The 72,089-nt window shown below is 32.9% G+C and overlaps 4 protein-coding genes and 1 long non-coding RNA gene across 6 annotated transcripts; all 5 read right to left on the reverse strand.

Annotated features, from left to right (window-relative positions):
• Positions 1-16,424: 16,424 nt before the first annotated feature.
• Positions 16,425-17,762, reverse strand: LOC139495764 (uncharacterized). Its single transcript, XR_011657456.1, has 3 exons — positions 17,644-17,762; positions 17,261-17,442; positions 16,425-16,571 (listed from the first exon to the last, which is right to left on the reverse strand). It is a non-coding gene; the product is annotated as an uncharacterized lncRNA (long non-coding RNA).
• Positions 17,763-19,997: 2,235 nt separating this feature from the next.
• LOC139495763 (uncharacterized) lies at positions 19,998-22,566 on the reverse strand. 2 transcript variants are annotated; one of them, XM_071284143.1, is made up of 4 exons: positions 22,243-22,566; positions 21,971-22,060; positions 21,703-21,775; positions 19,998-21,183 (listed from the first exon to the last, which is right to left on the reverse strand). In XM_071284143.1, exons 1-4 carry the CDS (start codon positions 22,564-22,566, stop codon positions 21,017-21,019), a joined length of 654 nt encoding a protein of 217 aa, XP_071140244.1. In that variant the 3' UTR covers positions 19,998-21,016. The 2 variants fall into 2 exon arrangements, with proteins under 2 accessions (XP_071140244.1, XP_071140243.1); XM_071284142.1 differs by having other exon boundaries at positions 19,998-21,397.
• Positions 22,567-22,645: 79 nt separating this feature from the next.
• On the reverse strand, positions 22,646-26,128 carry LOC139494351 (uncharacterized). The gene has a single exon (XM_071282518.1). The coding sequence runs from the start codon at positions 26,126-26,128 to the stop codon at positions 22,646-22,648; it is 3,483 nt and encodes a 1,160-aa protein (XP_071138619.1).
• A 2,101-nt stretch (positions 26,129-28,229) lies between these two features.
• LOC139494352 (uncharacterized protein F54H12.2-like) lies at positions 28,230-29,552 on the reverse strand. The gene has a single exon (XM_071282519.1). It carries the CDS (start codon positions 29,550-29,552, stop codon positions 28,230-28,232), a length of 1,323 nt encoding a protein of 440 aa, XP_071138620.1.
• An 884-nt stretch (positions 29,553-30,436) lies between these two features.
• LOC139494353 (uncharacterized) lies at positions 30,437-31,591 on the reverse strand. The gene has a single exon (XM_071282520.1). It carries the CDS (start codon positions 31,589-31,591, stop codon positions 30,437-30,439), a length of 1,155 nt encoding a protein of 384 aa, XP_071138621.1.
• Between the last annotated feature and the right edge of the window lie 40,498 nt (positions 31,592-72,089).

Raw genomic sequence — 72,089 nt, forward strand, 5'->3', positions numbered from 1 at the left:
ACTACAAAGATTCAACGGAAAAAGTGTTTTTCTTGTACAAAACTCGGACATAATGCACAGCTATATTAAGCGTAAAAATATCATCCGAGCCTTACCGTTCTCTGGTATGAGCAATTCAGCGTTCGTTCAAAATTTGGATATTGCAAATTTGCTTAAAACAGAACTGATAAGTGTAAAGCAGAAAATATCACAGAAAATGAATACAAGTCTAGAACAACAGAAGTGCATCGAGGTACTGAAAATCCAATTAAAGAATCAACAGAGTATCGAGTCCGAGACAGACTAGTTAAAACAGAAACTTGAAAACATTCGGCAACAAAAAGAACAAAATTCCTCGCCTAGAGACGTTCAGGAATATGTACATCAAATTCAGGAATTGCAAGACCAAGTAAATGAAAAAGACAAGACTGAAATTTGTGCATTATCTTTTCCATTTACGTTCCTGCGAATTTACGCATGAAATACAAAAATTGAAAAATAAAAATAAACCCTTCATTCAAAACTGCAATTTCATAAAAATTCCATCAACCAACTGATGGAAGAACTCCATAACTTCCGTGATGTAAACTACATGTTGTCTTTCAGCCAAAACCAACAGCGAACCAATTATCACAACATACACTTTAACAACATATGAGGCGGCTGGTTATGCTATAATATAATACACATAAGGACATTGACCAAATGTTTAGCAGACAAGACATCCTTATCATTGGACATACACCTGAGGATATTTGCCAAATGTTTAGCAGACATCCTTGTGGTTGTACATACACATGAGGACATTGACCAAATGTTTAGCATACATCCTGGTGGTTGGACATACACATGAGGACATTGACCAAATGTTTAGCAGACATCCTTGTGATTAGACATACACACGAGGACATTGACCAAATATCTTTGTGACCAAATGTTTAGCTGACATCCTTGTGGTTGGACATACACATGATGACATTGACCAAATGTTAGGCAGACATTCTTGTGGTTAGACATACACATGTGAACATTGACCAAATGTTAGGCAGTTATCCTTGTGGTTGGACATACACATGTGGACATTGACCAAATGTTTAGCAGACATCCTTGTGATTGGACATACACATGAGGACGTTGACCAAATGTTTAGAAGACATCCTTGTGGTTGGACATACACATGAGTACATTGACCAGATTTTTAGCAGACATTCTTGTGGTTGGACATACACATGAGGACATTGACCAAATATCTTTGTGGTTGAACATACACATGAGGACATTGACCAAATGTTTAGCTGACATCCTTGTGGTTGGACATACACATGACATTGACCAAATGTTTAGCTGACATCCTGCAGACATCCTTGTGGTTGGACATACACATGAGGACATTGACCAAATGTTTAGCCGACATCCTTGTGATTGGACATACACACGAGGACATTGACCAAATATCTTTGTGGTTGAACATACACATGAGTACATTGACCAAATGTTTAGCTGACATCCTTGTGGTTGGACATACACTTGATGACATCCGGCAGACATCCTTGTGGTTGGACATACACATGAGGACATTGACCAAATGTTTAGCAGACATCCTTGTGATTGGACATACACACGAGGACATTGACCAAATATCTTTGTTGTTGAACATACACATGAGGACATTGACCAAATGTTTAGCTGACATCCTTGTGGTTGGACATACACATGATGACATTGACCAAATGTTAGGCAGACATTCTTGTGGTTAGACATACACATGAGGACATTGACCAAATGTTTAGCAGACATTCTTATGGTTAGACATACACATGAGGACATTGACCAAATGTTTAGCTGACATCCTGCAGACATCCTTGTGGTTGGACATACACATGAGGACATTGACCAAATGTTTAGCAGACATCCTTGTGATTGGACATACACACGAGGACATTGACCAAATATCTTTGTGGTTAAACATACACATGAGGACATTGACCAAATGTTAGGCAGACATTCTTGTAGTTAGACATACACATGTGAACATTGACCAAATGTTAGGCAGACATCCTTGTGGTTGGACATACATATGTGGACATTGACCAAATGTTTAGCAGACATCCTTTTGATTGGACATACAGATGAGGACGTTGATCAAATGTTTAGCAGACATCCTTGTGGTTGGACATACACATGAGTACATTGACCAGATTTTTAGCAGACATTCTTTTGGTTGGACATACACATGAGGACATTGACCAAATGTTTAGCAGACATTCTTATGGTTAGACATACACATGAGGACATTGAACAAATGTTTAGCAGACATTCCTATGGTTTGACATACACATGAGAACATTGACCAAATGTTTAGCACACATCCTGGTGGTGGGACTGTCTTGGCTGTTAAAAATAGAAACGGAGTTTTTAATATGATTTTAAAATTGCCTCAAAATCGAAGTGCTTGGCATTTTGTACGTTTATATAGTACTTTCGTTCGCAATTAATTGAGGCTCATTTATTTGGCACAACTTTTTGGAATTTTGAATCCTCAATGCTCTTCAACTTTGTACTTGCTTGGCTTTATAAATATTTTGATATGAGCGTCACTGATGGGTCTTATGTAGACGAAACGCGCGTCTGGCGTACTAAATTATAATCTTGGTACCTTTGTTAACTATTAAGTTAATCGTTTAAGATGTCACCAAGGGTTTTACTATATATACTCGTATAGCATTGTATATTCTGAATTATTGCATGCTCATATTAATATTGTATTGTAATGTATTGTTATTCGGAGCTGTCTTCATCGGTTTGGTTATTTGAGTCCAATGAATTTTACCTTGAGTAAATAAAATATGTTTAAACTAAAAGGGTTTGACTGGTGGTCAGTACTAACGACTATTGATAGATTTATGGCTATTTGTATAAAGAAAATAAAAAGAAAAAATGAACTTAAATCATGTTTTAAGTTTAATTCGTCGTTTGATCATAATATCAATAAATATAACAATATTTGATATGATCTTAATTATGAAACATGTATGGAGAATACGTGTATGAATGTGTGATTTGAAATCGATGACACAGGGGTTTGACGCTGTATGAATTTATCAATTGGTAAACTGTTTGCTTTAGTGTGATATTTATACACACTGTCAAAATTGCTATTAAGAACAAAGTCATATAATATGACGATTGTTAAAGGTTGTAAACTGAAGTGAAATTTATATTAACCAGAAGAATATGAAAGTGAATATGTTTCGTTCAGTTAATATTTCAAATCTATTATGAAGTCATAGTGCAGTGAAATAGTAACTTTTGAAATCAATGGACATGTATACCGACTCGACTGTGTAAATTGTGTCAACTGAAACTTTACGGAAATTTAGTTTAGAAAATGTGTGGTTGCCATCCGATGATATAACATTCAATTATTAACAAATAGATGTCATAGTTTATATGTAGGGGGATTAATTACATAGGTTACAACACAGGTAAATTCTCACCTTTGGATCAAAGCTGAAATCTTGAATATCATATTTTTCAGGAAATTTCAAATCAACAATAAGATAGACACAGTCGCAAAATAAAAAAATATATCACTATTTACTAGGTCTATGAAATATATATGTTTTTAATAAAACATTGTTATTTTCCACGAATTATTTCTTCAGACCAAGGATGGCTGGAGAATAGAAATACGTTCAACATATCAATTCTCGACAAAGTGGGCGTCAGTTTTACTTTGCGGGATGGATAAGTACACAGACACGTCGGGTATGAATGAAAAACAATAAATCTGAGGTATAGTAATGACATGAATATCACACTCCCTGTACGTTAAGACGATTGAAACAATTATTTGAGGGTTTCATCGATGGTCAGTTGAAAGGCTTCCCTTTGTCCCTATCAAATATACCCTAATTTTTCCGTGGCCGTCAGTGATCATCCAAAAATATATCTTGAGGTTAAACATTATTTTATGAAAATGGCTGATGAGAAAGAAAAAATATTTACAGAAGAATTGTTAAAATTATACCATGAAAAATGTGATAGAATTTTTTTGCCAAAGGAGAAACTGAATATTATAATCAGCAGATTGGACATCTTGTGTGCAATTGAAACTACAAAATAGATAATTACAATCTGCTCTCAAAGTAAGTATTTTTTGCATGCTATTTCCGTTGTATTTCAAATTAGTAAACTTATACAATCTATTTAACAGTTATTTTTAAAGTCTACAGAAAAGGAGGGAGGGTGTGGTGGTCGTCGTTTAACAGTTCTTTTTATTGAGGAAACGATGATAGTCCGTCGGAAGGGGACGATAAATGGCTGACCCGTGTTAAGATAGAGATATATCTCTTGCACGTACAAGACACCCTTGTAGATTTCGAAAAGAGCAGGCTAATGCCGCTACAAGGCAGCACTCGCACCGCAAAGTGGAAAGGGATTAATATAAGTTGCAAAACTTGTTTCCCAATCCACTATAAATAAATATGTTTAAACTAACAGTTCTTTTAGAGTCTAGAGAAAAGGGGGCATGGGTGTAAACCCTAAGTTAATTCTCCTGCCACTTAACACTAAATAAACATATACACGTGTTTAATCATTATGCGAACGACCATTTAATTTAAAAAGGAGAGTGTATATTTTTTTCCTTGAAAAATAGTCTTGCCAGATTTACTTTTAACTTGTATCATATGTTTATATCGGCATTGACTCGGTTAACTTTAAAAATAAACTTCATACAAAATTGCTTTGTTAGTGCTTCCGCGACTTAAATTTTTCAATATTTCTAATCAAATTTATAAACAAGTATAAATAAGCAATATCTTGGGACAAATTTTATATTCAAATAATTTTCTAAAAGTTTCGCACCTAGGAAAAGTTAATCATATCTGAACGCGTGAGACATTGGAACTCTGTTCTTCTATTCTCATTGTGGAAGGCAATAACGGTTGCCTATAATTATGTCGTACTGACTTTCTGTGCTGCGTCTGATGACTTTTAGCACCTCCATCTCCTCTTCGTTCTCCAGAAAAGAAGGATGTCCAAAAGAAGCCAGTAAATACATCCTCTCAGAGGTCTTCTGATTCGAGGTCGCGGGGTAGGGGTTGAGGCGGAGTAAAACCAGCTGCGTGTGGTTCTGGAGATTGACGACTCTCCTCACACAACAGATTTTCAACACTTATCGACGAAACTGAAATGGAAATCGAGAGTTTTCCGCCACCCGAAAGATCACAATCTCAGGGTGAGCGAAATAAGAATGCTGGCAAACTCGACAGCATTCGCCCTTCTATTATCAAATGATGACTAATATCATCCAATGGAATTGCCAAGGTCTTAAAATAAATCTTCACGAGTTAACACACTAATCAAGTACACATACGCTGATTATGAAATTTCTCCTGAACGTAGAGGAATTTTAAAGTCTCAAGCTTGGGATGTTTTTACTAACATAAAGCAGGAATGTTGCTTATCTGAAAAAGATGCTTTTGTGATACCTAAGACAGAATCACAATCAGAATGACAATCAGAATCAATCGAGTGGAAAGCATCCCGTTGGTTCAGAATAACTGCATCCACAGCTAAAAATGCAAATACATAAGAAACTTGCTAAAATCACCTCCAACAGATGCAAGTCTGAGAAAATTTCAGGCATACATCAGCAGTACCGTTTGGAATCTTTCATCATTTATGTATACATCACCAGACATGTAATATGGTATTGAAAATAAAGATAAAGCCAGAGATGACTATTATCAACTAATGGCAACAAAGGGTCCAGACTTTAAGGTTGAAAAGACTGGATTCTGGGTATGTAAAATGTGGCCTGAATTAGGATGCAGCCCAGATGGTCTCGTAACAGATCCCTCAGAAACCCTAAAGCATGGATTGCTGGAGATTAAATGTTTGAAAATCTTCCGCAAAATAGCTCCATCTGACATTTTTAAGAGTCTTGAGAAGAATCAAACTTCCAAAAAGGACCTTTACAGTGCATGTTTTGGAATACCCACAGCTGACAATACTTCTCTCGAGCTTAAGACAACAAACATGTACTATATCAAATCCAATTTCAGTTAGCGATAATGGGTCTAAATTGGTGTGATTTTGTCATGTGGTCGCCAATAGGAAACATTTAATGCATTTACATCCTTTTACCGCATGTCATGCCATCATCATCCTGCCAACTTTACAATAAAAAATTAACGTAAATCTGAATTATATCAATCTGGGGAAGTGTTTACCGTCGTTATGGGAGGAGAGCAAGAACATCGGGGTAGCTATGATTCGGGAAGAGGAGGAAGTATATGAGGATGCACAAGAATACGTACAACATGGTGAGGGTGTTCCTAGAGATATGGAGTACGAGTTGGTGGAGGAAAATGGAGATGAAACTTGTAGCAAAGAAAGACTTTTTATTTAAAATAATTTATATTGTAAAATCTATATTCATATGTTGTGTATTTCATCTTTTAATTAATACTGGCTTTTATAGACCATTTATTGGTATTTTAAATGGTCTAGATGGGAGAGTGTGGCAGTGGAGTCTTGTTTTGAAACGTAAATTTTGCAATGTCATGGGACTTTCAACCTGGTTAATTAAAAATATAGTATTAACACTTGGGAAACGATCTTTGAACTCAAAACATTGATTTTACCTTATAAAGGAGTAGGTCCGGTAAGGGCCGATTTTGGCCCCAAATTTCAGTTTCATCTAACGAGATATTTAGGACACTTTTTAAACACTTAAGAGTCTATTCGAATTGATTCGATTAGTTTATGTAAAAGATTTTAATTGATTCAGTCATTAAAAACGCTCCAATAAGCTTAAATATGAAAAATCTATCAAATATGCCAACAAACGTCCCTTTTCAGATGGTTTTCGTCAAAAATGAAAGTGGCCGCATCCGTGTTCATCCTCAACCTTTATATATGTTATGTATTATCATCAAATACAACTTACATTTCAATATTATGAATGAACACGAATGCGGCCACTTTCATTTAAGACGGAAACCGTCTAAAATTTAACTAAAATGTTATAATTGTTAAGATTTCAGTAATTAAGCACGACTTTATGATGCTAGTACACGATATATGTACATTGTATTGTCAAAAACAGCACATATTTATGTAGCAGAAGCATTCTACTTTCCAAAAAATAGCTAAAAGATTACATTTTCACAATTTTGCAAAACTGCTTAATTTTGGGGCCAAAAAGGGGTCTTACTGAACCTACTCCTTTGTCATTTAGCAACTTTTAAATTCCAAACTGTTATATTTTTCTTGAACTTAGCCATGCTTTTTATTTAGAGGAGTTCCGAAATTATTTCTCTAGAGTTTTCAATTGGGTGCGTTCGGAGATCTTTCTTTGCGTTTTTCTTCATCGAGGCATAACAAGTTTTTAATAGTAATTTTTATTGGTTTAACTTATGTGTTGATATTTCTTATTTGGTTTATAGATATAGTTTCTATAATTAGAATTTAATAAGTATACAAGGCCCACTTATTCTTAATATCATTGCTTTTTAAGCAAGAGCCACTTGTCTGTAACCAGACACGCAAGGTAAGTTCCTATAAATTAGGACTGTATTTCTCCTAGCCAGCTTTAGTCTTTGATTATTTGCAATTTGGCAGATGCTTTAGTTACGGCTTACAATTTTGGCTTGTTGTAATACAAAACTTTGGCAAAACATTTCAAAATGTTAAGCTTCCACGTCTACTTTTCCCTCCCTAAATTAAATTTAGTAGCCCTTTTATTTTATACAAAACAACTTTAGTTCACTAATGTTAAGTACGTAGGAAATTAATGTTTTTCAATATCAGTTTAGAAAAGGGGAGATAATTTTGCCAAATTTTCATTATATTGTGTTTAATAAGGTGAAGTGTTGATTTGATGTGTATTTATATTAAATTCTGACATGTAGATTTGTCTTTAAAACATCATTAAAGTATGTGAACTCGATTGTCTGTATTTAAATAAGCTACCAAGAGGAGTTAGACTCAGGATCGTACTACAAAAGAAACTAGAGTTTAAATATACCCTGTTTTAAAGGTTTAGTCATTATCAATAATTATGGTTGTTCCTCTTTGGTTTGTGGTGGTTTGAATCGTTAAAATATCATTTAGGTTGATTTTCTAGAACATACCGTTCAAAAACAAGACATCAACATTTACAAATAAACAATTCAGCTGAAAATGATGTACTAAAAATTTCAGATTTGGTTTGACCACAGAAATTACACGAAACACAAGACTGGATAATTAGCCTCGGGTTACACTAGCAATTACAGAAGCTTAATAATCCCGATCTGTTACAGTTAATTACATAGGTAAAAACATAGGTAAATTATTATTATTTGATTCAAAGCTGAAGTCCTGCATATCATATTTTTACAGGAAATTCCAAAACGATAATTACTAGCTTTTTTTACAACACAAACATAAGCTCTGAAGAGGTTTTTTTAACCGAAAATGAAATTACATTACACAATATTAATATGATATTCATGAATAATCTACTGGCAAAATGATATGCAGAAAAAGTACAGGAATCAGAGTTAAAGCAAAATGATGAACAAGTGTGGTACATTCCAAACCATGGAGTGTACTATCCTATGAAACGCATCAAAGTTATGGTTGTATTCGCTTATTGGTCTAGCTGGACGCGGATTTTTAAATAGAACACTACTACAGGGACCCAATCTTTCGAAAAACTGGTTCATTTCTTTAGTGCTACTAGTTTACTGAGTGTCTGCAATTTCGCACTGAGACGTACATCAGATGAACATGGAGATCAATATGACAAACACATATCAGAACCAACACAAAGAAACATGTATGTAAATGATTGCCTGGTGGCAGCAGAATCTAATGATAAAGCAGTAGCATTAGTCAGAAATTTACATCTATCTGTAAGGTGAAGTGTTTCATTGCTGAAGATGTACTAAAAATTGCAGTTTTTGGTTTGACCACAGAAATTACACGAAAAACAAGACTGGATAATTAGCCTCGGGTTACACTACAAGGTAATTTCAATATAACAAAATGGGTAGGCTCAACTCCCAAAGTTGTTAATTCAATCCCAATAAAGGACCGTGCTAAGAAACTTAAACAGTGGGATTTGCATACTGATAGTTCTGTTGAACGAGCAATAGGAATATTCTGGTATGTTGATAGTGACGCGTAAGCATTTAAAATTATTCTAGAGTCATCAGATAATAAAACGAGGAATATTGTCCACGGTCAGTTCGGTGTACGACCCGATATGTATTGTGTCTCCATTCATACTTTTAGATGAACCATTTTGCAAACATTTGCAAACATGGAATTTGATTGGATGGTGAGATCAATGAAACTGATCCAAAGAAATGGAATACTAGTATCTGGTTATCTCAGTTCAGTGACTTGCCAAGCGTTAAAATCAATGGGAATTTAATGTATTAAATTAGAGTTTATACATTTTTTCATGTCCTTATCATCATTTGCCCTATCCCATCATGTGTTAATTTCAGCGGGACCCTTGATGAGTTATTTTTTTTTACAGAGATAAGATATGGATTTGACCAATCACACTAAAGATATTGAAGGGATAGGTGGATATTTTATAAAGCTTGTTGCAGTTTCAACAGCCATATTTTGTTTCTCTTATATTTAATTTGAATTTGATTCTATTTGCTATTTGGAGTTAAATATATATTTGTATCCAGGATTCGTATGTTTATTTTAAACTGACATTCGTCCACAAGTGTATTCGCTTCCAATAATTCGGTTTACGTTTTTAAACAATTCAGAATCCGTCACAAATGTACTTTTAAAGTTTTTCAGTCATGATAATGCACCTATTTCTACAGAGTTTGTAGCTTTTTAATTTATCAAGACAATTCTTAATAGGAATATAGACCCCAAGGGTGACTGGGGTATAGAAATATGCATTCTCTTTACACGAGGCATCGGATTTAACGTCCCCATTCTGACCGGATGTGACTGCGAACTTCGAACTTGATACATCCCGCACTGCCAAATGGAATCCACAATCGTTCTACTGCCGGTCGGGAGAAGACCCAAGTGACCATATGTTTCCCCAGTCATCTACCTATGACAAATCATTGGTTACCGTAATAAATTAGATTTGAATTCTGATATATGATCCCTACAATTAAAATATGGAGATAAAAAGGTGTCAAGTTTGCTATATTTTGCGAAAATCACCAGGAAAATAAGAGAAGTGACAGCAGCAATTACAGTGCATCCCTCAACACCAGCAAGAGCGATGTTTTGCAGTGTCCAGTAGTTGAATGATGATGTTTCTATTGTAAAGCCTGCATAAACTTAACATGAATATGATAGTTTTTTACGAGCGGAAAGGAACTAGCCATAAATTGACACCCAGAATGTGAATATCAGCACTAAATGTCTTCGTATGGTTAGGTTGATATGGGGTGTTTTGTGAAATCAGAAGGCGTCGATATTGAACAGGCCATGAATTAATTTTACTCTTGTAATAAATGGCGCAACATAAATATACCTCTTATTTTGACAAATTAAATTACTAGAATCCCACGAGGTTATGGTGGATAAAAATGAACTCCGAAAGGCCATATCCGCAGTCAAAACATCTCAAAAGGGTTGGATACACATTGTGTTACAAGGTGTTATTCAGCGTGTTTTCTGACTTTGATTATATATAATCACTAAACTTTCAGTGTGTATAATCACTAGAAAACCCGTCAGGGATTATACATAATAACTGAAATGAAGAATTAGTTTCATTTATAAAGAATGCATAAAATTAAATAATTTAGAATTTTATTAAAACATCATTATACAGCATAATATATTAAAATGATAATTTCAAAATGTTAAAATTTTAGGCATAATATATAAAAATGTCAAGCACAATGTATAAAAATAATAAGCACAATATATTATTATATTGAATTAGTAGGCACTATAAACAATATTTTAAAATGTCAAGCACAATATTTAAAATGACATCATTTATTTTTACAAACTAAATTTGGATGGCATTAACCAATACACGTTTGCCCTGCTTTTCTACATGCAAATCTATTGGATTCACATCTGTTTTTACCACATTTACATTTTTAAAAAAACCACCTTGTCCTTCAAATGTTGAATTCGTTTTTACGGCACGTCTAAGAGAACAATTTTGTTTCAGTACACTCATCTGAAGGTAAAAAAATAACGAGAATCGGCAACCTCGAACTGGTTTCTTGTATATGATCCGAGCAGGATACCATCTGTTGTGACCAAGCGATATCATTTTCCCGTCTTTTGGTGAACAATTGCCATTTAGTGTTTTGGGTCTCCCCTTTCCTATGTCAACATGTGGAATTGGTATCAGAACATAACAACCAATGTCGGCCTCCTCTAAAACTCTGTTTGAACTGTCAATCAATCTTTTTGTCCGTTTTTCTTTACACTTTGTTCTCTGAGTTTGAATTTCTTGATCATTTGAACACAAAAAGCACAAATCAGATGTTCCCTAACCTTCTTCTCTATTTGTTTTACCACAAATAACATGCACTGTTGATTTACAATTTGAACATAATTGTGAATTTGACGCTGGTTTATGACAAACAATACATGTACAGTTGTCGCCATCAATTGGAATGTGTATATTATTTATTTCGATGTCTTCTATGTTATCTCGAAACCCTGTGTTGTTTATATCTTTTTAGATCATTCTCTGTATTCAAGAGCGAAAATCAATAAAAGTAACCTTGATTCTGTGAAACGCGTTGTTTCATCAAAGAGTTAGTCTCACAAGTCATATTATGCTTAATTAAGTAAAACTTGAAAAAATCATTTCGCTTCGTCAACTTTTTAAACTATTCACATTGACAATTATTTAAACATTTGTATTTCAATAGTTTACGTCAAACAATTTTCATTTCGTTAGTACATTTTAAAGGAGTAGGTCCGGTAAGGACCGATTTTGGCCTCAAATTTCAGGTTCATCTTACGAAAGATTTTGACCACTTTTTAAACACTCAAGTGTCTATTTCATTTGCATCAATTAGTTAAAGTGAAAGATTTTCACTGATTTAGTCATTAAAAACTACCCAATTCAAGCTGAAATATGAAAAATCTACCAAATATGTCAAAATATGTCACTTTTCAGATGGCTTTTGTCAAAAATGAAAGTTGCCGCATCCGTGTTCATCCTCAACCTTTGTATATGTTATGTATTATCATAAAATACAACTTGCATTTCAATATTAAGGATGAACACTAATGCGGCCACTTTCGTTTCACACTAAAACCGTCTAAAATTTAACTAAAGTGCTGGAATTGTGAAGATTTCAGTAATTTAGCATGACTTAATGGTGCTAGTACCCGATATATGTGCATTGTATTGTCAAAAACAGCCCATATTTATGTAGCAGAAGCATTCTACTGTCCAATAAATAACTAAAAGTTTACATTTTAACAATTTTGTAAAACTGCTATATTTTGGGGCCAAAAAGGGGTTTTACTGGACCTACTCCTTTGCTGATTAATGCATACTTTCTTGAAAAAATATGATCTTCAAGATTTTAGCTTAAAAAACAGGTGTGAACATTCCTGTGGTTTTACAGGTAAACGGACAAAAAGTCGAACATTGTTTGAATATATGAGAGAAAGATTGGAAATATTTTCTTTATGTAACATATATTGATCTTCAAGTTTAGGCAATTGTTCATAAGCCTTGAAAATTTATTAAAATTTAATCATGATAAGGAAATATGTCTTAGCAGAATGAAGCCATTATAATACCAAGTCACTTTAACGTTTTGTTTTCATAACAATTATTTGATCAGTATTAATATTTATTGATTACATTTTAGTTTCTAAGTTGCTTCATATATAATAGGTCAAGAAAAACAGACAAAAACCTTTTTAAAATCAGTGTTTTCTTGTTATAAGAAAAATAATCTCAAATCTGAATTGTGACTTTTTGGCTGAATTTTTGTCCTGTGACTTTTTGTCCCCCAACGGTACGACAATGCATGTTTGTTTTGCTGATTATGTCATGCTAAACAACGTTGGTACCCATAATTTTCACTTCCAGACTATCGTGTATTTTATATTTGTAAAGTTGATGTCATCATTCAATAATTGTTGATTTCTATCCTACAAAAATATGATATTCAAGATTTCAGCTTAACAAAACAGGTGTGAACATACCTGTGAATTAACCTAATCCTCACATTTGAATTGCGTTCTCTAAACATAGAACATGCTCAAACTATGTAGACTAACATAGAACAAACTATATAACAACACCTGGTTTCATCAAAAATCACGTTTTCTCTCGTGACATGGAATAGTTATTATACAAAATAAAGTAAATCATTAATCAGCAACGTTGAAAAGTCTTTACAATTCATCGGGATCCGTCATAATACTGTAATTAGCATGCAGAAAAATATTTTTGACGTTCTAGGTGCCTCAAAGAGTTAATATCTTTCATGTCTTCGAATATTTTTTGAAGTAATTGAGAATACAATAATTCAATAAAAATATGCCCTTCTTTCAGACTTTATAATTAAATTGCAAGCATTTATCACTTTGCTTGGACTTGTTATAATATGTGAGAGATCAATTAAACGGCATGACATTGCATGTTTGTTTTGATGATTATTTCATGCTAACCAGTGTAGTACCCATAGTCTTTACTTCAAGATCATCGTGTATGTTAAAAATGTAAAGTTATCACTCAATTATTGAATTCTATCCCTCAAAAATATGATATTAAAGATTTCAGCTTAACATACCTGTGGATTTACCTAATCATCAGATTTGAGTTGCGTTCTCTAAACAATGAACAAGCTCAAACTATGTAATAACACCTGATCATATCTCAAATCACGTCATGAAATGGTTCATATTAGAATTGCAATAAGTAAACGCATAAGCCATTGAAGTCTTAATTTATCGGGATGCGTCATACTTCTATAATTTCAAAATATTTTTGATGTTCTAGTTACTTGATATAGGTACTATATTGAAATATTCGAATATTTGTATTGATATAATTGAAATTTAAACAATATAATAAAAAGACACCACTTTAAAATTAAATCGCAAGTGATTATGAATTGATATCATCATTTATTTGTTGAGTTAGGTAATATTTGTGTATGTTTCATTTACAGTTTGATCAAGAATGATATTGCTTGCTAGATCCTTTTGAGGCGGTTATAAATTTGCAATCATAATCCGGAAAATGGCAGGTCCTTAACCAAATTGAAAGATGAATATTATTAATATGACCTATTTAACGATCAATATTTTTTTAGACCTAGGCTAGACCTTCCTTAGATATATGGCCACATTTAAATCGCCAGTGTATTTCAATATCAATGATGACTGATTGGGATGAAATATTTAGCTTTACTGTCTGTTTAGCAAACTGATGGTCGAGGGTAAAACGAATAGAAAGTCAAAGGATAAAACGACACAGGACATAAAGTCGCAAATTTAATGGGACAAAAAGTCACAAAATTGTGTTTTTACCATTGTTGAAATATTTTGAAATAATTTTTCTTTATAACATACATACATTTTTCGTTAAGGTAATTGCTCTTTAACCTTGATAAATATAATTGAAATCATTGCACAGGATATATGTATTGGCAAAATGAAACCATTTTAGTACCACGCCACTTTACATTTGGTTTTCCTAAAAATTATCATTAATAATATTTATTGAATAAATTTTAATTACAAAGTTGCTTCACATATTAAACTTCTAGATTAACACAGTCTTTTATTTTGAAATAAGTTTTTTTAAAATCTAAAATAATCGAAAAAATGGAATTCTGACTTTTTGTCCTACATTCTGTTCGAGTCATTATGCCTACGACAAGGACACAATTTTGCGTTAATATTTTTTGAGCTTTTCTTAGTCATAGATGTTGATCGAATGATGATAAATGAATAAATTTAAAATTACATTTGAAGCTCATAGTAATGTAGTATATATACAAACTAGTGGAGACAGGATAGCTATAAGAAATATTCATTTAATGGCAGCCGCCGCCATTTTGTCAATACTTCAAGGAAAAGCTAGTTTGTTTTGAAACGGGGTGAATAATAATTCAAATCCATCATTGTCTCTAATATAGTTATGGTTTTTGAAAATATTACTTTTCAACCAGATCAATTATATCAGTAATACAATTTTGAATAGAAAAATAACTTCGGATTCATTCAGTTGTTCAAAATCATCCTTCAGAAAAAAATGTGTTTATTGATCTCTGTTCGATTAAATATTGAGTCATAAACGGTTTTCTAAATAACAAAGCACCAGACATCTCAATTTATAAATCAAACACTAAAACTGTTAAACAAACAAGTTAATAGTATATAATATTGTGTGACACCAGCAAATATTTTTGCCACGGCTCTTGCAGTTTTCTTCTGTTTGTCTAACCCTTTAAAAGGCCCAGATTCAGACGTTAGGGTAACTTTTCTCACATCTGGGGTTATCGTTACTGTTCAGGCTTCTAAATAGGTATCTCTTATAGCTAACACTTTTCTCTGAAACAAGATTTTCATGTTTTTCACAGCAATATAGATATATCCTAAACATTTCAAGATATTTCAATGTTTTGATGGAACATTTAATTTGTTAATACTTTAAATTCTTTAAACTTTCACTAGATTTTTTAATGGATAATTCCAAACACGAATTCCTACATTAACTATAAATTAGTTATCGTCTTTGAAAATAATATATTATAACCAGTTCACTGCTATCATAATAATACAATTTTGAAGAGAGAAAAATTTCTTTTATTCAACACTTTTCAAAACATTATGTCAATGGGGAATAACACCTTCAAATGGGGAATAACACCTTCAAACACACCAGTGAAATACATTGGACAATGGGGAATAACACCTTCAAACACGATGAAAATATTACAAATAAATTTTAGATTAAAATATAAGAGACATATTCTTTGGTAAATTAAACACAATTATGAAAATGGGGAATTACACCTTCAAACGCACCAGTGAAATACATTGTGCAATGGGGAAAAAGACCTTCAAACACGATGAAAATATTACAAATAAATTTCTTAAATTTTAGATTAAAATATATGAGACATATTCTTTGGTAAATTAAACACGTGAAAATCGCATGTTTAATATTTTCCTTAAAATATCGGAAAAGTTCTCCCTATTGAACGAAAGTCCGAGTGAATTTAAAACAGACCCTGGGACGTTCTTTAAATGAATGAATATCTCTTCAGATGTGAAATGGCTGCATTCCCTTATCATTTTATTTAATTGATATCTTTGATCAAAAATTTCCTCGGCAGCATTAAACACATCTAATTCGGCAAATCCAGGATTTAAAACAAATTGAAAGTCTGCATAATCCATAAAAATAATTAAAATTGGTGAGGGAATTTTACAAAAAAAATCTCTCATTTGAATATCACATTTTGTTGTTAATTTATTATAAATACATGCAACAGATAAAGTTCTTAATGAAGGTGGAGCTGACCGCTTTCGTTTTTCACTCAGTGTCTTTTTTTCTACTTCTTCTCCCATTGTCCTTTTTCTGTTCTGATTGGCTAAAAGAAATAAATAAGATACATAAACTCTAGTAAAATAGTTTTCACATCATAAATCTACAGATACATGCATGAAAACAAATGAACAAAGTGCGACACCTGTATTAAGAAATTGGATTTCATAATGGAGATTTCTAAAATAAATGAAAAGGATGAATTGAGTAGTGCAAATGTGGAAGAATATTCACTTAAAATGACAGATGAGCATGATTACAATTTTATCAATATGGATACAGCTGAAATCAGTGACCAGTTTCCACAACTGCACTGGCTTGGTGCAAAGATGAAAATTGTCGGATTGTTATTCTGTTCGATAACTCTAGCAGTTATATTAATAAATGGGCCATTAAACAGTGAAAATGATCCTCCATTCATATCTGATGATGTTAAACGAAACAGTAGCGGAAACGATTTATTTTGTAATAAAATGGACACTTTTGCTTTATCTGAAGATATTTTTGTAAATACATGTATATTGAATAGTGAACTGTTTGTATTATTGAGAAATGATCCTCTTAGAAATGAAATCGCTTTAAATCAAAGGCAATGGTTTTATCTTAAAGCGAGTATTTCACATATTGATAAATCAATCTTTGATTGGAAAAATGTTGCTAAGTTATAAATGATTTCTATCCTAACTATTGTATATAAGAACATATTAGAAACAGAATAAAAATTTGATCACTTACTGGTGTTATCTTCACTCGCCATCTTCAACTGCTTCAGAAAGTATGAATCCAGCTCCAGCTGTTTTCTTTTTCTTCTTTAGCCCCTTGAACGGGCCAGATTCTGCTGCAACAATCACCTTTCTGACGTCCGACTCTGACACTCCCGCCTCCTCATCGCTATCGCTGATAGCAATCACCTTTCTCTAAAATAAGAATATCATAATATAGAAAATCATCTTAAAATTTTAAAGTTATTTCAATGTTTTCAATTTTTTTTTTTTTTTTTTTTTTTTTTTTCTTTTTATGGTACATTTAATTGGATAATTACTTTAAATTCATAAACTTGAAAATTATAACTACTTATTTTGATTTACATAGAAAAAAAAAAACAAAAGTTGTTTTACCTTTCTTTTCAAAGTAACTTTTTTTACTTCTTCTTCTTCTACTTCTTCTTCTTCTTCTTCTTCTTCTTCTTCTTCTTCTTCTTCTTCTTCTTCTTCTTCTTCTTCTTCTCTTCAACAACTATAACCTTCTTTTTCCTGCTAGGTTTTTGCAGCTAAAAAAATTAATATATAATAAAAACAATTGAACGTGTAAGAAATCATATAAATCAACGTTTGCTGTGGGAAAGAAATTCGTATTTATTAGCGGTTGAGAAATTTACCTAGAAACAAAAATGTTGAAATATCTGCAACTGAACGTTTATCAAAACATTTTTTACTTGCTATCAATAACTTTGAAAATTAATACTAACAGTGGTGAAATCAACCCAGAAACAAGTGAAATATCTGCAGCTGAACGCAAGCCGCTTGTAAATACTCTCTATCAATAACTTACTTTTAACTAAAACGTTTGTTGTATATTAAACCTATAAAGTATATATTTATGTTCAATTATTTGCTGTTGAAGGATAATTAGAACGTTTATCATATAGTTTTTACTCGCTTTCAATAACTTTGAAAATTATGTGTACTTACTAGCAGTAGTGAAATTTACGAAAAAACATATAAGGTGAAACATCTGCAGCTGGTGCTTTTATTAAACACTCGCAATATCTTACTTTAAAATAATTTTGTAGATCGCTCCTATTTCTTAGAGAATAAAATATATATCACGCTCAACTATTTGCTGCTGAACGATAATAATTTAGCTATATGTTCATGTAAATATTTACTGCTAAATATTAGAAATCACTAACCTGTTTTTTTATTTCTGCCTCAGCTTTTAAAAGAACTGGCTTCAGATTGCATAGCTCTTTAAACTCATCAGTCCCAAGAGTTATGCTTCTGCTACTTGTTAAACTGCCTATGTGGATATAAACATATCCCTTGTACGGTGTAACCGCAATGTTCTTCTTTCTTCCAAAATTCAACTCAGCCCGCTCTACTTCTCCACCAAATCCCCTCATGTACTCAACCTGGTTCATCATTTTTATCGCTTTATGATAGAATTGAGTGTACCGCGTTAATAAAGGAATAAAGCTTCCGTTTCATTAAATTATGAATAATAGTTTCCAACACTTATTTACTCCTAAAGGCTCGCCAACCTTCCATTATCCATGTTACACCATTTTATTAATTCATATGTAATTTCAGTGTAGATCTGTCCCGATCGCGATTTTTCATGTCAGATTGATCTCCAATATTGCGGCAGTATTTGGATAATACACCTTCTGTTTACATTAAATCTTAGTTCATCAGTTTAAATATAAAGTGTTTATCACCTTTCAAATTTGAAAAGTGATCATTACTCAATAAATTTTGATTGTTTTTATTTAAGATCAATTATATATTATAGATTTGTTCGAACCGGATTTTGATGGTTATTTTTTACATCTCATTACTATTTTTTCTCTCTATATATAATTTTTCCTTCATTAAAACAAAACCTATTTTCTTTTCTTTTCTTTGGATCATATTTTCAATGGTAAATCGAGTTGGATTTTGACGATTATTTTTACATCTCATTACTATCTCCTTTTTTTTTCTCTCTCTCTCTCGCTCTAATTTTTTTCATCGTTAAAACACCTTTTTTCTTTTCTTTGGATCATAGTTTCAATGGTGAATCCTATCTCCTTTTTCTCTCTCTCTATTTTTTCCTTCGTTAGAACATAAGCGACTTTTTTCTTTTCTTTGGATCATCTTTTCTTTGGATCATATTTTCAATGGTGGATCATATCTCCTTTTTCTCTCTCTCTCTATTTTTCCCCCTACATGCTACTTTTTTCTTTTCTTTTCTTTGGATCGTAGTTAATTGTTTTGCTCATGACTTTTTTGCAGCTAGCTAATTTTTCCCATGTGTAAATATTTCATTTGATAAGATTTGAGATTGAAGCTTGTGGATTACCATCTTTTATAATTAATAGTTGATAAAAATGTTTTAAGCAAAGTTTTTGTTTTGCAAATTTCTAGATATGCTCTTTTCTTTTCTTTGGATCATTGTAAATGGTGAATCTTGTTTTGTTCATGACTTTTTTTTCAGCTAGCTTCTTTTTTCCTGTGTAAATATTTCATTTTCTTGACAAGATTTGAGATTGAAGCTTGTGGTTTGACCTCTTTGAAGAGTTGTCTCATCAGCAATTAAACCATATTTCTTTTATAATTAATAAATTTAAAGTAGATAAAAATTAATTAAGCAAAGTTTTTGTTTGCAAATTTCTAGATGATATACAAATGGTGTCAACTGGTAATCATCCACATTGATTGGGGTAGCAATGCAGTGGGAAAAGTTTAAGAAAAGTCTAATTTATTAACACATATCAAATACAAATACTTTATTCCATGAAACAACATAGTAAGTTTCAAAACAAATCAAGTTTTCTGCACTATTTATATAACAATTGTAAATAATATAAACAAGAGAACTATCAAATGAAATTTGGTTATAAAAAACTTACATCATTTGTAATGCACCATTTTTTTCACATAAAACATGTTATAGAAAGCACCATGACAGCGGTTACAAATCAAGAATTTTTATATATTTATCTCTAGGTTTAACTTAATCATATAGCACTATAAAAAGTAATAAAAACAAAAGAAAAAAAGTTTAAGCAAACACAATATGATAAAATATGCGATAATATGTTGTAATTAAATTTGGATGCTGTAAATTCTCATATGAAAAAATTCCAAAGATGAAAATGATGATAAAGTAAACATAAAAACAAAAAGTTCTCCAAACATTATATACATATATATATTATTTACATATATACAATAATACCAATCATATTTGTTTTTTAATTTAATTTATTTCTATTACAAAACTAAACATATGTAAATGGAAAACTAAAAAGAATAATTTAATGAAAGGAATAGATTAATAATGAACTTTAATACCAGAGAAAGTAGATTATTTAATGAAAAGAATAGATTTATAATGAAATTTATGGTTTGAATGAGCATGAAACATATAAACTAAGGTGAATTTATAAAAACAAACTACATGTATACTACTATTTACAATATAATAAAATGAGAGTAGAGAAATGCGAGTATAATCAAAATCTTTTCTTTAATTAAAATAAAGTGTAACTAATCCAAATAAATCAAATGAAAGAAAATTGAAAAGTTTTGGTGATATAATTTTTCATAATATAAGTAGATTTGTAGAATACATCCTCATCAGTGATTATTAAAATTTAGATAACAGTGTATAAATAAGTTTATAAAATTTAGAAAAAAGATTATAAAATTTAGAAAAAAAAAAATAAAAAAAATATAAAATTTAGAAAAAAAATTTAAAAAATTTCATAAAATTTAAAAGTTTAGAAAATTAATCATAGGTTAGTCTCTGTGGCCGAATAGATATCCTGTTTGATCTTCTCAATATTCTTGGTGGTTGTTGTTGTGCTGGGGCTACTCGTCTGTTATTTTCACGTGGTGGAAAAAAATAATTTATAATTTCTTGAAGCCTTTCATAAATTGCGATGAGGATATATTCTACAAATTAAAAAGTAGTAAATACAGAGATAGATATTAACTTAAACAGTTTTTTTTGGTGTATTAACAAAATCTGCAATTTCTATTTCGGATAGTGAATCTGCATCGACATTGAAGGAGAATTGGTGTTGGCGGAAATTGGTTTTTGCAGTTCTCTTCTTTTTGCAGATGCAAAATAACATCAGCGACAAGAGCATAACACATGCTAGAGATGCTGTAAAGATAAATTTGAATATGTCACTTACTTTAAAAATTATAAAATATATTGATATATATAAATAGATTAGACCATTGGTTTTTCTGTTTGAATTGTCTTTATAGCTTACTGTTTGGTGTGAGCTTTTGCTCTGTGTTGAAGGTCATACTTTGATCTATAATACATTGGCACTCATACCGCATCTTTTTCTTATTTATAAATAAGTGTTTTTATTAGAACATGTATATATTTTTATTTTATTTATTTATTTTATTTTTATATTGTTTGTCAATCAAATAAATAAATTAAATTTAGATACTTACCAAAAATCATTATAAGAATGATCTTAATATTATCTAGACCCTTGTCTTCCTCCTGTGCATGTGGTGTTGACTTCTGAAATAAAGAAATAAAATCATGTATTTCATGAAAATGTTGATATTAAAAAATCTTATCCTTCACATTTTAATTTGTTTTTAAGCACTATACTATAGAGAATACAAATTGACTCGTTCATGTACATGTATTTCCTAATAAAAATAGAAAACAAAACGGACGTTTTAATTAAAAAAATATCAGATAAATGCTTACCAGTTGTTTATCAGTGGTGCCGATTGACAATGTGGATCCTGGTGTTACTCTTGTTGCTGCTGTTGTTGTTGTAGAAGCTATGACTCCATTCTGTAAAAAAAAAATATACATAATGTAAGAAATGTTTTACACAATAAAATTAATAAATAATATATAAGATCTGCTCATAGTTTAGGTTGTTTCTAGTCACTTTACATATAGAGACAATACTACGTGATTACTTTAAAGCTCTTATTATTCTGTTATTCTTTTCTAATTTCCTATATACTTACATCACAATGTATACCATTAACAATTGTTATTGTTTCTGGTGCTGCTAAAACATTGCTGCATTTAGAATTTCCTTGTTTGATCTCAATTGAATGCAGGTCTCTATTATTTGCAAGGTCCAATTGTCCGGCAACAAAAAATCTTTCGAATACGACTTTCTTTACATCTAGTCGGATTCTGGTGTTGTAGAGCCCTGCTCCAGTCCATCTGCAATGGAGAGTATCCCCCTCCACTGTGCATACATCTCTCAATTCATGCGAGCATGAAACAGCTGACATTGTGAAACAAATGATGATGAATATAAACATGGTGTTGATGGGTGACATTTTGCAAATATTTTGAGGAATTAAATACCCGGATGAGAAATAAAAACAATAGTCTAATTAGGGAATAAATTAGGGGTAATTAATTCCGTGATATATGGTTGGGATAAGAGTGGTAGATGGATAGAGGGTGATCAGCTGGATAATTTGAAAAGTCATATAGCTCACTGTTTAACGACATGTCTCTATATATGTCATCAGTTCTCACATGCATAATGAAACTGTCAGTATCTGTGTAACATAATGTTACATTCTCCTTGTATAGTTTTTTCATGTGGTTGTAGTAGTAATCAACCATGTGCGCCTTTGACAGATCGAGAATCATTTGTCCTAGGTAAATTGGTTTGTTGAAGAAAATTTTTGTTTTGGTTTGTAGCACGCCGCACAAGTGGTCGTTGAATATCTTAAAGCTTTTAAATGATGATTTTGCAGTAAGTTTTTGAAACTTATCCCACCTATGACAGAGAGAGAAGTTGATATGTTTCCGCAACGATTCCATTGATTTACCGAAAATAGCATTGTTGCCATTTTTAAAAAGTTTTTGCTCGAAATTGCTAGTAGCCTTTTTCCTCATTTCGGTATTGAAGTCAATATACTGTTTCAACCATGGACGCTGTTCAAATGAAACTATATTGTGAATCTTCTTCAAAACCAAACCTAGTTTGAGGTATAACTTTAGATTCACATAGTGCAAGATGTAATGCTTTTTATCTTTCAAAGTAGCTAGCAATTTGGTGCTCGGTTGGTATTCTTTCCCATCATCATTTGCTTGCTCATACAGATGACGTGAATGAGGTGAAAGCATTTCATTTGTTATCACTCCTTTTTCAACTGCAAGAGGAAAATCATTGTGAAGATCGTGTAAGTTATCTGGGTAATCCAAATCGCATTCAATGACATATCCGATGTCAGCGTTATTGGATACATTTAAGACATTGAAATCGTTTATTTCCTCTTCTGACAACCACTGGAATTTCCCCACAGCTAATGGCATGCTCATGCTTAAACCGTATAAATTGTTCGCATCTACATACATCAAGTATGAAGTTGGTAAAGCTGGATCATAATTGCTCAAGTAGGGATTGTTTGCTTTTGCATGTCTGCAGCTCACCATTGTTAAACCTCCTCGTATACTCTGCTCAAAGAAGAGCCACATTGTAGGATCTGTCAATAGCTCAAGTCTCACACCAGTCATTTTCAATGCAGATTGCCAGGAAAGCCCTGGAAGAGTGTAATAATTTGCAGGGTCGAGGGAATAGTTCGTTATCCACTTCTTCCTGAAAGTTTCAAATACATCAGCTAATAATAGAACGTCAGTTTTTAGATAAAGATCGTGATATTCGCCTATATTCTTAATATTCATTTGATTCCATACCCGTTGCGCATGTTCATACTCGGTTTGACTAATTGTTTTCTCTGATAAATTGCTGTAGAATTTGTCTATAGAGGGTAATTCAGTTTCATTGAACCTTGCTGCATTGTCAATGTATTCGTAAGGATATGTTCCTTTTTTCAACAAAAGAGCAATCCGCTTATCATCATCAAATTCTTTTGTAAAATGTTTAAATGTTTCTTTCGGATTCTCCTTAGACATTGACGATACCAATTCCTCTAGTGAACAATTCAAAAACTGGTATGAATCGATAAAGCGCAGATTGGATAGGTTGAAACTGATGTACTTTTCTGCATTCGTGGCTATGCAGCCAATTTCTTCACTCTTGAAAATACCTATCGAGGAACAGATTAAATGTGCATCAAACTGTTTCAGGTTATGAAATATAACTGGCACGAATGTGTGTTCTTTAAAATTAAGATTGCAATCTCTGCATGAAGCGCCACGAAATTTACCTGAAACATGTGCATGGTCTCGAACGCGGATAGTGGAATCTGTAAATTCTTCCATGCAAATGTGGCAATGTGTACTTGATTGAAAATCTTCCTCATCTTCAACAGTCATGCACAAGGGTTCAGGATTGTTCAAAATAACCTTTATACGTTTATTTTCGTCAAGAAGACTATGAAGGAAGTGTTCACTAACATTTTCACCTCTATATATTTTAGGTGGTTGAGTGTATCTGTCATCGATGCAAACAACTTGATAACCGTACCCGCATGGTATCAACTTTGTTAATTTCGTTGTGCTGGTTCGATTATCTTCTGGCTCTTCAGTAACCATAGGTTCGCAAAATGTTTCCATGTCAGCATAAATAACAAATGATGTTTGTAACTGTTTGGCGTGATCTTGAAATGTTAGTATATCGTCTACCCCCTTGGTGGGATATGTCACATGTTGAGCTTCAAATTTTGAGCAGTATTTTATATGTTTCTCTAAAGTATGTTCACTGGTGAAACCTGATAAACAGAATCTGCAATACTTATGACTGCGTCCCAAGCATTTTGTTCGATATAAAAGTCTATTGAGATCTGTAATCAAACACCAGTGACTTTTATTCCCACTTTTCAAATACAATAAGTCAACTTCATGATGAGCTTCTCTTAGACCTGTTACATGGAGGGGGAAAAATTCACCCTCTTCAAATCCTAACACCATTACTGAAATGTTATTCTGCCTTTCAAATTTACTCACAAATGATGGTGCAACGGGCAATTGTATACCTTCCATGTTCAATTCATGTTCATATGGGATGTAGTGATGCACTTTAGAAGGGTCACCTGAACACGTAGGATGTATGGATGCTATAATAGCATATACAAAACATTTTTCATCTAAGTTTCTTATGTTGAGTAACGCTCTGGTTGCAGCAAGAGTTCTTGGTAGGGGTATATACGATCCACCGCCTAAAGGTTTATATTTAGCTGTATTAATCTCAATGTGTTTAATATGATCTAATGACCAACCGCTCCCATTTCGTATATACTCATCAAAACTTTTGAATATTTTTTGATATGTCACATTAATATCATGTTCATCATCTATATTTGCTCTATCAACTAGATTCGATGTCTTCGAGATAAAATGTGCATTATTCTTTAAATCATTACCACCTTCACCTCCATTCGGCTTGATCATTTGCACAAGACAATTCATATACCACTTAATATGACCGAGTTCATCACACATCTCTTGTAAATGAGTTTTTACCTCATGCTTAATTCCAGATAAAAATGCTAGAAGATCATACTTTTCCCCATTATCCTCATTCGGATAAATGAAACGAGCTCGTGCTATTCCCAAGAGAGCAGACTTATCCACACTTTTATGTTTGATTGTAGTATGTGAATTTGAATCAGTGTTTCCTGAACCAGTCTGATAAGTTGTATGATCGATGTTGCTATGTTTAAACAAATTTTCCGCTGAATCAAAATGTCTATCACATTGTCGACATGGAAATGTACAACTGTTTCTCTGGTGTCTCTTCAGTTTGGAAGGGTGATCAAACAGAAGTTTACAATAATAACATGAATAGACCTTAACCGTAAGATTTGATCTGTTGTCATTATCAACACTCAATCGATCATTTAACTCTCGCAACTGCTGTTGATATTGAGGGTTACTGTCAGGATAAAGACGCAATAAATCCTCGCAGAAATGATCATCAGCCATGACAATTGTGATATCAATAGCACTTTCAACGTTTTATATATACTACGCGATCGTGGACTAGAACTAATAGGCGAACATATGTTATCTAAATATTTATTTTATTAATTAAATTTAAAGGTACACAGTGTAAATATACAAATAGACAATATATTATATACATATATAAATATAGACAAATTTAAAGAAAAATACAAGTGATTGATTGAAGTCTCCAATAGTTTTAAATAATCCACTTCTTCATTACAAATGAAATGATAACCATTTACTCTTTAATCTTTTGCGATTTTGCGATTTTTCCACATTTCTTAAGAATTTTTCAGGAGACATCTTGATAGCTTTACCCTCTGCTGCACCATCATATTCATCAACATCCATCCTATTTTCCTCTTGATTGTCTGATTTTGATCGATCTACAGTTTCTTTTAAATTTTTCAATTCTGTTTTTTGCAAAACCTGACCACTACCATGTTGTTTGGTTACATCTTCTTCTAGGTTTATTTCTGTTTTTATACTGTCACTATCTTTACCATCATATTCCTTTTCTTTTTCTTTCACATTAACAATTTCACATTGGTTGGACATATTCATCAATCTTTCATATTTCTCCTTGGGTAATAGTATTAACTCCCGAGTCATAGTATTTGAAAAAAGATGATATCAATGTTGGAATAATAACAATTATCTTCAGTAAACGTTTTCTCCTCAACTGAGGTGTTATATTATTAACTACCACAGCACGAATGAACTTTGCAAAAGTTGAAAGATTCCTTTTAACCCTCTCAGACAATGGTATGACGCTTTTTAGACAGTTGAATACTATTTCTACTAATAGTTGTAATTGTCTGTGGTCCGTGCTTTTTATGATTTGAGCAGATTGTTCAGGTGTAGTGTTCGCCAATAATTTAAGGAAGCTTCTACTTGATTCTTTTAAAATCATTTTGGTTGATAAACAATCGTGTCCTCCCCCGGAAAAGGATTTGCGCGCAACTGATATTCAGGGTTTGAACCTGGTGCTATATCCACTATCAAGCAATTGTATGGTCTGCTAATTGCACGTTGGTAAACGTCCATGAAAAAGCGAACTTGACCTGGAAACATTTGTCGAGCTAAAGATTGTATTTGCAGTGAATCTCTACCATTTTTGAAAAGAAAAAAGACGTGAGAATTCAAACTGATTGATCGCATAACCTTCCCCTTCTGATATAAATTTTGTAGTATAAAAATAATTGATGTTAAGGTGTGATGACTTAAAACGCAATAAATCTTCTGCATCAGTTTACAGTCCACTACTTCATCCATTTTATCATCAATGATCCATAATGTGTGTATATCCTTATCAACAAGAAAATCACTTTCATCAGGCAGTTCCAGTTGAAATGAAATGTTGGAGACAGTTTTTTTCAATTCATCGAAGACATCTTGCCATATGCTGTAACAGTAGTATATCTTCTGAGGTGGTATTGTAAACATTTCCTGAGCGTTCTCTAATAATCTTTTAATGTATGTAGTTTTTCCTGAACCCGTTGGACCGACACATATTGAAGTCATGGGTGTTTGAAATTTCACCAAACTCATGATGATCACCTCTTGCTCGAATGATGATTGTTACCATGTGTCTCATCATTTTAAACACTTTTTCATATGCAGTGTGAATAGGTTTTACCAATCACATTGAAAACAAAGATGTCGTTTGCTTGATGATTATCACTGAAAAAATCGTGAATGTTAGTTAGATCATACTCTCTACATAAGAGTGATAAGATGAAAATGCAATATTGACCGCATACTGATGAATTCTCACTCTGTAATCGTTTTTGATTTATTTCCAGAGATATCGCATTGTGTTCAAAGAATTTTAAGAAGTGACGTGAATAATAATCGGGAGAGTGTGCGAAGCTGTCGAAAAATATCCCTCTTCGTTCCTCATTTATGAAAAAGGCGATCCAGTGTGCACCATTCTCAAAATGATTTTCAGTGTTACAAATAAATCCCATGGGTCGATTTCTCACTATCTTAGGTATCTGATCTGCTGCAAATATACCAACAATTTTATCCTTCATTAGTTCATCACAATTAATCATACACTCCAATTGCATAGTGTTCATTCTTGAATTATGATGTCTCGAGTTTGAGTTATTTCAAAATATCCACTAAATTCACTATAAATGATTATAGTTGTTGGTTCAGTGAGGGGAGAATCAAATGTGCATTCCAAATTGACACGTTCATTCCTTTTCAATGTTAAATAATCTAAACCTTCAAAAATTGGTTCCAGTTGAAAGGCATACAAGGCATATCCTTCAGAAAAACTGTCTCTGTTTAATCCATTACCACAGTCTTGCAGAGTTTTCCCAGCAACCTCAAATAGATTGCGAAATGCAACAATGGATGATTCTCCACTTGACGAGTCAAATTTTACTCTGACAGGATTCCCGGAAACTGGCACTCCCTCAACTTTAAGATTTATTTCACTTAGGTGGCAATGTTTGAATGTCCACGGACATAGTGAGTAGTCACCTGCTATGTTTTGACTCCCCGTAAAGGCTATCAATACCTTATTGGGTCTATTATTCTGGAATATGTTGTTGAAGTTAAAACTTATTTGACCAGCTGGAAGTGAAATTGTGCGAACATCATTTTGCACAATGGGATATTTAGCGTTTACTGTCCTGAGTATAGAATCGTGGCCATATACAATGCCGGGGTGAACGTGGATCTTTGCTATTGATAGATACATATCTTCAATCTCAAGGTAATAATCAGCATCTTCATCAACCGACATTAGATAAAATTCTGGTCTCGATCTGTAGAATTTCACAGTAACTCCTACTTGATTTAATATGTAACGATTCATTGAAAACAGGGGATGGAAAATGTTTCCTTCAAGATCAACAGTTTTACCATTTTTTATGTATGCTGTTCTTCTGTAGAGCCCAAGATTTGATCCTGTGTTACAATCTGCATCATCCAATGTTCCTTGATGATCGTCTATCCATAATTGACTTGAGAGCTGCGATTCTTTAGCTTCTTTCCCATATTTCAATAAAGTTTGCATATAAGCTTTGTAAGGGTAAAATCCTGTTGAAGATGTGACAATTTTATTTTGAATTAAAACATCTATTTGATTAAATAATGCATGCAAAACATAGTTCACAGGCCCGCAATTAACGTCACTGCTATCTGCTATGGTTCCATCTCCTCTTTTAAGTCTTAGACGTACATGCATTGTTGATTTACTTAAGTCTAGATACTCTGTTCCACCAGATATGTGAAACTCTATTGGCGATGTCTTTGTAAAAGTTGCAGCTGGTCGAATATGTTCATATGTGATTCTTGTGACTGCAGTTTGATGACCTGGTAGATTGAATAAAGACAACTGACTTGGTTGCAGCTCATGAAATGTTTCAGGATTTATTTTAGCCATTTTGAATTTTACTGGAAAATATCCTTTTCAATTAGCTGATTCTTTAATCTTTTTTTCACACTCTGTACACTTCCTTTCTTACTGTTTGTTTTATTTTTCCTTCCTCCTTTCTTTGTCTTTTTCGTTTTCTTCTGCTCCCCTCTATGGCTTTTTCTATTACTGTTTTGTAACTTCCCACGTTTGCGTTTTATCTTTTTCACAGCTCGACTAATTTCCGACTTAGCATTTTCCACCTGCTGCTGTGCATGTGTTACAAGTTTAATGGGTGATTGCGCATGTGGTTTACTTTGTGGTAATGTGATTGGTTCCATGAAGCTAGCTGCTGAATTAGTGAGGGAACCACCACTCTGGATAGTTCTTCTGTATGAATTATTAAGATATGAATTGTGATGTTTGTCATTCGCTAGATTTTCATAGTACATTATCCATGTCCTAGGGTCTAGCACATATTGAGAATTGTTCAATTCCATGATTATCATGCAAAGTATGGATACGACCTGAAGTGCAGTGTAATCGACACTGGATTTTTTAAAAATGATGCATGACTCCCTTGCATGTCAGTAATAAAGAATTCAATGTCTCTTATTTCACTTTTCACCACTGGAATGTATGCAAGTTGATCAAAGTGGTAGTATTCAGTTTGAGAGCAGCAACATATTCGCTTCAATAAGGGTTGTTTGTTACCATCGACTATTACATCACCGCATATGTTTGCATATATATATAGATCATTATTTGATGATAATTTAATATCAACTAATGCGACTTTCCATTTTGATTTCATCACTATTGGCGTCTGAAGATATGTACGGAATTTGTGTGGTCTGTTATGTGGGTAAATGTCTAAATTTTTGTTACTGTTAATGACCATGTAAAAGCTCATTTTAAAAGTCAACAATATCTCTCTCAGGAATCCACTGACAAAAACGTTTATCCCAATCCTGGAATTTTACATAACCCTCACGTTGACCATTCCGCCTTCGCCATTTAAGCACTTTCTCAACAAACCACAATGCGTCAGCCTCCTTTTTCACACGCTGCAACTCTGTATAATTGAAATTGCCTACAACTTCCTTGTCCAAAAAATCTTGTACTTTATAAAAGATTTTCCCATGTATTAGAAATCGTCTATATATTTTAAATATTTCGGAGGTCCACTGTTGCTGATAAGCTCTTTGAAACGGTTTCTTCAAATGGCTCAGTCTTACCATGTCATTGATTTTAAAATGAAACTGTTTCCCTCTTTTACGTTGTACTTTTAATGTTTCTTTCTTTTCTCTGATTCGTTTTTCTTTGGGTGGAGTTTTAATATACATATATGCCCACAAATCATATTTGTTTTTCTCATTCACATCTTTTGGAGCTGTATTATTTAAACTTCTATGTGGCGTTGCATTATAACTTGCTACCAAATTTTGTATAACATTGAGATAGCTATAAGTTCTATGCTTTGTAAAATATCGGAACATCATCCTCCGAAATGTCAAATTGACCCTCTCTGCTATTGACGCTTTACTACTGTCGGAATTTAAATAGACATGATGGTAAATGTCATATTTTTTAAACACACGTTTCAAATCTTTGTTTTTGAATTCAGTTCCCGCATCTGTGGAAACCTTCAAAGGGATTTTACCATGTTTGAAGATTTTTTCAAATGCATCAGCTACTGTCTTCCCAAACTTGTTTTTTAATGGATAAATCCATAAAAACCGTGTGAAAATATCGATAACAACCAACAGGAAACGTGTCTTATTGTTATATTTCTGTATGTTGGATACATCCATAAGGTCAGCATCGTATTGCTCATACGGTTCCGATACAATTATTTTCACTCTTTTAATTCTACGTTTTACAGGTTTTTGTAAATTGTAGTCGTCTATTTTTTCCATCCATTTCCTGATCTTGTATACGCTTGGTACATTTCCATCTCTTGATGTCTTCAACGTTTGATAAATTTTTTCAGCACTTAGGTATGCTCCCCCATTTGCTGTATTGTAATATACATTCCTAAGTTTTTCATCTAAATCATCATTTTCCATTGTTAAAAATAGGTTCCAAATCTATCATTTTTTCAACTTTATCTATTATGCGAGATGCTCTGTGCGGTGTTTTCAATATAGTATTTTTCCAATCTGTTGATTGTAAAAATGTAAGTTGATAGTAGACTCTCACATTATCTGGAATATTTGATTGTCTGACTAAATTAACAAAATCGGTGTACACTTTATCTGTTTCTACTTGATAAAAAAAATCCCATGCATTTCCTCCACTTATGTGTTCCACTTGATTTTCCTTCTTCAGAATGTCAAAAACTGACTTTGCATATATTATATCGAATATGTTATCAAGTCTGGCTATATTTTCACATGATTCTATCTCATCCATGTTTTATTAATAATAATAATAATTTATAATGTATGATATTTTTGTTTGGGTTAGGGTTAGGGTTAGGGTTAGGGTTAGGGTTAGGGTTAATTATTATATTTACCAATTAAACTTTTATCAAATTAAAGCTCTCAAATTGTTTTAAATGTTCCTTTTACTACTTCCATATCCAGCATATCAACAATTTAAATGATTGGTAATGCGTTAAATTGTTTAATGAAATGAAAATTTTTTTTAAATGTTCAATTTACTTTTACTACTTCCATATCCAGCATATCAACAATGTTAAATTGATTGGTAATGCATTAAAATTGTTTAATGCAGTGAAAAAAAAAATAAAAACATTCTTTTATATTTTACAAATTAAAAATCAATATTTTGATATTATCCAACAAATATATTATGCAATTTTTGCTGACGGGAGCAAAATTTTTGTCAACGTGGCAAAAATATTTGCTGCTGCCACACAATATATACTACTATTTAGTTAGAGGGCCGATATTTCATAATCTCTCAGCTGTGTGTTATCAAAGTAGACAATCGTCCCAAGAGAATGTTGAAAATGTAGAAAATATTTCAGTTAGTGGGCTAATATTTCATTATCTCTCAGCTGTGTGGTATCAAAGTAGACAATCTTCCCAAGAGAATGTTGGAAATGTAGAAAATATTTCAGTTAGTGGGCTAATATTTCATTATCTCTGGTTGTAAGCTGTAAAACATTTAAACATTTGCACATGACAAAAAAAAAAAGAATTCAATGGTTGTTTTTTATTAACTTTTAACTATGGAAGGATAGTTTAAAATAAAAAAAAATCCAATCTTTTATGATGAAAATAAACTTTACAAATATACTTTAAATTAAATATGTAAAAGCTGTTATCGAAAAAGTTATATCAAATATGATGAGTGTTTCGTGAAGTATTTCAAATAAATCAAATTAAAGTTTTGTAAATAAACAGACGCTATCATTGATATTTTTTTGTCAACCCAAAGGCATTGAAATTAATTTTAGTTCATTTGGTGGAAGTGGATTAAATCTTCTAGAATATTTTCTGGAATTGAATTATTAGCCTCCTCAGCGTATGGCGCGGGAGATATATTTTCATATCTTATTTTTTTGATTCCTGTATCTATCACTGCAGGGGTCACAGTCTGCTGACTTTCAGTATCGTAGTCGGTGCTGTATGAAGTCCATCCTCTACTGTGTGTTTATTAGCAGCTGCTTGGGGCTGAAGTGGTGCTGGTGGATGAGGGTAAGCAAATGTTGTAGGCTGATAAGTGATCACCCTACTGGACGCTTCCTGTTGATATATCCTAGGTGAAGACTCTTAATTAGAAAAACAATATAAAAAATAAAATCAAAACCCACCTTCAAATAAAACACAAATACATTCCTCACACAAATGAAACAACACGGGATTAAAAAAATTGAGCTTTTCATTGGAAGTCTCCAAAAGACAGTAACTTTTTCATATTGAGGGTTTCTAGCAACAACAAAAAATCGAAAAAAAATCGTAATTATTAAAACTGTTTGTATTGCAATGATAAATACAGGTTGTCAGTGTACTATATCATTTGTTTTTAAGATAAGTCACTTCTAGCTTAAATATTCAAGATAGCACTCTACAAATAACTCTTTGCAATATAATTTTCAGACTCTGCTGGAATTCATCTAAAACATTATTCAACAGTCTAATTTGTTGGAAAATACATTTCTAAAAGTGATTTTTTTCAATTCGTCTAGAGCGAAAGAGTGTATCTGCTTCCGTTTTCATCTCTGTTAGTTGCTCATGGCGTGGATAAACATGTTGGTTTAAAAAATTTCCACACCTATAAATAATGTCCACCATTTGAGGGAAAACCTCTTCATTTTCTAAAATCCTTGCCGTTGCAACAATGTCACCTCTTATTTCATGAATGATAGATTTATACTTCCGAAAAGTTCTATTAAAACATTAAGTTATTGTTTTAGCTTCATTCGGTAGTGAATTTGGACAGTAGTAACAAGAAGTTATCGCACATTTTGTGTGTCTAGATATATTCTAAACATAGCTATGTTTGTTTTCACTTGATCTGTAACATCAACAGTAAGTTCTCTACGTGTGCAAAGGTGTGACCTTTGTTTGGGTAGGGAGAGCAATCACTTCAGACACTTCCTGTTTTACAGCAGATTTCATGGATTCTAAAAAAGATGAAAACATAGCATTTACATCTTGCGACGTACATGGTGTGCTAGAACTAGCACATTTAGCCACATTAGTAGCTATTTATAATGAGTTTCAAAGTTGTTCAAAAGTCTTTGGTGATTTTTGTATCACGATTTGTTTTAAGCTAGGTTGTAAACCATTGACAGCAATGTCAACAATTACTGCTTCTCCTAAATTTTCAGCTCCCATTGCTAATTGTTGAACTCTAGCCAAAAACGCTTGACTACTTTATGTACTTGTCTGTTGTAGTTTTGCTGGTTAGTTTTTGTGTTGGAAAATCGAGCTAAAAATGCTGCTTTTAAATTACCAATATCGCCTTTAGTGTTTGCATCAAGGTTATGAAACCATAAAGACGCATGTCCTGTTAGTTGTAAAGGCAGAACTGACAATGCTTTATTATTGTCAACATTGTGTAAGGCTCTATACGATTCATATAAATTCCACCATATTGCTGGCACACAACAGCGTTCATCGCTGAATTTTTCTAAGGACAGACCTGAAGCGATTTCTGAGTCTAAATCTAGGTTGAAAGAAATAATTGAATTATTAGAATTTTCTGAAATGTTATCTTCAATGTCTGATTCTTCGCCTGAATCAGTGTTATTTGAAACAGTTGCTAAGTCGCTGTTGTTATCTAACAGTATCAAACCTATATCGTGTTGAAAATTATCAGTAAGACTTTGGATTGTTTCTTCCTCTGTAATCTGTTTTGAGAAAGATCTTGTTGCAGGATGTACTGTAGAATTCAATGGAGTAGCTCCTTTCTGTTCTTGTCTGGATTTTGGCATAGGTACCGATCTTTAGACGCTCCACATATCTGTGAACTTTGTTTGGGTAGGGTTGAACATAGTTACCAGACTTGCTGATGTTTGTATATGTAAAGTGGGTGACCGTGTACTGCTTGTATGAACTTGTGCTGGAACTGCACTGAACTGGAACTGAGAATACTGGAATAAGAACAAGACTGTATAAAAATAGATGTTTATTGTTTGCTGGTCACGAATGCAAGTGTATAATAATAATACAATGAACAATGAACATACATAATAAAAACATATATATAGAAACATGAATATAATTAAATATATCAGTAACTCTGGCATTTGAATAATGCGAATAAGAATAATTAACCCACCCAAAAGTATAGTTCACTTTAAATGAATAGGGATAAGACTAGCTCACTTGAAATAATAAATGTGAACTGAACTGGGGGAATGAAATATAAAAATCAAATATAAATATGAACTTGAACTGGGGGAACTAAATATACATATGAACTTGAACTGGGGGAACTATTTACAATCAAAGCGCAAAAGCGCTGTAAAGGCAGTTAATTACAGGTTGTGTGTATTTCCGGTCCAGTTATATCATTATCTTCCATAAAACAGAGGTGGTTTGTAGTATTGAAGATTTAGAGTTCTCTTGTACCCAGTTCACCGATACCAATAGTCCCCTCCGTCTAACACTAACACTAGATAATTTGACAAACTTTTATTACATTATTTTACAATGTATGTGAGACACAACGTGCGTATAGTGGCATCGGAGAAGTCCCTTTTCTTTAGAACACGACACAGTTTACATATTTAAATATTCGGCTGACCTCAGCAACATGTGTTGCGCTCTATTGTTTCCCCAACACAAATCCTCGATGTAAGTAGAAGTCTATATGAGTAGATATTAATCACTGGACGTATTATAAATTGCTGACTCATATAATGGTGATCCAAGTAACTTTGTTACATTCCTCCAATGCTAAGAACAGAAAGTTTCTACACATAGAAATTTTCTTTAAAGTTCGATGTTAATAACAGTGTCCTTGTGAGAGATATATATATCTTAATAAAAAGTTTATATGGAAATAAAATATTTATACGGAATGTTCCAAGGTAAGTCGAACATGACGTTGTCTGGTTCCTTCATATTAGAGTTTATTCATTAACTTAAACAAAATGTTTATCCGAAGTAAAAGCAGAATCAAACAATGAGTATCACCGACACACTTCTGATTATTCAACTGTCTTGCATTTAAATTATTAAAACAGATTGTAATTTAACTTGCATTATTCAGTATATTAATAAACTATTTATAAAGTCTTTAAACTATTACATTCCTTATTTTATAAACAAACTATACCTTTAGTAGCACTCCACAGTAATTTCAAAGTTCAAATATCCACATATCAATAGTTTCATCAATATTTGGTAGTGATTCTAAAAACTGTCAAAAATTGAATGATAAGCACTTTCGCTTGTGAAGTATTTTTTTGATTTCTTTCGAATTTTTTGATACATAATCACCAATCTTTCGTTTAGTTTTCAGTTTCTTCTTGATATGTTTCGCCAAAGGAGATTTTTTTTCGTCAACCGTATTATACTTCTCGTCATTTCCAAAAGGAAGTTCACCGGAGTGTTGTTCCTTTGGCTATCGCTTTACGAATAACTCGTTTTTTACGCTTCAATCCTGATATATCCGTGTCAGAGATTTGTACAATTCCCTGAACCACGTTAACAACTATCTCTAGAATACTTTGTAGTTGTTTTAAGTTAAAGTTTTCAATATGTACATATTTTGTCTAGGAGAAACTTTAAGTAGAAACTTTATAAAACAGTTTCTATCTTCTTCATTCATTGTATAGGCTGATATATTGTATAGAAATGACCTGGAAGAATGTTTGTACGCAACTGATATGTTTTATCGGTGTGAGGGTGGAGGTCAAGAAGTAAAAAACCAAATTTATGATTGGTTGATTTGTGATATGCATCCATAAAAAATTTCGTCTGTCCTGGGAACATTTGCTTTCCCAATGTTTGGATTTGCAAAACATCTCGAAAAGATCGAAAAAGGATGAAATAGTGACAATTAAGTGAGGCTGTTCTCATAGACTTTCCTTTCTGGAAAACATTCTGCAATATGTGAATAACTGTCATGTTATAGTGATGACTCCCAACACACATAATGTGAGACATTTCGGCACAGTCTGCCGCATCCATCATTAAATCATCAAAAACTATAATTTTATGACCCTCCTGTTCACCCCAATTGGTTAACAGTTCCATTGAAGGGAGACCTTTATGAAATTGAATTTGAGGGATCTTCTTTAACATTTTATCATACAAGTCCTGCCAAACACTAAAACAAAAATATATTTTAGATGGTGGAATTTTGAACATTTCCGGCGCCATCACTAATAATTGTTTAGTGAAATAACTCTTTCCAGAATTACTTTGACCGACAATGAAAAACGATGTAGGAGATTCAAACTTTATTAAGCTTTCTCTTTGCCACCAACGGCTTTCCATCTCAGCGTTTTAAAATAAAATGAGAGATCTACCCCATACATTCAACATATATAAAAGAAGAAAAAGATATAAGATGTGTGATACAATAATTTATTTATAATAAAGTAAATGAGAATATTTAAATTTCTGTCCATGAATATAGAAATGAATGTTCACATGAAATAGTCATTTAATAGTTCCGGTGGAATGTTTTCAAATTCTCCCTCTATATCATCACTATATCGCACTTTTTAAAAAGGTATTTCTGAATCGTCAACATTTGTGTTTTTTCTTTTTTGTCCCACTATGACAGGAATTGGTGCTCCTACATGTCCTACGGGTTGATCGGTACTGTTTTTAGTCATCATCTGTTGCATATTACTATAACAGTTACTGATCATATGTGATGAATACTGTTTATCATAATTTGGAATGGATAGGTTGCTGGTCTTGACGAATTTTGATAATATTTTGCAGGACTTATAGGTTCTGTCATCGGCATATATACTGGCTGAAACGATCAATGTATAGCAATATTAATTTTACATACGTATCGAGTAATATCAATCACGAATAATTGTGAAATATTTGTCACTGTACGTAAAACAATCGAACTCATATGTATGTGGTCCTATGTGTATATAAATTAATTATTATCTTAAATAGTTGTGAAATATTTGCTACTGTGTGAAAACAAACGAATCTAAAAAGACGTATGACTGAACTCTGAAATAATGTTAGGACGTATTTTAATACTTTTGTAAAATTGAAAATGAAGATACATGTTGAACATCATCTTACCTTCTTGAATTCTCCTCTCATAGTCTCCATCGCCTCCTTTATCTGACAAAGTTCATTTAACTCATCAAAACCATCAAAACCAAGAAACATTTTGTTTTCCTTATATATCGGCCTGTTGTCGTATAGGTTCATATAGAAGTACTCGCCTCCCTTCGTCATTACAGCAGTTTTTTTTCCTCCCGAAATTTGTTTTCAACTCAAGAGCACCATTCTTCTTGTGAATTTTCATCAAATTTATCTGTTCCATAGTTTTTTTCTACACGCTTCTGTCTAGTTGAACTTTCTGGTAAGATATAAGTGTGAAGATGATTAGGTTAGGCTCTCATTTTTATATTAGCACGATAGAAAATACAAACAAAACCATTAATTTTCATTGGGTAGAAAAGAACAAAAGAGAGTGACGCTTTTTCTCTAATGATACTCCTTTCATTGTAAAGTATTCATAATGATTGTATGTCGCGTCCCTTTTTTTTATTCAAACTTTACTCTACTCCCCCTCATTTCTGTTTTAAAACAAAACCACTTATTTTCATTGGATAGTTAAGAATAAAAGAGAGTGACGCTTTTTCTCTGATTCGGTTCAATAGGTTTCATAATACTCCCTTTTATTGTAAGGGATTCATTATGATTGTTTGACGCGTCCCTATTTTTTTAATTGTTTTTTTTCCTGTTCAAACATTATCCCCTCCAATTTCTATGATTTAGTAAACTTTGATATTTGACTTAGACTATGTAGGTTCCTCCCACATGTTCATTATATAATGTTTAAAAGATTCGAGTTGAACTCCAGACATTGCATAGATTAAACATGATAGTAGTTTTTTTTCGACTGCAGCTGATTGACTTTGAATAGTAGCTAAGAGATTTATACACTCGCGAAATTACTTCATGGTGAAAGACTTTACCCGTGTAGAAATGGATGGAATTTCAGTACATATTCCAGAAACATATCACACAATCCATTGCGTTTCAGTTATAGGTTCCATATTGATTGTTATTGTTTACTTTTAAAATTCGAGATGGTTTTGATGGGTGCATTCTGTGGTTCTAGTGGTAGACCGATAGAGCTACAACCTTCTAGAAGATGTAAAGCTGCCCAAGACTTAAACTTTGTGGTGGAAAAAATGGTTTGTGTAGTGGGAAAAGGACAGTACATGTTCGATTCTGAGGAATACACTACAGTCAAGACACTATGCTTCAATACGATATCCCGTGACATCTATATTTAATTTATTGGTAGACGTTTGAAAACAGATCTTATAACAGATGTACAGGTGCTGTGCTAGAATGTTGTTTCACCACCAAACACCAAAATCATGTTTGGTGCACCCCAAGGGTGACTGGGGTATAGAAATATGGTCGCTTGGTCTTCTCCCGACCGGCAGTAAAACGCTTGCTGAAGTGGGGCGTCCGTTTGGCTGTGCGGGATGTATCAAGTTCGCAGTCACGTCCGTCAGAAGGGGACGTTAAATCCGATGCCTCGTGTAAAGAGAATGCCACGCTCTTTGCACGTTAAGAACCCTTGCAACAACTCTTTGAGGGGTCCGTAGGTGGCCTGTTGCAAGGCAAAATTTCTGTCCCTATCCAATATATCCTCATTTTCCAGTGGCAGTCCAAATTTCCCCGACCATCATCCTAGATGGCCTCTATTACAACAACCTACCTATTGTATTTATTGTGAACTTGTTCTCGTCCTGAATATGCATGAAATATTTGCCACTGGACGTTAAGCAACCAACAATCAATCAATCAATCAATCATGTTTGGTGAACATGTTTGTGTTAGTACTGTACAAGTCAACATGAATAATATGTGCTCCTAATTTCCATATTTAAAATGAGAGTAAATATTTATGAGATCACATTCAACCAAAAAAATTCCAATACTAATAAATATCCAAATTTCCTACAACAATGACCATAATATTTCACAACTATAATCATGTTCAAGGTGTTGAAAACATACAATTATGAACATATTAAAAAAGAAACACTGTTTTTAATTTTGTGCATAGTATAGAAATTATTAACTGCTCCAAAACGCATGAAATTATATATAGTCCTGCTGAAGCTTATGTGAATAAAATACATGTTTATGAAAATATGGAGATAAATAAGTCAACTACTTATCCAAGTTAAAATGAATTCGAAGTTCAAGCATGTATAAGTAACTGTATGTAGTCAAAAAGAAAACTTTATAGCTTCATAAATAAAAACCTTGAGAGTCTTTGAGTTATAGCTTAAGTGATTAGTACTCAGTTAAAAAAAAGGGTAGAAGAAAGAAAAAAGTAAATATGATTTACTCTTATTCAATTGCATACTTGTAACATTTACAGAAACCATCAGCAGAATCAACATCAGATGAGACACCACCAGAATATGAGAACACTTCTCTTGCTAACACGGTATGTTAATATAGTTCCAATGATATATATATATATATATATATTGTCATTGAAAATAATAAATTATAACCAAATCATTTATATTATATTAAGATTTATTTAAGAAAAAAAATCTGTAATCTTTCGCCTGGTCTTCATTACATTGTCTACAATCATTCCTACAAAATAGAAATAATGAAAATTATTCAACAATTATAGAATCTAATACGTTACACTTTTAAAAAGATGTATAAATTAATATTTGTGTCAGGAGTGTAGTAGATTTTGTATTTTACATGTATTATATTTTATTCAAATTGAATTAAAAGTATTTGTGTGAAATTGATAATTTAAAGAAAATATACATTTTTATATACTTAGACATGATTATAATTACGTGTAACTCCAATTATTTATATACAAATACATTGATAATGTGAAGATGTTTTTGTAAACAAGTACCTAATCAACATATATGACGTCCACTATCACTTCTACTTCTTCTATATATCCTTCATCTTCTATGTCTTCGTCTTCTTCTGATTCTGACACATTAAAGTTTAGGGGAGTGGGCATTCCATGGTACATGATTGCAAACATTTCTTCCCTAAAATGAATAAATGATCTTTTATTTGAGACATCTAGCACAGAAGGACTACCTGCATGGGTTTCAAGTGTGATAAGTTCTACAATAGGTGAGATTTTATATTCATATTTACATTTATTTCTCTTAATTTATTATTTTTTCTTAATTATTTTTTTTCTCACTCAATTTTATATTCACATTAAAAAAATAACATTTTATCACACAATTTAAAATACAAAATTGTATAACCCTAATGAAAATTTATTCTTATATAATATAAGAGTGATATAATTTGTTTGATTTCAGTGTCCTTAGTATGCTCTGTTATTGCTTTCGGTGTATATTTCATCCGTAGAAGAATATTAAAAAAAAAGGAACGTCAACAACCTACAAATAGTCCAGATTTTGAATTGAGATACACACCAGAATCTTATGAACTGTATCTTGAAAGACTTGAAAATCCACCACAAGACATTCAACAACAATTTATATTTAATGCTTCTCATACATGTAGTTCTGAAAGTGTTAGTTCAGATGACTTGTTTTCTTCTTTGTAGATTGGTTTATATATATAATTGTCACAATTATAGCTGTTTCCGGAAGTGTTTTTAAGAGGAAATCAAAATTTAAGAAGAAGATTGGAAACTATTCTACAAGTTTTTAATTATCTGAAAAATTTACAAAACAACAATTTACCTCAACGACATCTGGAAATTCGTCAATTACACCAACAACAAATAGAACCCGCACAACAACCCAACTTAAGAAAATCACAACGTCGACGTTTTCCTGTTGCAAGACTTTAATTTGTAAAAACTTACCTGTCAAATAATAGGTCTGAAATAGTTTCATGTACTTTTTCTCCCATTCCAAATTGGTACTCATCTTTTTCCATAATCCTTTTGGCTAAATATTGGATACTGCACAGTATGCCAGTTTCTATATGGTAAAACATTTTTTTTATTTCACTAATTGTTAAATGTAAAATATGATGATACATTTCTTCAAACTGCCATTAAACGAATTATCTTCCATTGGCAGTTTTAAACATTTCCCTCCCTAACCTCATTTCTTGCGATACATTACAAACAATACAAGGAAAAGTTTCCTGGTTCGTAATTAACGAGTAAGGATAATAATCCAATTCTTTAAAAACAAATTCTCTCATTGCCTCTGAAAATTCCATATAAATTATTGTTTTGAAGTGAATGAGGATTGTACTTGAAAGTTAACTATTTATTTTTATGATATACATGTAGCAAACAAAAAAAAATCAACTATTGATTCGTTTATTTAGATACAAATGTGTAAAAAGAGTTGGTTTAGAAAAACCAGCTCTAGGCCAAAAGAATATTATATATATGCAAAATAATGACAATTTTTTTATATCAAGTATTAGCACTTTTTTCTTAAGCAATTTAAATGGTTAAATAAGAAATTTTAAATAATAAAAGAGAGCGAGAGAGAAAAGTATGAATTATAAAATTTTGTATAAATGTATAAGGATAGTGATATTATTGTTTTTTTTTTTCTTTTTCTTTTGAATATACTACAGTGAATGGATTATTTATTTAGATATACACGTGTGAAAAGGGTTGGTTTAAAACAAATCAAAGAGCTGATAGCTCTGAGGTGGAAGAAGGTGAATAAAAGGTAACTTGAATTACCATAAAAGCAGCCCCACTTACCCAGGCTGCTTTGTTCCATTATCGTTAAAATGTATTTTTTTCTTCAAACAAGAAAAGGTCATAAGTACATGGATTTCCCATCCGTACAATCATTTTCTATGTTCAGTTGACTATGAAAATTAGGTAAAATCTTTAATTTCGCAGTAAAATTAAGAAGATCATATCAAGAGGAACACATGTGTACTAAGTTTCAAGTTGATTGGATTTCAACTTCATCAAAAACTACCTCGACCATGAACTTTATAACCAGAAGCAGGACGGACGGACAGACTAGAAAACATATTGCCCATAAATGGAGCATAAAAATAGTAAGACTTGTTACATACCCGCCAACTTTTGAAAGTTCCCATATGGGTTTTTACTGCACAACAACAATTTTAAAGGTAACAATTTTTAGCGACGTATTTTGCAAGATCTGGATTGTCTAGAAAAAGTGTCATATTTGTATGATGAACATACATGCCTTTTCCTTAAGTCTGTTTGCATGATTCTAGTTATATATTAAATCGGTAGAAAAAATATACATGAAGCTAGCAGTCCAGGGTTTATTTTCCAGATTAAGAATATTAGATGCTTGTTGAAATTTCCAATTTTGAATTATGCAAACAGATGGACCTTTAACAGGTTGGGAACAACACTCCAAATGAGGGTAACCTAACTGGAAGATCATTACAACCCACTGTAAAAAATGAGCACAAAAAAAGTCATTTATATTCATATTATTTGATGAAACTTTTCCCCAAGAACTATGCATCTATTAAGTACTGAATGGTCAAAACATCATAAGAAGGGCATCTAATTCACATGACGAAGGAAAACCATGAATAAAGACAACACTTTATACATGTATATCCTTTTTATTTATATAAAAACAAAATCTTCTTGTCTGCAGGATTGCAAATTCGTAACTTCAAGGGCGAACTTGTAAACAGGGCGAGTTGTCCCGATACCAAATTCACGCATGTGTAATACAAATATCTACAGTTAAAACATCCTGTTACAAATAAACAAATAACGTTCATGTGGATGAGATGAAATCTAATAATTTACATAAATAAAAGGGTCATATTTACGATAGTGATTGTTTTACAATCATAATTTACAAATTAAATGATTCAGATGCCTAATCATGTGTAAAAATCGGTGTCAGGAATCTTAAGTTGTTATGAAATTGTAATACACGAAATGAATGCGGCATACGGAGACTCAATGCCAATGGTCAGCCCCTTAAGTCTTCAGAAGACTTGACGTCTTCTTCCACTAAAAACCCAGCTCTAGGCTAAAAGAATATTATATATATGCAAGATAATGACAGTTTTTTTTTATCAAGTATTAAAACACTTTTTTTCATGAACAATTTATGTGGTCAAATAAGAAATTTTATAAAATTAAAGAGAGAGAGAGAGAGAGAGAAATGTATGACTTGTAAAATTTTGTATAAATGTATAAAGATTGTGTCATTATTGTTTTTTTCTCTTTTTTTTTTTACTATATTACAGTGAAGATCAATGATTGATTGATTGTTGGTTGCTTAACGTCCAGTGGCAACTATTTCATGCATATTCAGGACGAGAACAAGTTCACAATAAATACAATAGGTAGGTTGTTGTAATAGAGGCCATCTAGGATGGTGGTCGGGGAAATTTGGACTGCCACTGGAAAATGAGGGTATTTTGGATAGGGACCGAAATTTTGCCTTGCAACAGGCCACTTACGGACCCCTCAAAGAGTTGTTGCAATGGTTCTTACCGTGCAAAGAGCGTGGCACTCTCTTTACACGAGGCATCGGATTTAACGTCCCCAATCTGACCGGACGTGACTGCGAACTTGATACATCCCGCACAGCCAAACGGACGCCCCACTTCGGCAAGCGTTTTACTGCCGGTCGGGAGAAGACCAAGTGACCATATTTCTATACCCCAGTCACCCTAGGGGAAGACAGCATACTGACAATGCAACGAAACAATAAATTCAATAAGCGACAGGTATATGAAACCTAAAATATGACAGTGATGACGATTTGCCAAGCAATGTATTTGCTCATGTTACAAATGACCAAAATTCATAAAACACGTTTCATATTTAATAGACAAAGACAATATAAATACATAAATATCGCGGTATCTCCATGTGAAAATATCAATTCAGAATTTCAATACATTGTCGAACTTCCCCTTTTTTTGAACAAACGATGCGGTGAAAAATGCCCATTACAAGTTTACCAATTCAAAGAAGCGTTTGGCCTTAGTGCTATCTAATGGAATAAAATAATATGATACTAGAATTTTGAGGTGTCCGTTTTCTTAAAATATTGAGAGCCGTACACTAGTCGTCTTTAACTAAAATATTATCCAATCAATCAAGTTGTGACGTCAACCTTCCGAGACAAAAACAAATATACCCACTGGTTACCACCGACTTTGTTAGACTAGATCATGAACCTCATTATTCTAAGACTAGGGAACAAAAATCGATCCAGTAAAAAAAAAACCATCGCATTTCTCTATACCTGTTTAATTTTCAATCCAACCAGAGCAATGTCTGAAAACGTTTTTCAATATCATTGACCAGTTCAAGATCCACAACCAAAACATGCGATAATACAAAATTCTATTTCAGAGTAAGGCACGAACAATTCCGTAGATTGACGACCGTTACTCCAAAATACCCCTCGGATTAGCCATCTGTTTAAATATTGCTATCAAAATGAACTCCATCTCTTTATAAACCCGAAATCATAAAATATCTAGCTAGTGTACAATTCCCTCTATTTAATCTGGAACGGAAACGTAATTTAATATTTTAGAACTGTTTGACTACAAGACCGAAAAGAAATATATCAAATGTAAAGAAATAAATATTTAAGTCAAACATCGAAATACAAAATAAAATGAAATTTAAAGTGCAACTTACCAGTACGAAAGTTTTCCCCAATCTAAAGAAATACTGACCTGACGAGGTTTAAATATCCAAGACTGGACATTGAGTTCAAGCACGAGATAAACGATCCCCTCGAAAAAGTGACCGGACAACTATAGTTATATATAGTATCTAAAAATAGAAAACGGGGAATTTACGATGACCCACAAACGTTACACTATTAGCTGTTAACTGATTAAAATCTATATTTGTATTGATAATTAAGTGTACATGTGTATTTTAAATAATACATGAAGCATTTTTGATAGTGTTGTTGAAACGGTACGACAATGCATGTTTGTTTTGCTGATTATGTCATGCTAAACAACGTTGGTACCCATAATCTTCACTTCCAGACTATCGTGTATTTTATATTTGAAAAGTTGATGTCATCATTCAATAATTTTTGAATTCTATCCTACAAAAATATGACATTCAAGATTTCAGCTTAACAAAACAGGTGTGAACATACCTGTGAATTAACCTAATCATTAGATTTGAATTGCGTTCTCTAATCATAGAACATGGCCAAACTATATAACAGATTCACGTTTTCTCTCATGACATGGAATAGTTAATATATAAAATAAAGTAAATCATTAATCAGCAACGTTTAAAAGTCTTAACAATTCATCGGGATCCGTCATAATACTGTAATTAGCATGCAGAAACATATTTTTGACGTTCTAGGTGCGTCAAAGAGTTTATATCTTTCATGTCTTCGAATATTTTTTGAAGTAATTGAGAATACAATAATTCAATAAAAATATGCCCTTCTTTCACACTTTATAATTAAATTGCAAGCATTTATCACTTTGCTTGGATGTTTTATATATGTGAGAAATCAATTAAACGGCATGACAATGCATGTGTGATATGCTGATTATTTCATGCTAACCAACGTTATTACCAAGACAATGCATGTTTGTTTTGCTGATTATTTCATGCTAACTAACGTTATAACCTATAGTCTTTACTTCATGATCATCATGTATGTTAAACATGTAAAGTTAATGTCATCAATCAATAATTATTGAATTCTATCCTACAAAAATATGACATTCAAGATTTCAGCTTAAATAACAGGTGTGAACATACCTGAGGCGGTCTCTAAACAATGAACATGTTCAAACTATGTAATAACACCTGATCATATCTCAAATCACGTTTTCTCACAATACATGAAAAGTTTCATACAGAAATGCAATAAGTAAACGCATAAGCAATTGTATCTGTAACGCTTTAAGTCTTTCAAATTTATCGGGATTTAAATTCAAAATATTTTTGACGTTCTAGTTACTTGATATAGGCACTGTCTTTAATATACCCTTTGGGTAGTGCTCCACATTTAATGGAGGAATATACAAGAAACTGAACTGAACTTGAAATATTCGAATATTTGTATTGTTAAATTTAAACAATATAATTAAACGACACCCCTTTAAAAGTGATTATGAATTGATATCATCATTTATTTGTTGAGTTCGGTAATATGTGTGTATGTTTCATTTATAGTTACTTCAAGAATTATATCCTGTGCTAGATCCTTTTGAGGCGGTTATAAATTTGCAATCATAATCCGGAAAATCGCAGGTCCTTAACCAAATTGAAAGATGAATATTATTCAAATGACCTATTTAAAGATCAATATTTTTTGTGACCTAGGCTAGACCTTCCCTAGATATATGGCCATATATAAATCGCCAGTGTATTTCAATATCTATGATTCCACTTTGACTGAATGGGATGAAATAATTAGCTTAACTGTCTGTGGCCTGTTGCAAGGCAAAATGTCTGTCCCTATCCAATATACCCTCATTTTCCAGTGGCAGTCCAAATTTCCCCGACCATCATCCTAGATGGCCTCTATTACAACAACCTACCCATTGTATTTATTGTGAACTTGTTCTCGTCCTGAATATGCATGAAATATTTGCCACTGGACGTTAAGCAACCATCAATCAATCAATCTTTTTGTCTAGCCCTTTAACCCTTTAAAAGGCCCAGATTCAGACGTTAGGGTAACTTTTCTCACATCTGGGGTTATCGTTACTGCTCAGGCTTCTAAATAGCTAACTCTTATAGCTACCACTTTTCTCTGAAACAAGATTTTGATGTTTTTCACAGCAATATAGATATATCCTTAACATTTCAAGATATTTCAATGTTTTGATGGAACATTTAATTTGTAAATACTTTAAATTCATAAAACTTTCACTAGATTTTTTAATGGATAATTCCAAACCCGAATTCCCACATTGCCTATAAATTAGTTATCGTCTTTGAAAATAATATTTTATAACCAGATCACAGTTATCATAATAATACAATTTTGAAGGGAGAAAAAAATCTTCAGATTGCTTTTATTCAACACTTTTCAAAAGATTGACACATTTAATATTTATGTCGGGGATGTTGTATATATTTTGATTATATGATATATTTATGTCAGGGATTTTGATTATATGATATATCTATGTCAGGGATGTTGTATATATTTTGATTATATGATATATTTATGTCAGGGATATTGTATATATTTTGAATATATGATACATATATATGTATCCAATATTTAAAATTATATAATCTACAATTTATAATTATATTGTGACAGGCGATTTCATAACCTCCAAAATGACACGTTGGTTGACGATTGCAGAATCTAAGCTCCCAGCTGTGTGGTATCAAAGTATACTATCTTCCCAAGTGAATGTTGGAAATTTAGAAAATCATTTAGTTAGAGCGCTGGTATTTCATAATCTCTCAGCTGTGTGTTATCAAAGTAGACAATCTTCCCAAGAGAATGTTGGAATTGTAGAAAATATTTCAGTTAGTGGGCTAATATTTCATTATCTCTCAGCTGTGTGGTATCAAAGTAGACAAGCTTCCCAAGTGAATGTTGGAAATGTAGAAAATCTTTCAGCTATTTACGAACATGAAAGCACAATAATAACCTTAAAACCAAATTGAAAATAGAAATGAGCCATCCTACACATAATTTTGAATATTTAAAAACACATTCCGCTACATTCCCCCAACTTAAAGTTGAATATATAAACAATATTACAGTGATTTTTTTCAAGTTTGCATTTGTTTCCACCACCATGCGGATCTATCAAAAGAGGGACGAAAGATACCAAAGGGACAGTCAAACTCATAAATCTAAAACAAACTGACAACTCCATGGCTAAAAATGAAAAAGACAAACAGATAAACAATAGTACACATGACACAACATAGAAAACTAAAGAATAAACAACACGAACCCCATCAAAAACTAGGGGTGATCTCAGGTGCTCCGGAAGGGTAAGCAGATCCTGCTCCACATGTGGCACCCGTCGTGTTGCTTATGTGATTACAAATCCGGTAGAAAATCGACGTCGGAGAATATTGCAACCCGATCTCGTGACACAAGTTTTTCTCGAAATTTTAGTGAATTGAATGCCTTTTAACATACTCCTCTCGTTGTCGCTGTGCCTTGTCCCTGGACGATAGCACCACGTAGTACAGATAGCCTACCTCAACGATCTCTTCGATGACGTCTTCGGTGGTGTCTTCTAGGCAACAAGTACACCAATTATAAAGCAATTATTCACCACTCTCTTTTATTGCTACTTGGTGCTAGAAATTGACCCACTTCGGAAAAACCACACTTTCAGATTCCTTATATAGTATAGGACACATTGATCATAGTAACTGCCTTCATGAGGTTCAATATTTGAACCTGTGATCCAGTGCATGACTCGGAGATGTCTTTTGAAGTCATTCCCTTCTCGTGTCAGTGACCCTACTTACTGTTTATGTGCTTGAATTTCAATCTCCGTGGCGGACAATTTGATTTATACCAAATTATCAATTTCTTTTTTCTAGTAATTCTTATCTTGTTGCATTGACTAGCACTGTGAATCGCATCTACCAGTAATCTTACTATATCAGTACGTTCTTTCAGACAAAAAAAAAAAAACGTGTGTGAAAAATAACTCAATTATTGAGTTTTCTCATACGAATTAAAATTAGACCCATTACACTATCGAGTGATAAAATGTGACTTCCATAAGGATATATCATTCTTATGGAAGTTTAGAATGAAAAAAAAAAAAAAAAAATAATAATATATATATATATATATATTACAACTGGAAAAAAGATATTTATTATTTAAATTTAACATTGTATTCTCATCAAACCCCGATACATGTGATATTGGTGGCGAATTGCTCTCGTATTCCCCTATCTTTGACTTTTTATGGTTGCCTTGGTCCCCATCACTTGCTGTGGGTCTTTTCTGTTTATTCGGCACAATGTGATTGTAGCAGGTAGCTTTCATTGCCTGGCAGTGTTATGGGTCTCTGCGGGGTTTGATACCGTTTTTGTTACTCCATATTGACGGAAAGTGCTTTGTAATTATGCTGTGGTGGTGGGCCCATCACTTGCTGTGCATCAGTTTGCTTTTAAAATAGATAGCCAATTGCCGTTATCAAAGGCATCGGATTTATGATTTTTATTTACACCGAGAACGCATTTCGGCTATACACAATTCACATCAGTGATGCTAGAATCTGAATTCTCACCTATGTCCAGACCCCCTATCTTTTTTTAAATACGCATTGCATTTATGGTCAGTTTTCTGTGATATCCATTTGACGTAGCTCGATACTTGTACCTCCCGTCGATGTGTTTGTATCATCTTTCTTCTTTGCTGGTGTGTTTTGTATGTGCGACTTTTTGCGTTTCTTTGGTTAATTTGACGTGACTTTACTGTTATAGATCCAGTCATTATGTTAGTGTTCTATTATATGTCATTATGTAATTGTTCTATTATATGTCATTATGTAATTGTTCTATTATATGTCATTATGTAATTGTTCTATTATATGTCATTATGTAATTGTTCTATTATATGTCATTATGTAATTGTTCTATTATGAATTTGAAAATACTTTGAACGACTAACGACACAATTATTTTACTCGCGTAGTGGTATTAACCATTTGTGAATTCTTAAAACTTCTGAAAAATTGTGAAGAACTTAATGATATTTTATATCGAGGTCTGTTTCTGAAATTAGTTCTAACATAACTTGATTTTTTTAACCCTGTATACCACCATTCCCAATGTGAAATTATGTGTATTTTTAGGTGGTACATGCACTGACTACAAGTTAACCTGATTGTAAACTTCTGCAGCTTCTGCTCGGTTATTCATGATGGTTTGTTGATGTATTTTCATTGAAAATTCTTGCTGTATGTTTTCTTCTCCGATTGGTTCCAGATCTGTTGACCCTGTAGATCTTAAGAGGTAATTTGTTGGTCTGTTAAGTTGCATTTAGTTCGTTAAGGAAATGTTGAAGTACCGAAATTTTATCCCCTAGCCTCCACCATAAATCTGTTATGCTGATTAGGGGGATATTTTTAGCACAATAATTATATATTTGAATAAAATTAACTATTCAGGGGGACTAATTCTGTATTTCTGATAATTCAAATAGGGGGAAATAGCTCAAATGTTCAATCAAAAGCTTCCAAGTTGGACATCATAAAATTAATTGACTGTTTGACTAATATTATTCCCTGATATGAATGAAACAAATTTATTGAATATGATTGATTTGACCAACTATACATACTGGTGGAATGTTGACATTAATATTTATTAACAAAAATTGATATCTGCAAAGTTGATTTAAGTCTAGTTGAATCAGGTGTAATAGAAGTCATCCAGCATTTGAGGGGGTATAATATTTTCAACAATATCATCCTGGCTTGATGGTGTTACGTCCGCATACTGATAGTGTGCTGTTGTTTTTCTTATGCTGTCTTGATTTATATCATTATTCTGGGATCTCTTAGTTCTTGTTGAAGCGGTAGACATTGCAGGCTGTTGGGCTGCTATAAATTGAATTTCTTTCTGTTGAGTTGTTGGACTAAGTATAGTTTAATGTTGTGCTCGTTGTGGGCGTGAGGCATACCCATTGCTTACAAGGGTAAGCAGATCCTGCTCCATATGTGGCACCCGTCGTGTTGCTTATGTGATTACAAATCCGGTAAATAGTCTAATTCGGTAGGTCACATTCATTAAATGGAAGGGGATTGTAGTTACGACGTAAGGAACATATCCGATATCATTTGTGAAACAGTTATTCCATAACGGTCATTCAACTCGTGATGGCGTCCGTAAAATTTACGAAGGGATGATTTCAACTTCACCATTTGGAACTCTTGGTTTAATAGCTTCCTTGTGAGCAGTAACCATCTATCAAGAAAATCATGATAGGAAATGCAAGCACGGGAATATCGTATCAATTGGGAGATATATACCCCGTATGCAAGTGCTACTGGAATGTTGCTACTTAGAAATGGAAAGTTCACAATTGGAAAGCTGAAATCATCTCTTTTGTCGGAAAGTTTTGTTTTCAACCGACCCTCATTGTCAATTTCTAGATGTAAGTCAAGATATGAAGCCGACTTAAATGTTTTTAATTATGATACCGTCTATGGGAATAATTCACAATCCGGGGTACGAGATTTTTTTTCACATACAAGTCGGCAGTTCAATATATATGAGTATATCTTTACCTCCTTATTTCAGCATTTGCATAACATATGCTACATGGGCAAGTTTAACACTTCAATCACGAATTCTATCAATGCCTCTGAAAATTTAAGGTTAAATAGTTTTGTTTTATATATATTTCTTTTCCAACGCCATGAACACTAGTCCGCTAGATATCATATACTCACTTTACGGGTACCGCAGATTTTTCCACTTGTCGCCACCATTTCTGTCATACGATAATGAGAGATAGGGCGGACTAAATCAGCCCCCCTCTCCAGCTCAAAGATTAACGTCGCGATCTGTGTTTACATGTCTCTTTCCTCTCAAGTATATACGTTTGATCATAATCAGTTTACATGCTTAAAAGTAGACATTTTTATAGATGAGAGAGAAAGTGCGAAAATTAAATTAATTGGAAATTTATATATTTAACCATGGCGTTGTCAGTTTATTTTCAATCTATAAGTTTGACTGATAATGATGACGTTAAGAATTCGCTAATCTTTTACGGGAACTACTTTTTTTTTATCTATGTAACAGTTCATAATAATAAATTGACATTTCCTATCCCCAATTGCTTGCCATAGAGTTGTCTCATTATTATCTTTACAGAGATTGACTTCTGCTGAATGTTGTAACAGTTCTTTTAACTACATTAACACGTTTAATGTGTCCTTCCTGACAAAATAATATAGTATACAAAGATGTACCAGTTCTACGACACTTATTTACTCAATCTGAACATTATTAAAATTCCTTTAACATCATCATTTTGTTTTCCCTACACCTAAAGTTTCCTGGGAAATATAAATATTGTCACTACAAGACGTCTGTCGACCAGCAGTAAACCACAGGCCAACGTTAACCGTACATTTGACAGTGTTAAATTCTAGTGTAGAGAGCGCGGTAAAATAATGTTCATCGTATTGTTCATTACTGATTGGACGACAAAGGTACAAACCCGGATTAACAGTTCTCGAAAATGTACCTAAAGGGAGACGGGAATCTCTGTTCTATATTTTTTTTTACCAGGAAAGGTGTTGGTTATAAGCTGTAAAAAGATTCAAACATTTGCATAAGACAAAAATAAAAGAATGCAATGATTATTTTTTTTTACTTTCAACTCCTATCTTTGTTATAGTGTTAACACTGTATAAATTGTATAACTTGTAACGAGTTAAATCTGTTCATACATCATCTTCATTTGTCAGGTCTATTATCTAAACATTAATGGAAGCAGATACAGTTTAAAATTAAAAAAAATCCAATCTTTTATTATGAAAATAAACTTTACAAATATACATTAAATTAAATATGTAAAAGCTGTTGTCGAAAAGTTATATCAAATATGATGAGTGTTTCGTGAAGGAAGGAAATCCTTAGTATTTCAAATAAATCAAATTACGGTTTTGCAAATAAACAGACGCTATCATTGATATTTTTTGTCAACCCAAAGGCATTAAAATTAATTTTAGTTCATTTGGTGGAAGTGGTTAAATCTTCCAGAATATTTTCTGGAATTGAATTGTTAGCCTCCTCAGCGTATGACGCGGTAGATATATTTTCATATCTTATTTTTTTGATTCCTGTATCTATCACTGCAGGGGTCACAGTCTGCTGACTGCTGATTTCAGTATCGTACTCGGTGCTGTATTAAGTCCATCCTCTTTTCTGAGTACAATTCCTCAGAGGAACGGCCTCTTGACATTGATATATCTGTTGACTTCCTGCTGGAGGACTTGGTGGTGGTTGTTTGTATGAATACAAATCAGGGTGCACAAAAGCTACTGTCTTTTTATTAGTAGCTGCTTGAGGCTGAAGTGGTGCTGGTGGATGAGGGTAAGCAAATGTTGTAGGCTGATAAGTGATCACCCTACTGGACGCTTCCTGTTGATGTATCCTAGGTGAAGGCTCTTAATTAGAAAAACAATATAAAAAATAAAAGCGGAAGGTTCTTTACAGATTAAAAGGGGCCGTAAAATTTCATTTTAACGGGGAAAAGATTAGAAGTTAAACAAATAAATAACTTACTGCTTTCCCTGCCAGGAAGAAAGTGTTCAGTGAATCCAGATCACTCCGGATTGATAATAGGAAATTTATTTCATCTAAACCTAGACATATCCCATTAAATCGGGCCTTCCTGAACTTATTGTCATACAGATCTAGGTAATAAAATTGTTCATGTTTCCCGTAAACTAGGGATTTATTCCGGCCAAATTTCAACCGGAATTCTGTAAAAACTACATCGCTAGAAATTTTGATTTAAAATTATTAAGTTTTCGACTTTTATAGCATTGATTCCCGCCGAAATCGGACTGCCACCTCCCTCCCCTTTAAGCTTGTATCTGCGCATGTTTCTTTCATTTAGGTCGGGGAAAGGGGGAGGGGGAGTCAAAACCCACCTTCAAACAAAACACAAATACATTCCTCACATAAATGAAACAACACGGGATTAAAAATTGAGCTTTTCATTGGAAGTCTCCAAAAGACAGTAACTTTTTCATATTGAGGGTTTCTAGCAAAAGTTAACAAAAAAAAAAATCGTAATTATTTTATTAAAACTTGTTTGTATTGCAATGATAAATACAAGTTGTCAGTGTACTATCATTTGTTTTTAAGATAAGTCACTTCTAGCTTAAATCTTTAAGATAGCACTCTACAAATAACTCTCTGCAATATAATTTTCAGACTCTGCTGGAATTCATCTAAAACATTATTCAACAGTCCAATTTGTTGGAAAATACATTTCTAAAAGTGATTTTTTTCAATTCGTCTAGAGCGAAAGAGTGTATCTGATTTTCATCTCTGTGAGTTGCTCATGGCATGGATAAACATGTTGGTTTAAAAAATTTCCACACATATAAATAATGTTCACCATTTGAGGGAAAACCTCTTCATTTTCTAAAATCCTTGCCGTGACAACAATGTCACCTCTTATTTCATGAATGATAGATTTATACTTCCGAACATTTCCATTAAAACATTTAGTAATTGTTTTAGCTTCATCCGGTAGTGAATTTGGACAGTAGCAACAAGAAGCAATTATAGTAGAGAGGCCATACTCAAGACGAGCATTTTGAGCCCTTGTTTTTACAAAGTTATGATCGATTAAAAGTTGATTTTCAGCCCCCCTTTTTTCTCCAAGGTGGCCGCCAATAAAATAGAGTAGATTTCAATTTTGATAGGTATATTTTGTGGCAAGTAGTTAGTTCTTTGCCTTTAAAACCCATTTTCTTTCAGAATGCACTCCAATCTTAACAGAAATTCATTGATACCCATTCAAATATGTTTTTAAAAGATTTTTTCAGCAACCAACAGCTTAGATTCCTCCCTTCTGACATTGCACAAAATGCCCGAACAGCCAAGTTGAGCCATATTTTTCTGTGAAATTACAAATTAAGTATAGGTTTACTCTATACTAAGTGTAAAACCTTGCCTGTTTTGTTGAATTATGAAATCTTTGTGTAATAAAATGGAAAAAACAGAGTTCATGGTCTCTTAACATGTAGTCGCTATAATTTTTGATGAATAATCTAAATGACACCGATAAACTAAGACATAAAGCAGCTTTCATTGAATAGATAAAAGACTAAATGATCATATCTCTAAAACTGTGCAATGAATTGGGATGAAATTTGAAACTCAACATTTTGAAAAGTCAAGAGCCATAATGATGATAAATATAGATTTTTTGAATCAAGATGACCGACATTTACTCTACACCACAGATTGCAAGAAAGAACAAATATTAACGAACCGCTAATTTTATTTTCTTACAAACTAGTCGAGATAATGATAGTTAAAATAAAAAGTTTTTCTTTCTTTTTTTTTGTAAACTCTTGATATCATTTTCTTTCTTTTCTCGATTAGTTTGTTTTAAAATAAACACCTTTTTGTCTCCTCTATATCTATAATTTCTTTAAACAAAAATAAATAAAAATAATAACACCTTTCGTTTGATCAACATTTATTAAAAATATTTTCTTCATTTTACTCTTTTCTCTCCTCTACTTCTTGTTTTTTCTTCTTCCTTAAAATAACATTTTTTGGTCATCTAACAAAGTGTCAAAAAAGTCCACTTCCATCGGTTCCTAAAACATATATACATTTGTAATTAAGTATTATTTTTTTACTAATAAATAATATTTAATTAATTGATAAGAAAACAAACAAAATATGATGAAATTCTTTTTTTCTTTAAACAAAGGAGTAGGGGCAATAAGGCCCTTATTTGGCCCAAACATTACTGCAAATTTAAAAGTTATACATATTTTTAAATTACTGAAAAGTATCTCAGGTAGAAGGTATTAAGAAAAACAAAATAATTTTGCACATTGAACAAGTTACCATGGCAACAAATCATGCCTTAATTTGCATGTTTTGTAAAATTTTGTGATTTTCCTTGTTTTTCATCAAATTTTTAAGTATATTTTCGATTGGAAAAGTATGTGCGCACCCAGGAAACAACTTTATATTTGGTGAGATTTTGTCAGTAGTAATAATAAAGCTTCAGTTAAATTATTTTGTTGTTTCTTGGCTGCGCATGATGTTTCCACAACAGAAATAGAGATAGAAAACTGCATAAATTCTGAATTTTCTTCGTTTTTGTGAAAACAGTACATATTATGACGTAATTGTGACGTCATCACATAGGAATCTTAATGTTTTTCGTTTACATTTATTGACCCTATGCATTTCTAAAGATTATGTGCCAATTTGAAAAAGTTATCAAACATTTTATTTTCTTGGGCCAAAACCAGGCCTTAATGCCCCTACTCCTTTAAGAATAAAAAAATCTTTCTTTTAATCGGATAAAGATAATGAAAGCTTTCCTATATTCACCCACATGACGTCACCTTTTCACACTTTAATTACAGAAATTGAAGATGATCGCCATGTTTTTGTTTGTTGTCGTGAGTCGTTTATTATCATTTACCCACGTGGGAAGTGTTTCAAATACAGCAGAATGTTATAGAAGTGAAGAAATATTGGATTGTCGAGGTGATGCTTTAAATTCTTAAGTGGATCGCCCTATAGTGATCAGTCTGTCCGTCCGTCTGTCAATCCGTCCGATGATTATGATTTTATACTTTATCCTTTACATGTTTATTAACCACCACCAGAGGGCGTGTCATGATGTATGTACAACTTCCTAGGTCAGAGGTCAAGGTCAAAAAACTTTTTTAGGCGAGTCGCCCTATAGTGATCAGTCTGTCCGTCCGTCCGTCCGTAACACTTTAACTTTGTGTCCGCTCCATATCTAGAGAACCATTATGATTTCATACTTTATACTTTACATGTTTATTAACCACCACCAGAGGGCGTGTCATGATGTATGTACAACTTCCTAGGTCAAAGGTCAAGGTAAAAAAACTTTGGTTTCAGTTGACAACCCTGTGTCCTGTGGTGAAGATCGTGTCCGCTCTATATCTTGAGAACCGTTATGATTTCAAAGTTTATACTTGACATGTATATGAACCAACACCAGAGGGTGTGTCATAATTTATGAACGACTGCCTAGGGTAAAGTTCAAGGTCAAAAACTTTGGTTTCAGTTGACAACCCCATGTCCTATGGTAAAGATTGTGTCCGCTCTATATCTTGAGAACCGTTATCATTTTAAAGTTTATACCTGAAATGTATATAAACCAATATCAGAGGGTATGTCATAATTTATGTACAACTTCCTAGGTCAAAGGTCAAGGTCAAAAACTTTGGTTTCAGTTCAGAATATCCAGTGTGGATATCGACAGGGCCGCAGTACTCTTGATCATCTTGTTCGATTCGAATCATTTGTCCGTAATGGTTTTGCGAAAAATGAACATGTGGTGTCGGTCTTTTATGACCTTGAGAAGGCCTATGATACTGCATGGAAATATGGTATTTTAAAAGATCTATTTGATATGAGGTTGAAAGGCAATATGCCTAATTTTATTTCCAATTTTCTCTCTAACAGACAATTTAATGTTAGAGTTAATTCGACCATGTCTGATCTGTATGATCAAGAGACGGGTGTTCCTCAGGGCAGTATTTTATCTGTTACATTATTTAGTCTTAAAATCAACAGCCTTGTTGAAGTTTTAAAAAGTAATATTGAAGGTTCATTGTACGTTGATGATTTTTTAATATGTTACAGAGGCAAACATATGAATAACATAGAAAGACAATTACGATTATGTCTTGGAAGAATTGAAAAATGGGCCTCGGAAAATGGTTTTCCACGTCAAAAACGGTCGGGATGCATTTTTGTAACAAAAGGAAATTGCATCTTGATCCAGAACTCACTTTGTACGGCAACCCAATTAAAATGGTTGATGAAACCAAATTTCTTGGGTTAATTTTCTATAAAAAGTTAACCTTTCTACCCCATATCAAAATGTTAAAATCGAGATGTTTAAAAGCTTTATATATTTAAAAAGTTGTCGGCAGCACTGACTGGGGTGCTGATCGCAACATTTTACTCAATTTATATAGATCTCTAGTTAGATCTAAACTAGATTATGGCTCTATAGTGTATGGCTCTGCAAGGAAGTCCTACCTACAGATTCTCGATGCTGTGCATCACCAAGGTTTGCATCTCTGTTTTGGCGCATTAAAAACCTCACCAGTTGAGAGTCTGTATGTAGAGGCTGATGAGCACTCACTCTCTGACAGACGTTTGAAGCTTGGACTTCAATATGCTGTCAAACTAAAAGCCTATTCAGATAATCCTGCCTACAGCTGTGTTTTTAATCCGATTTATGAAGATATTTTTGCAAAACATGAAAATAAAATTCCTCCGTTAGGTATACGTTTAAAACCACATTTAGCTTCTTTCATTTAAAATCTGTTGCTCAATTTAAAACTTTGTAAATGTCCTCCATGGGAACTTCCCAAACCAAAAATGATATTTGATCTCCGTGAACACAATAAAAATAAAACAAATCCTCTTTTAATTCAGCAACACTATATTTTATTATATTTAAATCGTTTTTAATTTTTATTACGTTATTTTACTGTTGATTTTTATTTGTATATGATCAATTTGCTTTAGTCAAGAATTTTAGTAAATTGAAGGACGTTTTGTCTTATTTTACAAATACGCTTTAAATTGTAAAAATATTCGAATTAGCTCTCGCCGCGATATAGCCTTTTTGTGCTAATGCGGCGCAAAGCAACCAACAATCAATCAATCAATTCAGTTGACAACCCCATGTCCTATGGTAAAGATCGTGTCCGCTCTATATCTTGAGAACCGTTATCATTTCAAAGTTTATACTTGACAAACCCATGTCCTATGGTAAAGATACAATTTTTTAATGCACATTATTCACAGCGGTGCCCACAGAGATGGCTCCCATCTCAATGATATCTAGTTATCTCCGTTTTTTAAAGGAAATTAACATAGTGAGATATATGTCTAGGTAAAGGAAGTAATCTATGTCATACATTTAATTTATAAACTGTTAGAAAATCTTTATTTTATTAGTTATAAATTGCATTTTCTCATGTTAAACTATATTTTGATTATGATTATCATAATATAAAGGATGATATTTATAAAAGAGTTATGCTTTATATCAGCTAACATTAGTTCACTTACCTTTGGTACTTTGTCTTTATGAGTTGCAACAAACAAAATCTTTGGAATGCCTGTATATACTGCCTTACAATAGGTAAGGATACAGTTAACCCAGTGTTGTAAAAAATCTGAAAATAAAATACAAGAATATAATATGGATATTTCTATATAACAGCCACATACATCATTATTCATGTTTTATGGCTGGTTTCACACAGGGCAGATGTTAATAATCCTGAAGATACATGGTGCGCAGGGCGAATGTATCCTTCAGGATACAAAAATATTACCCAAAACCGCTTGCCGAAGTGGGGCTTTGGCTGTGCGGGATGTATCAAGTTCGCAGTCACGTCCGGTCAGAAGGGGACGTTAAGTCCGATGCCTCGTGTAAAGAGAGTGCCACGCTCTTTGCACGTTAAGAACCCTTGCAACAACTCTTTGAGGGGTCCGTAGGTCGCCTGTTGCAATGCAAAATTTCTGTCCCTATCCAATATACCCTCATTTCCCCGACCATCATCCCAGGTGGCCTCTATTGTGACAAGACCTACCTATTGTTTATATTGTGAACTTGTTCTCGTCCTGAATATGCATGAAATATTTGCCATTGGACGTTAAGCAACCAACAATCAATCAATCTATATATATTTGAAGTCGCCCAAAAGAAAACAGTTATCTCCTGTTTCTCTTTTGGATTTAAACAAAAAATATTCGTAATAAATGCAATATATTACTTTATTTGGCCTTTTTTTTATATTTTTTGATTCGAGCGTCACTGATGAGTCTTTTGTGGACGAAACGCGCGTCTGGCGTAAATATAAAATTTCAATCCTGGTATCTCTTCGAGGGGTCCGTAGGTGGCCTGTTGCAAGGCAACATTTCTGTCCCTATCCAATATACCCTCATTTTCCAGTGGCAGTCCAAATTTCCCCGACCATCATCCTAAATGGCCTCTATTACAACAACCTACCTATTGTATTTATTGTGAACTTGTTCTCGTCCTGAATATGCATGAAATATTTGCCACTGGACGTTAAGCAACCAACAATCAATCAATCCTGGTATCTATGATGGAGTTTATTATTATGTTTCTACTTTTTGAAACAAACTTGAGTAACATATTAAACTTCATTAAATGGATTGTTTGGTCAATATTAACCAAACAGCTATTTCATCCTAGGTGTCCCTTATATTCACTCCCCCTTTTTCAACTGTCGAATTTGATTGTCGAATATGACTTTTTTTTTTTTTTACTGAATTATATTAAAACATTCATATTTTTTTTTTCAAATAACATCATACACTGTTAGTTTATGCTGGTATTTTATTACAATCCTGTTAACATGAGATTCTCCATTTGAATAAACAAATATCCCCCTTTTTGGGGGCTTTCTGTATGATTTTTGTTTTCCCCTACAAAGTTATGACAGAAAATACACATGCATTAATTGAACTTCAACTTACTGTACTGCAGGTGTGTTAAAGTATTCCATTTAGCCTAAATTAAACTTTATCATTGACAAAAACACAGTTTTTTACTAGCATGTATTTACACACAGCTTGGAGACAAAATGCACATTTGAAAATGATAAAATAATCTTTCAAATAAAGGTTTGCTATCAAGCTGAAAACACAGCCAGATCCAAGCATTTTTGTAACAAAGATTAAAACCAAAACTGCTATCAAACTGCTATTGAACTGCCGTCATAACTGTTGTCCAATTGACAAAAAGAAGGTTTTAGAAGGTATCCAGACTGCTTAGATGAATGCTAAGAAATGGTGAAATAAGGCTGTTGTTCAAACTGCTATTAGGTGGACTGCTAAGAACAGCTGAAAGACTGCCGAAAATATGACGAACTGGTAAATAACAGCTAAAAACAGCTAATGATAGCAGTTTAGTTTGACTTGGGAGATTCCTAAGTTCAAAGATTTATAATTCCTTAAAAGTCAAATGATTAAAAATTTCTTGTCGATACGTACATCTGCACTTCATGTCCTTATTATCTACCAAGTTTCATAAAAAAACTGTTCTGTGGTTGCAGAGAGTTGAAATGACATACGGTTACAAATGCATATTATGTATATATATTCAAAATGGCTGAACTCCTTAGTTCCAGAAAAAAAATTGAATCATAATTTCCTGTTGATATGCACATCTACATAGTAAGTCCTTATTATCTACAAAGTTTCATGAAGTTCTGTTGTGTAGTTTCAGGATTTGCGATGACAAACAGTTGCAGCAGTATATAGAGGCCAATAAGTGCAGAGGGGCATAACTCCTAGAAAAAAAATTTGAATCATAATTTACTGTCGATATGCACGTCTAGATAGTATGTCCTTATTATCTATAAAGTTTAATGAAATTATGTTGTGTGGTTTCAGAGGAGTTGCGATGACAAGAACAGGACGGACAGACAGACGGACGGGTCATAAACATTATCCCCGACGCAAAAATTGTGTGGGGTATAATTAATGCTGAACAAGAGGTCTTAGCTTCTGAGGAAAGATGAAGAATTGTTCGGAATGGGCAGGGGATAAGAGATGACAGTGAGGGGGACTATAAGTAATATGAGAATGAAGATGAAGGGGAGCAGGAGGTGTATATTGATGAGAGAGGAGATGGTGGTCATGGATGGCACAATGGGTTTAATATTTTTGGAAAGGGTCTACCACCTATATTTACCCCTTTTGGCAATACAAGTCGTGTCATGAGTGCTGAAAATAATGTTTTGGATTTCTGGCAACCTAATGTGGACGATCCTTTTCTTGAATACATAATCAACAAAACTGATTACTATGCTTTCAACTGATTTTTTTTATACCAGGTAGTTTGTTTTTATGCTGTGCTGTTACACCACTGTCTCAGGTAAGGAGAGGGTTGAGGGCTCACAAACATGTTTAACCCCGCCACATTCTTTATGTGCTTGTCCTAAGTCAGGAGCCTGTAGTTCAGTGGTTGTAGTTGGTTCATGTCTGTCATATTTGTTTTTTTTAATTGTTTTGTTATACATTAAAATAGCCAACTATATGGTATGGGTTTTTCTCATTGATGAAGTTCCAATAATTGCTTACATCTACTTTATTTGAACTTCGGTGGATAGTTGTCTCATTGACAATCATACGTCATCTCCTTATTTTTATATTGACTACAACATTCAGCAAAGGCCAAATGACAACAAAAGGCCTTGGAGCATACATTACCAGATCAAGGCATTTCTTGGTCTTGCAAACCAAATGGGAATAAGTCCCAAACCATCTACTAAGTTGTATTGGTCAACATATCCAAATACAATCACCAGAGACAGGTCAATCTAATTAAAAACCGATCTCTCATCGCTCCCGTTTTCTGATATGTCGCGTGGGAGATCTAACGAAACCCGCTTTGAGGTCACATGTGAGTGAACTAGAAGTTATGAATTTATAATAATATGCAAATGAGTTGACGACCTATCAATAAGCCAATCAAAAAAGTTTATGAATGCTTTTGACTGACGATTTCTTCGTAAATAAAATGAGTTACATTCCTTTACCTCACGATAAACTTCCAAAATCGTGGAAGACTCATTTTGATTGGTCGAAAAAGACACACCTACGAGGTCACTCACATGTGACCTCAAAGCGGGTTTCGTTAGATCTCCCACGCGACATATCAGAAAACGGGAGCGATGAGAGATTGGTTTTTAATTAGATTGGAGACAGGTATACCCATATTTTATGGTACCTCCATTTTTCTGACCATGCAAATGAACCTAAACAAAGTGAACAAAATGATGATCCTTTGTATAAGATTAAACCAGTTGTTAACCATTTAAATAATGAATATCCCAAAAAGAAATGTCACATTTAACTAGTGCATTGTGCCATTCAAAGGGAGAATTGTTATAGCTATTCCAGCTGTTATATTGTAATAATGCACGAGTATGCGCTTGGTAGAAATAGAACATGTTAGAAATATTTTAAAAACTTTTACTCAGCCATGGAAAATTGAACCCCCTCGAGTTATTTTCAAGTTGTCATAGCATCTTAATCTACTTTATATAGTTATAATGTTTGACCTAATTTACACTTGACATTCATTTAAAGAAAAAACAGAGGGGAAATCAATTATCTATGGGGGGTTCAATTTCCCACTTTGGAAAATTGACTACAGGTTCAATTTTTTCAAGGGGTTTAATTTTCCATATGACATCAGGCCAGGTCAGACCAAAGATATAGAAATGGTATTGGTTGCGTCTCTGTGTAGTATTTTGAATTTAGGGGTAAAAGCAAAGACGGAGTCATACTATTGATTTCAAGTAGAAATACTTGTCTTCCTGTGATCGGTTACTTCTGAAATAGCCAGTATAAAAATTGGGTTCAGTATGTCTGTGCAGGCGTCTAAATTATAATTTTTCTAACTTGTTCATTCGGAGAAAAGTTGCAAGAAAATTAAATTGTCCGACCTCTTAATTGACTCACTTGCCCAAAGCCAATGTTAAAAATCTTACGTATTAATAACACGCACAGTCCCACATATGGCGTTTAGCGTACCTGATGAAGGTATATATAGTAATTTTTAGGCTTTTTTGTCTGTAACTAAATAAAGAATATTGCTTCAAAAATTGTTTTATTGTTTTTGAAGGTTATTGCCATTCCAAAGTCCATATCACTATCATGTTCAGAATTTATGATGGATTCAATTATGATCACTGCCCATATCATCAGGTTAAAAATATCTTGCGAACCCCATCTGAAAATTTAGTCCTGTTATCTATGATGAGTTCATTTAAAACATACCCGGATATCTCTGGATTTATCACTTGATATGATAGCTTCCGTCTGTCTACATGTTTTGTCATTGATTTTCCTCCATTTAATAGTTGATGTTTTAGGGATTTGTAAGCCTTGAAAGTTTTATATGTTTTATATCAGGGATTTTTCACTTGTCCCGTCGGACAACTAATATGATGATTTTACTTGTACGACGCTTATGTACACTTGTCCCGGACAATCGGACAAACAGTAATGTCCAGCCCTGCTGGCTAGTAAAAAGTATGATTGCTATTATGATCATAGTCATTAACATGTTCTCGTTATAATATGCATGCAATTTTAACATTAGACCTTTAAGAACAATCTATCCATTCATCTGGTCTTTATAGGTTAAGTCTATTAAAAATGTAAGATAGTGATGCATAATGGGCACATCACTGAATGATATTTTCTGATAAATCTCAATATCATTTAAAAGTAAGAAAATCAGAATGTTTCAAATAGGGCTGTGGAAAGCCATTTATGAAGACAAAAGTAGAATTTCTGAATAGGTCAATCATGTAATGAATAGTTTTATTATATTACCTGCTGGGGTTGGAGTCATAGGCTGCCCTGGAAAACACAAGACATCAGGAACCTGTTCACGTAATCCTTTGCTCCCATCAAATACAACAAGAAACAAAGCTCTGTAGGTCATGAAGGTCTGGTTTGTTGTATAATATACATACTGTCCACCAAAGTCCCAAAAAATAAGTCGTCCCACTTTCATCTTGTATTTTCCACTCTTTAGAACTTTTTCTATTTTTCTTCTGATTTCATCTTTAGTCATCTTTGCTTTCATTTTCTGTTTCAGCTGCTGTCGTGATAGAGACACAATGGAGGACGCCTGAGGTGACAAAGTAAGGGCTGCTGGAGATTGGTTGGAGAAACTATCTGATGTGTTTAATGGTAGAGGCAATGACATGGATGGCTTGTGACTGCTGTAGAACACCTGGATTATCCATTTTATCATCTTTACTTCCAGAAAGACTTGTATCTGATGCTTAATGTTGGTTTAACTTTTCATTTAGATTATGTTCCTCTTCTTTACTCGAGGTCATTAAAACCTTATTGTATACAACATCCATGGCATTATAAGTTTCGATATGAAAAAAAAAAACCACACCACTTTATAGAATTATAAAAAGATCAATATAAATGCTAATTTTTGTGTATAAAAGTGACACCTAACATCCACGTATTCCAACATCAGTCTGAATTCCGATTGCAAAACATCTTATTCGGAAGACTTTGTATACATACTATTAGTACTTTATTGTAATTATATTACACAATATTGATCACATGATGCTAGTATTACTAGACTTTCAATTGCTTTACATCAATCCGTCATTAATATAATGTTTCGGCGGTTTTTGTATTATATGCTAATGATAAATGTATAACATTTATGAAAGGGTTTAAGCATTTAAGATAAAGCGAAACCCAACGTCCACGGCTTCCCTCTTCATTGCAAGGTTCATGTTCGGAACTATATCGAAATACATTGGTTTCACTAATGTCCTGCAATAATTATATCACATAATTTATAATTATGTTTATAAAGAGATAGATTCCTTCTGATAAGAAATTATCAAGTTTGTATTATATATGCTATTTATAAATTTTATATGTTTGCAATCAATCCTACACTAATATAGCGTTTCGGCGGTATTTTTTTTATGATAAATAAAATATTGTTATATAGGTCCGCCATCATCAGCGATTGTCCTATATATTTCAAAAATTATGGTTTCTTTACCTTGGTCGATGTCAGAATATCTGATAAATTGCTGTGCCTTTTATAAGCAATTATCGGTGTTTTTGTGAATACTTCATTGCAAACCACATTATCTCTTATGAGATGCCAATGTTTTAAAAGATGTTTTCGTAATTTACTGAACATTTTTGCTGCTTACAATTATCTCTATCTATAATGAACTTGGCCAAGGAGTTTCAGTGGAAAATGTTAGTAAAAATTTACAAATTTTATGAAAATTGTTAAATATTGACTATAAAGGACAATAACTTCTTAAAGGGGTCCATTGACCATTTCGATCATGTTGACTTATTTGTAAATCTTACTTTGCTGAACATTATTGCTGTTTGCAATTTATCTCTATCTATAATAGTATTCAAGATAATAACCAAAAACAGTAAAATTTCCTTAAAATTACCAATTCAGGGGCAGCAACCCAACAACGGGTTGTCCGATTCATCTGAAAATTTCAAGTCAGATAGATCTTGACCGGATATATTTTTTTTTCGTTGACGCCTAACTTCGACGTCGAAGTAAGGCTTCAAAGAAAAAAATTGTAATAGCCTTCCAAGACGACATAATTATTTGGACTATGGCCTTGAAGGCACAAAACTTTGCTCAGTGCTTGGAGCACAAAAATCATGCTCGAAACAAGAAATCAAGCAATTTCATTGGTTGAATTTCGAGTATGAGTACAAAAAAAATGACTCGAAAGTTTTATGACCGCAAGGCCTAGTACAGCTGGATAGTATTATTTTCAAAACTAATTCAACTGTACATGCAAAGGTAATATAAATCTGAATAGTCACTCAACTTTAAAAATAGCTAATCCCGGATACAAGTGTACGAGCAATGTACTTATTGTATTTTATTTGTGTGCTATCAATTCCAAGTTTAATTTCAACAGCAGTCACTGAGAGAGAGAGACGGAAGGTATTTCACTTCATAGTTCGAGATTACTCTGATGTCCGGCGCCGACGGCTGATTTGCCAGACAAGCTGGGACCGTGGGGGACTTTTATGCTAGTATACTTAAATTAAAAACTTAAATAGTCCCAGTCCCATATATTATATCAAGTATTATTGGATGCCGAATTGAATTTTAAATATATAGGTGCCGATTTGACAAGGTGACGATTTGATTTGTACCCAGTAATCTCGGACTATTCACTTCGTATCTTATCACCGTTAATTCTAGGAGGAACCCCATTTCTAAATCTTTAATTATTAATTTCCTTTGGGTCAGTGGGCATGAATCCTTCCGTACACACTCCTCTGTTTAAATTGAATATGGAAGACTCCATTTCGGCTAAAGGGGTGTTATAGGTAAAACTTCATTGATTTTAATTTAAATGATGCATATGATTTTAAATTATGCAACAACATTATTAAACCCTCAATAGCAGGCAGACATAGAAAGAATCCAATGAGTTTCAAATTAATTAATAAGCGGGGAATCCAGAACAACCACTCAATCTGATACCCCTTGAAATCAAGACAAGAGTGCACACGCTGAAATGTCTCGCCTTCTATACTAATCATTGATATTATGTTGATAGTCCTAAGTATAAAGCTAAGCTTTATTACAACTGTCACATAAACTTAACATTAACCAAGATATCTAAACAAAGACCAATGAACCTTGAAAATGAGGTCAAGGTCAGATGAACCATGCCAGGCAGACATGTACATCTAACACTGCTTCTATACAACATATATAGTTGACCTATTACTTATAGTTTAAGAAAAATAGACCAAAACACATAAACTTAACACTGTGCAATGAACCGTGAAAATGAGGCCACGGTCAAATAAAACCTGCGCGACTAACATAAAGATCATAAAATATTTCCATACACCAAATATAAATGACCTATGGCATATAGTATTAGATAAAAAGACCAAAACTCAAAAACTTAACTTTGACCACTGAACCATGAAAATGAGGTCAAGGTCACATGACATCTGCCCGCTAGATAGGTACACCTTACAACCATTCCATACAACAAATATAGTAGACCTACTGCATATAGTATGAGAAAAACAGACCAAAACACAAAAATTTAACTATAACCACTGAACCATGAAAATGAGGTCAAGGTCAGATGACACCTGCCAGTTGGACATGTACACCTTACAGTCCTTCCATACACCGAATATACTAGCCCTATTGCTTGTAGTATCTGAGATATGGACTTGACCACCAAAACTTAACCTTGTTCACTGATCCATGAAATGAGGTCGAGGTCAAGTGAAAACTGTCCGACAGACATGAGGACCTTTCAAGGTACGCACATATCAAATATAGTTATCCTATTACTTATAATAAAAGAGAATTCAACATTACAAAAAATCTGAACTTTTTTTTCAAGTGGTCACTGAACCATGAAAATGAGGTCAAGGACATTGGACATGTGAGTGACGGAAACTTCGTAACATGAGGCATCTATATACAAAGTATGAAGCATCCAGGTCTTCCACCTTCTAAAATATAAAGCTTTTAAGAAGTTGGCTAACACCGCCGCCGCCGTATCACTATCCCTATGTCGAGCTTTCTGCAACAAAAGTTGCAGGCTCGACAAAAACTATACGCATGCGCATTAATACATAAACAAACCCGCGACTTGCGATTTGGAACAAGAACGTTTATCTAATTGATGATATGATGAATTAGTCTCAATTTCTTTATGAGAGTACAGTATCAGTTTCATAAGGGTAAAATATAGAAAACTCCTCTTCAGTTCTTATATGACAGAAATAGAATTATCGGAATTCAAAGAACTCTCGCATTTATCAAAACTGGGGAATTCCCTCTGACGTGTTTCTAAATTTATAAAAACACTAAATATAAATACTGCTTAGTTCTGATTTTCCGTTTTGTTAAAAACACGCATATAAGTCAAGGGAAAAATCAAACATGAAGATTATGAGAAGAACAGTAGGGGAATTTTAGTGTTTCTGGCACAAATCCCTATTGTTCTCTATGTTTCTGACACAAATCCATATTGTTCTTCTATTGTTTGTATCTAGTCAAACAGATCCAACCTCAAATTCTTGACATTCTTTTCCATTGTAGTATGTATTTTTATGTAACTCTAGTTATATAAACCTGAACAAATGAACTTTCTCTGAACTAAGCTTTATTATTCAATGTTTTAAGAATTGTTCCTAAATTCATTCTTAAATAACTTGTTTGTGTCTAGTCGAACAGATCAAACCTAAAAATGGTCGACAGTGTTTTTATTTTCTTCCGTTGTATAGTAGTATAATTTTATGCAATCTGTGTATTTAAATGTAACACTGTTATATAAACCTTACAAAATGAACTTTCTCTAAACTAAGCTTTATTATTCAATATTTTAAAAAATCACGTTCCTTAATCGTTTAACTATAATCTTTATCAGTCTATATTGTGTTAAAACAACGCACAACATTATGACACATTATTTAATATAAAAATAACTATCATTTAACATCCATTTCTACACTCCGGGTGGAATTTAAATTCCCATACTCTTTCATGCACAAAATAGAGAGGACTTGTATTTGGAAAAATTAATTGATATAAAATCTTGATGAAACTCCAATTATTCTTATGAAATAAACCACGTTCTCTACTGATGACGTTTCCTAATATTTCATTGCCACACCAGATTTGTGTTGATATGCAGCGATGTAGTGAACCTTGCCATTCATACTTTGACCACGGATCCCTCTGTTTTTCTGGGAAAAAAAAGATATTGCAAAAAAAAAATAAAATCTTTAAAATTTGATCTTCAAAAAGATTTTATTTCTTTAATAAATAGAATCCTTTAATTTAAATCATTTGGGGGAAAAATCATTTCTTTACTTCTTTTTTTTTCTCTTAAATTATATATTTAGACTCTCAAATTAGAATAATGTTCCATTATCGTTGAAAGGTTGACAATGGAATTTTTTCTTTGATCGCTGTTCCGAGGTATTAGATAGGTTTTCTCGATCTAAATATTTATCCATCTCGGACTCCATCCAACAAGGAACTGGATCTTTTACATTTATTATCTTTAATGATTCTACAATAAACAAAAAAAAAATAATAATGAAAATAAACGCTTTTCCTATATTGAAAAGGAGACTGAAGAGGAAGAATTACAATCTCTCATTTTATAATCCACCCTTATAGATCCTCATTCGTGGTGTTGACAACGATTTATATATCAATCGTTTCTAGATCCCCAAATGCGAACTTGAAGTCGTTTCTTCATCCCCACAAATTAATTAATTGCAGTATAATCATAAGTCGTTTCTAGACCCCCAATTTAAGTCCGTTTCCAAATCCCCATATCAACAAACGATCGATGCAGATGATGACAGCGTTCCAGATTTTATTTGTGTTATGTGCTTCTTTAGCATGTTTAGCGGCTACTGAAATTGAGTATGACATGGACCATAGATGCACTAAATATCACGGAGACCCTAACATTGTACTATGTCCAAGACCAACGGAGAAAGAGGTGTTATTGAAAGGACAAGCAAGGGGAACAATCTTCGACTTTCTCGCAAAAGACATGAATCTGATAATTGACAGCAAAAAGACACCAAACTTGAGAATAATCAAAATCTTAAATGGTCAATGTCCATCAATAAAATCCAATCGAATTATTCAAATTGAAAACAGTGACAGTGCATGCAAGGTAAGACCCCCACCCCCACCCCCACAAAAATAAAAAGGCCTCACAATTTGAAATTATTTCTTTAATTTGTTAATGCATATTATTTTAAAAATGTGTCAGATTGAGTTATGTATAATATATATATATATTAAACCATCTTAAACATTTGTTAACTGTCACACTGACCCTTTTGGATCATTTGTTTTGCTGACTGTTCAGCATGAGACAAGACTCCCTGTTGAAGACCTTAAAGATTATCAAAAATACCAAACTGGATTTGTTTATAGATTATAATTGTTTTACGTCATCCATTTTAGATTCCATATCACATATTATTATTTTTATTGTACAAAGCTACAGGTTTTTGAATGAACTATATGTATGTGCTATTTATAACAAATACATGTATTATATTTCAGATTGAGATTAATCCTGAACTTGCATCAAACCCCACAACAGCTGAACCCGCAACAACTGAACCCACAACAACTGAACCCACAACAGCTGAACCCACAACAACTGAACACACAACAGCTGAACCCACAACATCTGAACCAACAACAGAATCCACATCAGAACCAGATGCTCCGCAGGGCGTAGCTTTATACGACCGCAGAGGTTGAACCCTGAACGGTTAGGGCAAGTATGGACACAACATTCAAGCTGGATTCAGCTCTAAATTTGGATTGTGATTAAATAGTTGACACAGCATAGGTTTCTGACACAGAATGAATGTGTTCTAATGAACTTAAAATTTTTGTTTCTCTTAGAGCAATTCACTATGCTGTTGAATATTAATCCTCTCAAAAAAATGTTTGAAGAAATTTTCTTTTTTATTTATGAAATTTCAAATGAGAAAAATTGAACCCAATTTTTTTAATCACATCCCCCTTTCCCTTATTCCAAAACTAATCTCAATTAAAATTTCTAATGGAGTTTGCAACAATAACTACTCATTTAAATACATCAT

The sequence above is a fragment of the Mytilus edulis genome, chromosome 11 (genome assembly GCF_963676685.1).
Source record: "Mytilus edulis chromosome 11, xbMytEdul2.2, whole genome shotgun sequence".
In the NCBI taxonomy this organism is placed as follows: Eukaryota; Metazoa; Mollusca; class Bivalvia; order Mytilida; family Mytilidae; genus Mytilus; species Mytilus edulis.

What these genes read in the sequence shown, in the direction of transcription:
- LOC139495763 (XM_071284142.1), bottom strand. Translation starts at nt 22,566, where the DNA reads ATGTCACCCATCAACACCATGTTTATATTCATCATCATTTGTTTCACA. An exon ending in TTAATGGTATACATTGTGAT is followed by an intron (nt 22,061 to 22,242) that starts GTAAGTATATAG and finishes TTTTTTTTACAG; the next exon opens with AATGGAGTCATAGCTTCTAC. An exon ending in CATTCTTATAATGATTTTTG is followed by an intron (nt 21,398 to 21,702) that starts GTAAGTATCTAA and finishes TTATCTTTACAG; the next exon opens with CATCTCTAGCATGTGTTATG.
- LOC139494351 (XM_071282518.1), bottom strand. Translation starts at nt 26,128, where the DNA reads ATGGCTGATGATCATTTCTGCGAGGATTTATTGCGTCTTTATCCTGAC.
- LOC139494352 (XM_071282519.1), bottom strand. Translation starts at nt 29,552, where the DNA reads ATGGCTAAAATAAATCCTGAAACATTTCATGAGCTGCAACCAAGTCAG.
- LOC139494353 (XM_071282520.1), bottom strand. Translation starts at nt 31,591, where the DNA reads ATGGAAAATGATGATTTAGATGAAAAACTTAGGAATGTATATTACAAT.